Source organism: Dioscorea cayenensis, chromosome 4 (assembly GCF_009730915.1).
Source record: "Dioscorea cayenensis subsp. rotundata cultivar TDr96_F1 chromosome 4, TDr96_F1_v2_PseudoChromosome.rev07_lg8_w22 25.fasta, whole genome shotgun sequence".
In the NCBI taxonomy this organism is placed as follows: Eukaryota; Viridiplantae; Streptophyta; class Magnoliopsida; order Dioscoreales; family Dioscoreaceae; genus Dioscorea; species Dioscorea cayenensis.
The window spans coordinates 17,076,657-17,148,745 of record NC_052474.1 but is presented as its reverse complement, the minus strand read 5'-3'; positions in this window follow the sequence as shown (position 1 = coordinate 17,148,745).

Here is a 72,089-nt window from a genome sequence, read left to right as displayed (position 1 = left end):
GTAAGCTAATGATAATCTCTTAAGTAGAAAATCTCTCCATTGAGAGATTACCCCTAATCCAAATATAGTATAGAGATGTGATTTCTTCTAAAATCTACTCCACATGATTGCAAGGAGCACGTAGATTATCACTAACTCACTCAGAATGATTGAGGGTGATAAAGTCTTCAAAATACCCTAACCAGAGGCTTACTCACAATCTCCTTGAATTACGCCATGTCTATGCTAGGTAAGAATTTTTTTTCTCATCACAAAGTACATCATACATATGAAAACTAGGGGGCTTTCACCATAATAGCAATCATTCAATAAAAACACACAATTAGATTCAAATAGAAATGATTGCAATTAATAAAACAACTCAAGCATCAAAGATCCAACAACCATTATCAATGAAATAAACCCTAGAGTTTAACTATGCACAAACATCTACAAATTAGCGCTCCATTAAAGGAGGGCAAGCATCCAACATGCAAATAATAGGAGGAGGCATAAAAAACATGAAAACCCCTTCTTAATCATGCTGATGAAGGATCGCAAGAGAAACCCTAAGGAAGCTTCCAAGTATACCACCAAGGTGAGCTTGACGGCTTCGATCTCTAATTCCTTGAATGTGGATCCAAGCCCTTTAAGTGCTGGAGATTCGTCTCCTTTCTTCCCTAACTTCACCTCCAAAAGTTACCTACAAAAGAAAAGTGAAGAATGGCTTAAAACTCTCATAAGTTCTATTTATACCCGACTGCTTATGGGTTGCTTACGAGCGTAAGAACATGGTTTTAAAGGACCTGGAAAAGATGGTTACGAGCCTTACGGGAATACTTACAACCATAAGTCTTATCTGTAAGGTATTTTGTTTGTGTTACGGTCCAGCTTACGGCTATAAGCATTGGTGCCACACCCCTTGCGAGTGTGTACCACAAGTGCACTGATTGTTGAAGTAATAAAGTACCCTGGTGAGTGGGCAGTCGTATCCATAAGGAATAGTGATCAGAAACACAAGGATTGCTATTTAACTATGATGAAGATGATTCAAGAGTGGTATGAACAATATCAATGCAAACATAAATAAAAGAAAATAAGAAAGAGATGCAAGAGAATAATAGGATAGGCAATCAATAGAAAATGGGGCACCTAGACATTGCTTTCCCTAGGACTATTGTTTCAAGTGCAAGACCAATCATTATGTCTTCTAAGTGATGTTTAATGAGTCGTGGAAATCCTATAACACACAGTCTCAAACCTAAGGTCAACTGTGAGTAACCCTATACTATGCTCCGGTGGAAAGGAGTACTATCGACGCCTCACACAATGTGGGGTTGCTAGAAGCTCTTGGGACTCCAAGTGATAAACCCTATTCCCTAATACAGATCTAACCCTTTGGTCCAAGCGAAAGATCTCTAGTTACAATTAAGCCCCAGCACTAAGGATTACTTCAACGCTTCACTCTGTTAGTTGTAACCGCAAAGAACTCTTGAATGCGTAGATAGGATAAATCACAACCAAAGGGAAAGGAGACGTTCTGCTACCTCTTGACTCACCCTCTCGACCCTCTCCAACCTTGCTTTGTCTAACCCTCATGGTGTGTCACTCATCCACAAAGATTACCAAGATGGATTCTTAACCCTAGTATCACTCTAAAGGAAAATCAACTCAACAAGCATTCAAGATTGGAACTCAATTAAAAACATCAATTAAAGAAATATAATAAAAAGTCAATGAAACAATATCATCCTAGGGTTTACAAGTCCAAGCACCCACTAGGGGTTTAGCTCTCCATGGAGCAAGATACAATCAATAATGAAATCGAATATAAAAGCATACAATCCATAAGTAAAACCCCCTTGTAGTCCGTATCTATGGTCTTGTGGACTAGCCTCATCTTTTCCAAAGGTTCCCTCGTCAAGCCTAGGGCACACCTCGCCGAATCGACACCAACGAAGGCTTTCCCAATAACTATCTTCTGAAGGAACGTGATTTTGAATGCCGTATAACAACTCCAAAAACATAGTTAAAACCTCTCCAAAAACATAGTTAAAACCTCTCCAAACCCTAGCCACAAGTGCCTCCAAAGTTGGGGAAAAGATGAGAAAAAGACCCTTCAAAATAGTGCTGCAATCGGGTATCCACACGGGCATGTGAAAATTCCACATGCCCTTGTGAATCTCCAGAAATTGAGTTTCTGTGATCTGTGAACAGTTACTACTACAGTATTTTGCTACATTGATTTGCTACAGAAACTGCTACAGTGCTCCGCCAAAATACTCCCGAATCCACACTTATAATCGAGGCCACATGAACGGGCACACATCCATGTGGTAGATCATGTTGCGTCTTCAATAAAATCACATTGACGAAGACATTGATAGCATTGCACTAAAGTCGAACACATGAGGTGTGACACTCACCTTTTGCCCCTCAATATATGTATTCACTTGATCCCAATGGAGGTTAGCACACATGACAACGCCCTTGCGTGTCACGGCAAGTGTACGGATTTGTCAAAGTAATAAATCCGGGTGAGGAAGGTATCATATCCATGAGGGGAGTAAGGATACCAAGATTACTATCTAACTAAGCAAAGATGGAATAATGATTTTGTTGAGAAAATGTAATGAAAGCAAGAATAAAAGAAACAAGAAAGAGAGAAGCACAAATAGATGAGAGGTAAGGCAATCGATAGAAGTGGGGTACTCGAATATTGCTCCACCTAGGACAATTGCCTCAAGTGCAAAAATTAACTATTATATCTCCTAATTGACGCTTAATGAGTTGTGGAAATTCTTAAACACACAGTCCTAAACCTAAGGCCAACCGTGACTAACTCTACACTATGTCTCAGAGGAGAAATCGATCAATCTCAACACCTCACACTGTGTAGAGTTGCAAGACACTCTACGGATTCCAAATGATAAACCCTATTCCAATGTATAGATCTAACCCTTTGGTCCATGCGAAAGACACCTTGTCACAATTAAGCCCTAGGTGCTAAGGTCACTTCAACGCTTCACTCCGTTGCATGTGCAACTAAGCCCTAGTGGAGGTCATCCCTTAGCCCATTCACTCTACTATGGCCGCAAAGAACTCTTAGAATGTGGTGGTAGGATAAATCACATCAGAGGGGAAAGGGGACACTCTGCTACCTCTCAACTAACCCTCTCGACCCTCTCTAATCTTGCAATGTCTAATCCTCATGGTGTGTCACTCACTCACAAAATTTACCAATGTAGACTCTCAACCTTAGTGTCACTCTAAGGGAGAAATCATGCAACAAGCATTCAAGATTGAAACTCAATTAAAGACATCAATTAAGGAAAGCATAATAGAAGATTAATGAAACAAATACATCCTAGGGTTCACAAATTCAAGTACCCACTAGGAGTATAGCTCTTCATGGAGCTAGTTACAATCAATAATGAAATCGAATGTAAAAACAAGTAATCCATAGAAAAACCATCTCGTTATTCATGTCGATGGTCTTGTGGAGTAGCCTCATTTTCTCCAAAGATCCCCTTGTCCGGTCTAGGGCACACCTCGTCGGATCGATGCCGACGAAAGCTCCCCCAATAACCTTCTTCCAAGCGGAGCGCGGTGTCGAATCCGTAGAACCATTCCAAAGGCTTGCCAAAAGCCTCTCAAAACCCTAGCCGACGGCCTCCCAAAATATAGGGAAAAGTTGGAGAGAAGGATGAAAAGGATCCTCAAAAATTGGGCTGAATCGCGGCTTAAATCGGGCTGGAATCGGGCTTTCACACGTCCCTGTGGATTTTCCAAACGGACCTGTAGAATTTTCACACTGGTGTGGATAATTTCCACAAGCCTATGTGAATTCTCTGGAAATATGATTTTCGGCCGGCTGTGAACGGTAACTGCTACAACGTCTTGCTACATTACCCTGCTGCAGTACTCCGCCAAAACACTCCCAATTCCATACTTTTCATCGAGGCAACATAAACGGGCACACGTTTATGCCGCAGATCACAACTCTTCTTCAATCAAAAGCCTCATTGGAGAAGATCTTCCTATTAATGCACAAGTCGGGATACGCAAATGTGACTGCCTTTGTACCCCTCCAACTTAATGTAATGACTTGAATACATGGAGGTTGGCACACATTCACATATATTAGAGCCCCACTTGTATCTTCGCGTTTGTTCCTTCCAAGATTTCACCAAATAGTGCGTTCACGATCTACTTTTGGCTTCTTTTCTTAATACTTAGCTTCACAACCCTACATGTGCAAAAGAACACAAATACACATGTATTAGAGCTTAAACCTTATAAAAGAAATGCTCATCGTAAGGAAAAAATACTTCACATTCTTAACACATAAACACTTATCAACACTCACATGTCTTTGAACACAACTTGTATCTTCGCGGTTGTTCACTCCAAGATTTCATCAACAAAATGCGTCCACGATCTACTTTGTTTCCTTTCTTCCATACTTGTCTCCACAACCTTAAATGCACAAAAGAACATAAATACACATGCATGAGTGATAAAATCTGAGAAAATTAATGCTCAATGTAAGAAAATAATACATCATATAGCTAATACACAAGAACATATCAGTTGGACCGTAAGGTCTTCTATGTTGCTTCTTGTGATCGCCCTTACAAATGTATGATGTGATCATAAACTCCTCTGGATGGTCTTTAGAGGCATCCTTATGGGTGTAAGCTGTGCCAATAAGGGTTTCTGATTTGGCTTTGAATACTCCTTACAGGCATAAGCATGCCCGTAAGGTTCTCTAGAATCTACTTACGACTGTAAGATAGGGCATGAGCTGCCTTTAAGCCACCCACCAGTTTTCCTTATCCTTATTCAAATGATGCTGAGAGAGCTCCAACTTCTTCGTTTAGCATATGAAATACTTCTTTTATCTCTCTCTCATCTTGAAGTGCTGCCCTAAGTCTAAGAATGTGAAACACACTAAATTTAGCATTGAATTTCACAATATAATTATAATATAAGCCAAATGAGTGTATAAAATAATATGAAATACATGAACATTGTTCACTCATCAACTTCTAAAGCTTATCAATGGAATTATTGGGGAAGCGGTGTATAAGATAAATGTATTCTAGCATAACAAAGAAACAGTTTAATAAATGTGTTATAAATGAAGGATCATAAAGTAAAACAAATAAATTTTTATCAAGTTTATGAGCTTATAAAGTGTGCACAATGTATGTAGTTGCTTGGATTACATGTGGTCCTCCTTCATTCACGTATAATATTAGTGTACACAACCTCAACATTAATAATGTTGCTTTATTACTATTAATAGTGATTATGGTACTAGTATGGCAATTTTATAAGCCATCTATACGTGAAGTTCATATGGTTATCAACTGATTTCAAATTAATAGTAGCCATAATCATTTCTTGTAACTTATTCAAAATGCTACAATTGTGGATTCCAACTATTGCTTTATAGGTCATTAATAATATTTGGTCTCTTGTAAATTTTCACCCCTATAAACAATCATCATTACCTCATCAACACTTATCTCTAAAACAAGGTAATATGTGGATCAGGAAAAAACTAAATCAATATAGGATAATTATTTTAAACTATGTATGATATGTACATCTCTAAACCAATGCTTAATAATCTTTGTTGATACCATGTTTTCACATTACAATCCTTAACTCAGTCAGTTAACCACCTTAAACTCATGGTAGATTGGAGTGTTGATGGTTATGGAAATGAGAGAGAGAGAGAGAGAGAGAGAGAGAGAGAGAGAGAGAGAGAGTACATGAGCTTTGCCTAGGTCTATAAGGGAATAAGATTTCCCCTGTACTTGAAAGATACATATTGTGCATCAATACATTTCATTTCTTATCATGAAAGCAAACATACACCTTCTTTGTAGGGAGAATCAATTCCCCTTACATCTAAATCCTACTTGTTGTATTATCAATACATATAGTTCTTGGTCATAGAAGTATACATACATTTTTTTAAGGAGAATTAAATTCTCCCCACACCAAAACCCTACATATTGTACCATAAATGCATGTCAGTTCTTATCATGCAAGCAAACACACTTTCTTATAAGAGGAATCAGATTCCCCCATGTACCTGAATCTACATATTGTGCTATTGAATCCTCAAGGAACTAAGGAGCACTAGTACTGACCACCCTCTTATTATCTAGCATACATTCAATGTCAAAGGATTCGACACTATAAGAAATTGAACTTAGCTAAACTAAATTAAGCAAAGTATTTATCGCAACTAGGGAAAGCTTGTGAGTGCAACCTGTGCCTCAAGGATACAACTAGACCACAAGGGCTTACAACTACAAGAATCACGAACCTTGTTGGCTACTAAACAGGGCTTGCCCCCACAAACCTAGCCCACAAAGTCTTTAGGAGAGTGTTTAAAAAGATGGTTGCTTAGCCAGACACTAGCAATTTTTGGCTGCAAGGTTCTTACTTGTCCTTCTTAGTAGTCAAGGGTCACAATTCGATGCTTGTGGGCATAAGGCTACCGGCAAGGACTCCCGAAATGTCTCAAAAATACTCCCTAATGCTTCTTGTGCCATCCTTAAGACTTGAACACATAAAAGCAACAAACTAAATACTAGACAAGCTGATTTTGATCAAAAATACATGCCAGGTGTACATGAAAATGATAAACAAACATATACATTCAAGCACTTATCAACAATGTGCAACTAAACTCTCTTTTCTAGTCTAAGGATACTTTAGGTTTGATTCATTAAGAATTGTGAGATATATTTATTTATTTATTTATTTATTGTTCTTTATTCTTTAATATCTCTATATCTTCAAAGTAGATCAATCAAAAATATTGTTTTACTGGTTAATGCAAGAGGGTCCATTGCTCAATAATAAAAATAAAATATTACCAACTAGAACACTAAATCCATAATTGTTTGATTGTTATAATACTTAGAGCTGAAATAACAAGGTTCAAAATACTGTATTCTACTCATGTTATGTGGATATATAATCTAGTTTAAATAAACTGAGCTTATGTGTTTGTTGGTTAGAATTGGTGGTATTTCACTAAAATTATTGCTATTAGTAGACTACATCCTAAGGGCTTATTTAGGATTGTTGATAAAGAAGAGAAGTTATCAAAAAGTTTATTTTGGTTATCAAGGTAAGAAGGTGAGGTTGTTATAGTTTGTTGATAAGTGCTTGTGTGATATGAATGTGAAGCATTCTTTCCTTATGTTGAGCATTACTTTTCTCGTGTTTCTACATTAATGTGTATTTTTATGTTACTTTCATGCAGGTAGGGTTGTGAGGCCGAGTACGAAGGAAAGAAGCCAATGTGGATCTTAACGCACCGATTTTGGAGGAAATCTTGCTAAGGTTCAAACGTGAAGACATAGGTCGGGTGCGAGATGCTAGAGTGTGTGCCAACCTCCTCGAATTTTAGTTAGCACAACCATTTGGAAGGGCACAAGGGCAGTCACACTCAAGCATTCTGACTTATGCATATAGAACAAGATCTCCACCAACTTGTCCGTCATTAAAGAAGCAAAGCGATCCATGATGTGAACGTGTCCCCGTTTGCGTCACCTCGATAAAAGTATGGACTCGGGAAGTATTTTAGGCCAGGTACTATAGTAGAACAACTGCGGTGAAAGCATCGTAGCAGACCTGTTCACTGACAAACCGAGAAAACAGGAATTCAGAGAATCCACAAGGGCGTGTGGAAATTATACACGCCCGTGTGGAAATTCCACATGGGCGTGTTTAAAATCCACAGGCCCGTGTGGTCGCCAGATTCCAGCCCTATTTAAAGCCGATTCAGCACTGATTTCAGCATTCTTTTTTCCATCTTTTCCCCAACTTGAGAGAGGGTTTCGGCTAGGGTTTTGAGAGGTATTGGCTAAGGTTTTGGAGAGGTTCTACGGCTCTGACATCGTCATTCCTTAGGAAAAAGGGTTGTAGGGGAGCTTCCATCGAGGCGTATCCTATACCGAACGAGGGAATCCTTAGGCGACGAGTAAAGGACTTTCCATAAGACCATCGACACGACCATCGAGGGGGTTTCTTTATAGATTCATTGCTTTTACATTCGATTTCTTTGATTCTACTTAGCTCCATGGAGATTTAAACCCCTAGTGGGTACTTGGGTGATTGTGAACCCTAGGATGTATTCGTTTCATTGAACTTCTTTATTATGCTTTCAATAAATTGATGTTTATTGTGAGTTCCAACCTTGAATGCTTGATTGTATGAACATTTCCCCTAGAGTGACACTAGGGTTGAGAGTTCTTGTTGGTAACCTTGTGAGTGAGTGACACACCATGAGCATTAGACAAAACTAGGTTCGAGAGGGTTGAGAGGATGAGTCGAGAGGTACAGGAGCGTCCTCTTTCCCCTCCGACGTGATAGATTCTACCTCCGTTCCTCGAGTTCTTTGCGGCTATAATAGAGTGAATGGTCTAAGGAATGAATCTCTGCTGGGGCTTAGTTGCGCGTGCAACGGAGTAAAGTGTTGAGGGGATCTTAGTATCTAGGGCTTAATTGTGGTTAGGGACCTTCCGCCTGGACCAAAGGGTTAGGTCCATGATTAGGAAGAGATTTATCACCTGGAATCCCTAGAGCTCATTGCAACTCTATGCGAGTGCGAGGTTGATAGGTTATCTAATCTCTCCTCCTTAACATGTATAGAGTTAGGCATAGTTGACCTTAGATTTGGGACTATGTATTTAAGGATTTCCACGACTCACCATTGCATTGATTAGGAAGCATAATAGAGGATTCTTGCACTTGAAACAATTGTCCTAGGCGGAGCATTATCCGAGTACCCCATCTTTATCGATTGCCTTACCTCACTCTTTACTCGTACTCTCTTACTTGTTGTTTTTACTTTTGAGAATTGAATCATTGTCACACTTATCACTACTGATCTTTCACATAGCTAAGAAGCGGATTAAGTGTTTTTATTCCCTATTCCCTGTGGATTTGATACCCGCTCATCCGGGATTATTACTTCGACAAACCCGTGCACTTGCGGGATATACGCAAGGGGATCTTGTCATTTGTTAATAACTATAACCAATTTGTTAAGGAATAAAAAAGTGCATCTTTGCAACAATGATCAATTCAATGCATCAATACTAAAATTATACCTTAGGCTAGATACTTGTATTATTGAATTTCATTATTTTGCATCATTGCTTATTCACTTTGTTTTATTTTGCTTTTAGTTTCAAACTCTCTTTTCTTTATTTTGTTTTATAAATTTTATAAAGAAATAAGCGAAACCATTAATACCTATGGATTCAACCCTTCTTATCACTACATATAATTTATTTATGTTAATAGAATAGGGTTAATTTTATAGGATTTGGCATCATGTAACTCTCCTTCTATTTCTCCTACTCAATCAATCTAAAAATAAAAATAACAATAACAATAAGAAAGCCTATTTCCTCCCATTTTTGTCTTCAACTTCATCTTTGTGCCACTCCTTATGTCCCACCCCACCAAAAGGGCTTTGGTTTCCATCTCACTTTCTATGTAAAGCCTCACTATCCCATTGTTCTCTCTCTCTCTCTCTCTCTCTCTCTCTCTCTCTCTCTCTCTCTCTATGTAAAGCCTCACTTCATCTTTGTGTCAAATTTCTTGTTTTTTATTGCACAAGAACTTGATTGCTTTGTGCATTATCTGATATAATGAATGTTCATTATATGCCATAGTTTAAAGGCAAACTAATATTGCGTGATGCGTGCAATACTCTAGTTATTCTCATTATTTTACAACATTTAATTTATACTATTAAATCCTCAACAAGTGAACCTTCTTATGATGCAAATAATGGCAAAAATTGTGATGGAATAAGCTCACTATGGGTGATCTGGAATTTGAAATGGTTTCAGTTATATATTATTTAAAAAAGAAGAGCAAGAAAATATACAACTCAATATACAAAATATTGATTTGATCTATGGAAGTACCTTTGATGACCATCTTGCTTGTTTTAAAGCTTTGTTGTAGGGCTATTTGGCTCACTAGTGTACATACTCAAGCTTGGAATACTATGGATTCCATGGTAGATATGGCAAAGGGATTCATCAAGTATGTATTTTTATCTTCAGATTATTTATAAGGTATGCAAATTTATCTCCAGTTATTACTTACCATGGAGGTTGTTGTGAGGAAAGCCACCCTAAACCTTTGATATACCACACATAGGATTTTGGAATATGTTAGGTCTGGAAGCCTAAAATTGGCATTATGTGACAAACAAGCAAATGATGTGGCAAACAATGATGACAAGGATGATGATGTGGCTAACGCTTAGTGACACGGCATATGATTAGGTGCGTGATGATCATGGTAGGAGACTATGATTGGAGAATTTCTCTCAAAAAAATCATATGAAGAAAATCTTTCTTTGGCAAGGAGCATCAAGATAAAATGATCTCTCGTGAAGAGCAAGTTTATTTTTGGTATGATTTCATCTATCTTCAGTAAGATCCAAGATGATGAAATCTATCTTTGGTAAACTCTTTTCATGAGAGGTCTATTTGTAAAGAGAGGAATAATCTTTTGATTAGCAAAGATCATCATGAAGATTGCATGGAGCATAATTTGGTATGAAGGCTAATTATGGGTGGAGCTATTCAAGGATACAAGACATATATGGTGAGATTTGATTGAAGATTGAAGACCCAAGCTTGGATGATTGAAGATCATGGTTGGAAGATATTGAAAAGCTAAACTTGGATAAGAGGAGATCAAGTTTTGTAACAATATATTGTAGACCAAACTTGGTTGAATGAAGATCAAGTTTGATGATTTTGTGAAAATGAAACTTGGACCAAGTTTGGAAAGAAAACCGGGAGATCTTTGGAGGCCATCTTTGGAGGGATGGATTTTCCCATTGGTGGGTATGACCCTCAGGGGTGGGACTTGTTGAGATGACTTGAGGAAGGAAGCAGTTACAGGTAGGAAGAGCTTAGGATGAGTCAACTGTTATAGAGCTAACTAAAGGAACAGGGAAGGTTGAAGGTATCGCAAGTTTGGTTGCAACTAAGCTAAACCTCAATCAAGATCAGCAAGGCGGGTAGCGTTGCAAGTTTGGTTGTAGCTGGAGTTGCAACGTGACAACACCCTTTGCGTGTGTACCACAAGTGCATGGGTTTGTCAAAGTAATAATACCCTGGTGAGTGGGTAGTCGTATCCACAAGGAAAAGTGATCGAAAACACAAGGATTACTATTTAACTAAAGTGAAGATGGATCGATAGTGGTGTGAGAAATATCAATATGAAAAGAAATAAAAAGAACAAGGAAGAGAGACGCTATAAAAAATGAGAGGAAAGGCAATCGATAGAAAGTGCGGCACCAGGACATTACTCCCCCTAGGACTATTGCTTCAAGTGAAAAACCAACTATTATCTCTCCTAACCGATGCTTAATGAGTCGTGGAAATCCTAAAATACACGGTCCCAAACCTAAGGTCAACCATGACTAACCCTATATTATGCCCGGTGGAGAAATCACTCAGTCTCAATACCTCACACTGTGCAAAGTTGCTTAAAGCTCTAGGGACTCCAAGTGATAAACCCTATTCCCTAATATAGATCTAACCTTTTGGTCTAGGAAAAAGACGCCTAGTCACAATTAAGCCCCAACAATAAAGATTACTTCAACACTTCACTCTGTTGCTTGTGCAACTAAGCCCCAACAGAGTTCCTCTCTTAGCACTTCACTATATTTTGACCGCAAAGAACTCTTGGAACACGGAGGTAGGATAAATCACACCAAAGGGGAAAGGGGACTTTTCGCTATGACAACGCCCCTTGCGTGTGACCCGCAAGTGCACGGGTTGGTGGAAGTAATAAATCCCAAGTGAGTGGGGTATCATATCCACAGAGAGTAGGGAATAAAAACACCAAAATTGCTACTTAACCAAAAGAAGATGAATAATGATTGTGTTGATAAGATGTGATGTAAATAGAAATAAAAGGAATAAGAATGAGAGGCACAAGTAAGTGAGAGGTAAGACAATTGATAGAAGTGGGGTACTCAGACAATGCTCCCCCTAGGACTGATACTTCAAGTGCAAGACCTACCATTATACTTCCTAACTAATGCTCAATGAGTCATAGAAATCCTAAAGCACACGGTCCCAAATCTAAGGTCAACCGTGACTAACCCTACACTATGTCCGGGTGGAGAAATCGCTCACTCTCAACACCTCACACCGCACAAAGTTGCATGGAGTTCTAGGGATTCCAAGTGATAAACCCTATACCTATGTGTAGATATAACCCTTTGGTCTAGGCGAAAGACCCCTAGTTATAATTAAGCCCCATATACTAAAGTCACTTCAATGCTTCACTCGGTTGCTCGCGCAACTAAGCCCCAGTGTAATTCATCCCTTAGAACTTCACTCTATTGTAACCACAAAGAACTCTAGGAAATGGTGGTAGGATAAATCACACCAGAGGGGAAAGGGGATGCTCCGCTATCTCTCGACTCACCCTCTTAACCCTCTCCAATATAGCTTTGTCTAACACTCATGGTGTGTCACCCATTCACACAGATTACCAATATTGACTCTCAACCCTAGTCTCACTCTAAGGGAGAAATCATTCAACAAGCATTCAAGATTGGAATTCAATTAAAAGCATCAATTAAGGAAAACATAATGGAAGGTCAATAAAACAATAACATCCGAGGGTTTACAAAATCCAAGTACCGACTAGGGGGTTTAGCTCTCCATGGAGCACAATACAATCAACAACGAAATCAAAAGTAAAGATAAGAAATCCATACAAAAACCCCCTCGGTATTCGTATCGATGGTCTTGTGAGTAGCCTCGTCTTCTCCAAAGGTTACCTTGTCCGGCCTAGAGCACACCTCGCCGGATCGGTGCCGATGAAAGCTCCCCCCAATAACCTTCTTCCAAGCGAAGCGTGGTGTTGAATCTGGAGAGCCACTCTAAATATGTGCTAAAAGCCCCTCAAAACCCTAGCCGACGGCCTCTCAAACGATAGAGAAAAGTTGGAGAGAAGGGGGAAAGAAGATCCCCAATATCGGGCTGAATTGCGGCTTAAATAGAGCTGAAATTGGGCATGCAGACGCCATTGTGGACATTCCAAATGGGCCTGTGGAATTTACACACGGGCGTGGAGAATTTCCACACGCCCATGTGGATTCTCTAGAAATATGATTTTCAGCCCGCTGTGAACAGTAACTGCTGCATTGCCTTGCTACAGTACCCTGCTGCAATACTCCGCCGAAACACTCCCAATTCCATACTTTTCATTGAGGCAACATAAACGGGCACACGTTTACGCCGTAGATCATAACTCTTCTTTAATGAAAAGCCTCATTGATGAAGATCTTCTTATCAATGCACAAGTCGGGATACCCAAATTTGACTGCCTTCGTGACCCTCCAACTCATTATCCGCAAAGTCGTAAGACCATGTATGGGGGCTGACGCCTGCCCTGTAATGGCTTGAATACATGGAGGTTGGCACACATTCTCATATCTTAGAGCCCCACTTGTGTCTTCGTGTTTGTTCCTTCCAAGATTCCACCAAATAGTTCGTTCACGATCTACTTTTAGTTTTTTTTTCTTAATACTTAGCTTCATAACCCTGCATGGGCAAAAGAATATAAATACACATGTATTAGCGCTCAAACTTGATAAAAGTAATACTCATTGTAAGGAAAGAACACTTTGCATTCTTAACACACAAGCACTTATCAAACTCCCCCATACTTAAGCTTTTGCTTGCCTCAAGCAAAGAAATAACACATTGAAGCATAGAAGAAGGAAATATTGAAAGTGCTCGCCCTTAGGTTCACCAAAGCATGCAAGGAGAGCATTCTACAAGTAAGGGAAAATTTCAGCACTAAATACTAAAAATCAATGTTCTAGCTAAAAACTTGAATCAAAAAGCACAAAAAATCCGAGATCGTGTAAGTGTGTGTAAACTCACTCAAGTAAAACCCAAAGTATACTCCTCAATGTTCTAAGTATAAGGGACTTATTTAACTATGAAACATAACAAAACAAAAAGATGGTAGTAGCTTCACACATCCTCTAAGGTAGCCCTTTCCGAAGCGGCCGCTAAGGTGGCTTTCGCACTTTTGAGGTGGTAGCTCTTTCTACCGAGGTGGTAGCTTTCACTCATCCCATGAGATAGATTTTTCTCTCATTAGGGCATAACTAGTATCCGACTTATGAGAGCAGCTTCATACTTTATAGGTGATAGCTCTTTCCACCACAAATGCACAACTAAACCATATATTTTCTTTCTTTTCTCTTTTCCAAATTTTTTTTTTTTTGCAAAATAGAACAAGAAACAAAACTAATCAATCCCTTAAACATAAAACTTGAGTTTCCAAAAGAGTTTTATGAGCGGGTAGTGCAACAAGTGTCAATAGGGAGAAAATTCCTAGAAATTCAAGTAAGAACTAGAGCATGAAAATGTTCAATGTTAAAACTTCTCCTAAACTTAAGAATACACCCAATGCAACTAAGGTGAACTGCCATTGGCTACGTAAGCATGTATGTCAATCAAAATTTATATAAAAAGACATGTGCAGTGAACGCCCCCACACACACACACACACACGCACTTAAGATGTACATTACCCTCAATGTACACATGCAAGCACAATAGAAAGTATAGCAATCAAGTAAATATGTGGCAGTGGGCAATTGAAAACAACTTGAGACAACAAAACAAAAATAAAAGACATACTCAGAAGGAAAATCCTTTCTAATTAGTGCAACTCTAACAACAATACAAACTTAAATAACAAGAAAGAAAGACGCGTCAAGCGTCGGTGTCATCTGCTGTCGACTCTTCTGCTGCTGCTGCTGGTACATAGTTGAATGGTGCCGGTGGATCTAGTGATAGTGAGGCTGCTGGGACCCGAGGAGTCCTCAGCCTCAGAACAAATGATGAGGCAATGTCTCGCTCGAGAATCTGTTGTAGAGTGTCAAAATGTGCCATAAACACGATGTACTACATAGCCTATGTCGCCCGAACCTCGGCGATCTCAGTCTGTAGCACACCTACAGCACTCTCGAGCCTCTCAAAATGATCATAGGCTCGAGAAGATGAAAACATGCATATTGGGGGTGGCTCCTCTGCCGCAGGAGGTGCTCGGTCTCCATCGGTGTCGGCTGAGAACCCTCGGCATCATCACCCTTATCCTGGGCTATCTGTGGGATGGGTGTAATCAAAGCATACACTCCGGGCTGAACCCTGCGAACCATTCCCATCAACCTCATCGTCTCTATGCCAAGGAGATCAAGTATACTCGCCTTCTCGGTCCCTCGAATCGCGTCCAAGAAACCCATACAAATTACGAGTCTCGTAATATATGGGCCTGAGAAAATGACTTCTACTCTGGCATACTGGCTCTGCTGGCGTATTTATTCAGCCAAAATGTGCCCAAGATAAATCGGCTCTCTCTACACCATGGAATACAGATATAGTAGCTCCTATCTTCTCAGTACTCATGTGCTATCACCACGCTCATTCACTGATCGGCAAAGAATAGCATGGATGTATCTGTATACTGGCCAAGAAAGGCAAGTAGCCTTGGATACTCCTGGCTCATACTGCCCCTGCCCACAAAGTGTCCTATATGCTCTCTGTGGTATCAGACTGGCAATATAATCTGTGTGTAACCTATCGTACTCCTCTGTATTTGTGTGAATCTCATCATACAAGCCCATACGGAATGAGAACTGTGTAACACTCAAAATATAATAATGTCCGAGTGCTCTGAATTGTATAACATTGACACTATCGAATCTCGAGTAAGATCGGGAAAACTCAAGGGTCAAAAGCACCTCCAAAGTTAGTTGACAAATAGCTGGCTCTCGGATTGACAATAGATGCCTACAGTTACCCACAGACAACATCTCTTCGACCTCATCTGCCATGTCTTCTGCTAATTGAACTTCCTTAAGCTTGCTCATATTCAGGAATCGGGTTTAACCGAACCTGAGCTTAGACAGCCGCTCAAACTGGGCCTGATGCCCAAGAATAGCAAACTCTATGTGATCTGTCTTAGAGGACTGCTCACGTGGATGCTTGTCAGCTTGCTTCTTCGACTGGGGAGCTATGCCTGCAAGATTTGGAAAGGAATCTGATCAAGAGTACTTACAGGTTAATGTTGCAGAAATCCACATGGTCTTGTGGAAATTCCACATGCCCGTGTGGATCCACGGGCCATGAAAACCGCATGACCGCACACTAAAAACTCACAAATACATCATTAAATCTCTAGTAATTTCTTTCTAAGCATACATACCCCTTCTAATTGTAGAAACGAAGCAACATTCACTAGTTTCATTGATTAAGATCAAGAATTAACGAAGAAAAGAAGGAAAGAGGGTTTGCCGATAAGTTGAAGATGTAGAACTTGGAAATGGCCGGAAAAACAAGTAAATATCCCTCTAAAATAATGGTGTGAGGTCGGGAGAGAGTAAGAGTGTGCTCTATGATTAATTAGGAGTGTGAGAATGAAGAAAAACGATGAGACTTTAAAGGAAACTCGCGCCTCATGACATTCTGTACATCCACACGGGCATGTGGAAATTACCCAATCCCGTGTGGCTCCACAGGAGAGCATCTAGAGGGGCAGACGCATGCCCCTGTGCACTCTCGGGATAACACTCCTTTGCTCTGAATGCATCCACACGGGCGTGCGAAAAATTCCCACGCCCATGTGCCATACCTACAGGAGCATACGCACGCCCCTATGGCTTCTCTGTCTACCCGAGAAAATTCTCTAAGTGTTTCTCACGCCCGTGCGGAATTTCCACACGGCTGTGGATCTTCACAAAACCAGCTCACAGGGGCACTCGCACGCCCCTGTGTATTCTCAGGATAGAAAGGAACTCATCTACCGAGATTCACACGGGCGTGTCGAAGTTACCCACGCCCGTGTGTTTATCACAGGATCATCCACAAGGGTGAGTCCACGCCCCTGTGTCTTCTCGGGAAAAAATTCTAAGTCTCTGCAGGATAACATACGCCCGTGCGAAAATTACCCACGAGTGTGTGAAATTCACAAGGTCATTCACAGGAGCGAGTCCACGCCCCTGTGCCATCTCTGGATGAGCTCTAAACGAAAATGCACACCCATGCAGAAATTCCACACGGGCATGTGTTTTCTCTGGACACTTAGAAAACTTTACAGGCTCTGAAGAAAATTCTTGAACACAAATATACACTCAAAACCTGCCTAACAATGCAATTTGAACCAGAGAAAACATGAAAAACACGCTCAAATAACCCTGATTCTTCGCCACACATGATCAGGCACATGATGACACCACAATGTCCACGAGAAAAATCATAACAAAAGCATCTAAGAATCAAGACACCAACACTTAAAGCCTTATTCATGCAAACAATAAACTAAAAACTAAAAAAATAATAAAGACTTGGGTTGCCTCCCAAGAAGCGCTTGTTTAATGTCACTTGGCTTGACGTACCTTGTCTTACCTCATGGGGGCTCATAGATGATGGTTTCCCTCTTACCCAATACTTGGAAGCATGATGAACATAGTCTTTTGAAGGTAGAGGGAGAGTTTTTGGCCTTGTTACTACTTGAAGGTCCGTCACTCTTACTCTAATCTTGTGCATCCCCAACAGCCTTGCGGTATTTCTGGGGGCGTCTCCTTGTCCTCTTCATCTTCCGGAGCACCTTCTTCACAATCCCCGGGGTAGATGGTACTTCTTCCTCTAGACCAAGCATCATCAACTCTTCGTTCTTCGTTTCTTGGTCTAGCAACCCCTTGTACGGGTCCAGATTCAACATTTCTTGCACATATTCATCGATTAGTTCATCGGTAGTGTAAAAAAAATAGAGAGTATCATCAAAGTCAAGAGAATGTCGTATGGCTTCGGCGAGGCGGTATGTGAGGTTGTTATCTCCAACCCTCAGTGTCAACTCCCCGCCATCCATGTTGATAAGTGCCTTGGAAGTGCGCAAGAAAGGCCTCCCAAGTATCAAAGGAACATCTATATCCTCATCGACATTCAACACTATGAAGTCTACATGAAATATGTACTTGTTGTCCACCTTGACAAGCACGTCTTTAATGATGCCCCTCAGATGTCTCACTGTTTGGTCAGCCAATTCCAAAGTCATCCGAGTGGGCCTAGGCTCTCCCAAGCCTAGCTTTTGAAAGAACGAGTATGGCATGACGTTGATACTAGCCCCTGAATCCACCAATGCTATCTCTTTACCTAAATTGCCAATGTTACACGGAATCACAAAGCTTCCAGGATCTTTCTTCTTGTTCAGCATATTCTTTTGCAATACCACTGAACAAGAGGCATCTAAGATCACATATGCACTTTCCTCCAACTTCCTCTTGTGGGTCAAAATATCTTTCAAGAACTTGGTATACCGAGGCATTTGAGACAATGCCTCCACAAAAGAAATGTTGATGAGCAATTGCTTAAATAAACCCAAGAACTTCTTGTATTGCTCATCAGTTTGGTTATTCTTCAATCTTGAAGGATAAGGGATTCTTTGCTTGTAAGGTGGGGGTGCCATCTCCTTTTCTTTGTTGGCTCTCTCCTCAACCTCCACGACCTCAGGGGCTTCAACATTAGTCTTCTCACTTAGACGCCTATCTTCAACCTCATGACCACTTCTCAAAGTGATCACCTTCATATGTTCTCTTGGATTAGTCTCATTATTACTTGGCAAGCTTCCTTGTGGTCTCTCCGATAAAGACTTCAAGATTTGCCTCACTTGATTTTCTAAATTATGCAATGAAGCGGTGTGGTTGCAAAGTGTAGCCTCGATTGATTGAAACCGTGTATCTGATGATTGCATAAATCTAGTCAAGGCTTTCTCTAGATCGATCAACCAGGTCTCCAAGCCTAAAACTCTATTCTCCAAGTTTGGGGATTGTTGTTGTTGAAAACCCGGTGATGTGGTGGCCGTTTGTTGTCCTTGGTTGTTCTATATGAAATTAGGGCGGTTCCTCCAACCCGAATTGTAGGTATTGCTGTAAGGATTGCCTTGGTTTCTCATTGCATTATCCATATAGTCAACTTGCTCAACGGAGAATTTACCACCAATGGCTATCGGACAATCGGATGGGGCATGTCCCCCTCCACATCCATCACAACTCATTACGGCCACTAATCTCAGAGAAGTTAGAGTGTTTAACTTCTGACTCAATGTGTCCACTTGGGCCACCAACAATATAACAACATCGATCTCATAGATGCCGGCCATTTTCTTCTTCTTCCTAGCACTCCATTGGTAGCTGTTCAACCCCATTTTTTCAATTAGTTGTTGGGCTCCTCCAGGGGTCTTGCTACCTAAGGTACCTCCTGCCGCTACATCAAGTAACTGTCTTGTACTTGGGTTCAAACCATTGTAAAAAGTCTGAATGATCATCCACTCTGGCAACCCATGTTGATGATATTTTTGCAAGAGTTCCTTGAACCTTTCCCATATCTCGAACAGAAACTCCAATTCCATTTGCACAAATGACAAGATCTCAATCCTAAGCTTTGCAGATTTATAGGGAGGGAAATAATTGGCAAGAAAAGCTTCTACCATCTCCTCCAATGTAGTGATCGATGCTCTAAGTAATGAGTGTAGCCACTGGTTCGCTTTCCCCTTCAACGAAAATGGGAAGGCTCTCAACTTGATGGCATCATCTGTAACACTATTGATCTTGAGCATATCAAACACTTCCAAGAAACTCTCTATGTGACTGTTTGGATCCTCATCGACCAAACCATTGAACTGTGCAGACTGCTGTAACATGTGGATGAATGGTGGCTTTAGCTCAAAATTCTGAGTTGTGATTGGGGACCGCACAATGCTAGATTTTGTCCCCAATACTGACGGTCTGGCGTAATCAGAGAGTTTTGTTTGTTGTTCATTCTGTTCCACCATGTTGTCAGACCCTTCAACTTCCACTTCAGCTAGATTTGACGGTTCTTGTACAAGTTCTTTACCCCTTCTTCCGAGTGTACGTTCAAGTTCAGGATCACCTTCAATCAATATTGAAGGGTTTCCTCAGGTCATAACTTAGAGTTGCACCAAAAGAAAGAAAACAAATCAGAACGATGATAGAATAAGAAGATATGAAATAGAATGATTAAATGAATAGCTAAGATAGCAAAGTGTAAAGTATCTCTAAACACCTACTCCCCGACAACGGTGCCAAAAACTTGACAATGCCCTTGCGTGTAACCCGCAAGTGCACGGGTTTATCGAAGTAATGAATCCCAAGTGAGTGGGATATTGCATCCATAGAGAGTAGGGAATACAAATACCAAAATTGCTACTTAACCAAATGAAGATGAATAATGATTGTGTTGATAAGATGTGATGTAAACAGAAATAAAAGAAACAAGAATGAGAGGTCCAAGTAAGTGAGAGGTAAGCCAATCGATAGAAGTGGGTTACTCGGACAATGCTCCCACTAGGACTCATGCTTCAAGTGCAAGACCTACCATTATACTTCCTAATTAATGCTCAATGAGTCATGGAAATCCTAAAGCACATGGTCCCAAACCTAAGGTCAACCGTGACTAACCCTACACTATGTCCCGGTGGAGAAATCGCTCACTCTTAACACCTCACATTGCACAAAGTTGCATGGAGTTATAGGGATTCCAAGTGAACACGCTGTTGAAAACCGTAGAACCACTCCAAAAGCCTAGCCAAAGCCTCTCTAAACCCTAGCCACAAGCACCCCCAACGATGGTGAAGATATGGGGAAAAATGGGAAAAAGATTCTCAAAACGGGCTGAAGTCATGACTTAAATAGGCTAGAATCGGGTATCCACACGGGCGTATGAAATTTCCACATGCCCGTGTGAATCTGCAGGAATCGATTTTTCAGCGGCCTATGAACGAGAATTACTACGATGATTTGTCTGACCGATTTGCTACAGATTCTCACCAAAAATACTCCCGAATCCACACTTTCATTGAGGCTAAATGAATGGGCACACATCTATGTGGTAGATCGCGTTGCATTTTCAATAAAATCACATTGGACAATAATCTTGCTAGCATTGCACAAGTCAGAACACATGAGTGTGACTGCCTTTGTGCCTCTCCAATTTGTATGTTCACTTGAGCACAACGGAGGTTGGTACACACTCATATGTCTTTGAGCACAACTTGTGTCTTCACGTTTGTTCACTCCAAGATTTCATCAACAATATGCATTCACGATCTACTTTTGCTTCTTTCTTCCATACTTTTCTCCACAACCCTACATGCACAAAAGTAACACAAATACACATGTATGAGCAATAAAATTTGAGAAAAGTAATGCTCATTGTAAAAAAAATAATACTTCCATTTTCTCGACAAGGTTGTGTGGAAAACTTAGCCATTTTCTCGAGAAGACAAAGGAGCCACAGGGGCATGTGGGTGCCCCTGTAGGTCGGGCACACGGGTGAGGGTAATTTTCACATGCCCGTGTGGATGCGTTCAGAGGTAAAAATGCTATCCCTGGAGCACATAGGGGTGGCTATCTTCACCTGTGAGCAACCCTGTGGGAGTCACACGGGCATGGGTAATTTTCACACGCCCATGTGGATGCACAGAACGTCAAGATGTGTGTTTTTTCTTTAAAACCTGCTCACACCCCTTCGTTCTGAAACTCCCAAATGCTCAAAGAACGCCTTCATTCGCTCTCCCGACCTTCTCCACATCTATATAAGGCTTTTGTGGGTTGTTTTCCGGTGGACGAGATCCTTTTTCCTTATTACATAAACAAATCAACTGCGACTCCTAGCTCCAGGAAAAAGGACTAGTCAAGTCGAGCGATTTGAAGTTTTCAATCTCTAGATGTTGGTAAGCCTCAAATCCCCTTTCTTCTTGGCCAATCTGATTTATTCTATTTAAATTGGTCAATGTTGCTTCGATTACATATTTAAATGCTTGGTGAATGACTTTAGAGTGTTTTTGAATGATTCTATGTTGTATTTAGAGAATTTTTGTGAGTTGGTCGTGCAACTCTTACGCCCCAAAGATCCATACGACCGTGTGGATTCCTGCAGAATGAGTTTTTAAGTTGAATTTGATTGTTTTTTTTAAATTTTGTAGGAATGGCTGCCCGTTCAAAGAAGATGACTGGCAAACATCCTTGTGAGCCCTCATTGGAGCAACTTAAGTTCTCTATACCCAAACATCAAGCGCGTTTCGAGCGTTTGTCAAAACTGAAGTTTGGATAGTTGAGGTTTCCAGACTTGAGCGGTTTGAGGGAGATTCAGTTTGGGGATGAGATAGCAGATGAAATGGAGAAGTTACTTGCTGTGGGTAGTTGGCGCAGATTATTTTCTGTCTAAGAGCTGGCTATCTGTATACTCACATTGGAGGTATTAGCTTTATTTGAGTTCAACCGTTCTTATAGCAGCTTTGCGAGCATTGACACCATACAGTTTAGAGCTTTTGGTCAGTACCACAGTATGAGCATCACACAGTTTGTAGTTTGACTTAGGTTATACGATGACACCTTCACTAACACAGAGGAGTATGAGCAGCTCCCGACAGATTATCCCACCAGTTTAACGCCACAACGTGCCTACAGGGATTTGTGTGGACAGGGGCGTTATGAGCCGGGGGTCGTGAAGGTGACATGCCTTTCTTGATCTGCTTATCAATACATCCACGCTGTGGTGACCGTACTGGCGTGCTTAGTCGAGAGGAGCTGCTTTATTGGTATTCTATGGTATAGAGCAAGCCACTCCACATGGGACACATTGCAGCAGAGTACCTACGTTATCAGGGGCAGTATGTCAGGGTATGAGTGCTCTTTTCTGGCCAGTACATTACTCAACTCATTATGGGCATGGGTCTGATGGACGCTATTCGAGGGGCCGAGAAGATCATAGTACCGTCTCCCCTTGGCTTAGAGACTATACGCTTGATGGGGATGATCTGTAGGTACAAAGACGGAGTTTATATGATGATCATGCCCCACACTAGAGCTAGCCGAGGATGAGGATGATGTAGCCGAGAGGTCTCAGCCTATTCCCGATCCACAGGAGGAGCACATGGAGACAGAGGCACCATGTGCACCACAGGAGCCACCTCCAATGCATATGTTTTCTCCATCTCAAGCCTATGATCATTTTTAGAGGCTTGAGAGTGCTATAGGGGTGCTACAGACAAAGCTGACAGAGGTTCTTATGACACAGGCTGCGAACCATGCAGAGGTGATGGCGCGTCTCGACACTTTACAACAATTACTCGAGTGAGACGCGACCTTTCCCTTTGTGATGAGACCCTGAGCTGCACCAACTCCTCCATCATCTCCAGCATCACCATCAGCACCAACATCATTAGCAGCAGTAGTAGCAGACCCACTAGCAGCACCTGACACCGATGCTTGAGGCGTCTTTGTCTTTATTTGCTTTTATGTTTTTTGTATTTTATCTTTACATTTATTTTGGACTTGTATCACTCAGAAAGGATCTTCCTTATGAGTTTATCTTTTATTTTCAGTTATTTCAACTTGTATTCCATTTTCATATCTTTATAGACTCAATTTTATTTTGTTTTTGTTGAGCTTCACTGAATCTCCTTGTGTATTCATGCAGAGATGGTCTTGTGAGTCTTGGAGTTTGAGGAATAGTCATTGGCACGGTCATTGTGACATTCACATGGCCTTGTGTGCTCCATAATATTTAGAACTCAACTCTCAATGAATATAGCTCCATCAAACGTACCATTAGGAGTTTAGGGGAGTATTGTTTCAATTGTCCATCTCCACACATTGTTTTTGATTGTTATACTTCTTTATTGTTCTTGCATATGTATATTGAGGGCAATGTACATCTTAAGTATGGGTGGAGTTCGCATTACACATGTTTTATACTTATGCTTTCATTGTTCTTGCTCATGTAGCCAATGGTGGTTCACCTTAGTTGCAATAGATTGTATTCTTAAGTTTAGGAGAATTTTTCACATTGAATATTATCATGCCCTAGTTTTTACTTGAATTTTTAGGAATTTTTTCCTGATTAACACTTGTTGCACTACTCATTCATTAAACCTTTTGGAAACTCAAGTTTGACATTTAAGGGACTGTTTATAGTTTGTTTCTTGTTTTAATTTCTGTTAATAAAAATATGTGTTTGTTTGTTTTGTGCATTGGGGGTGGAAAGTGATACCACCTATGAAGTATGAAGCTACTCTCCAATTGAGTTAGCCCTAATGAGAGAAAGAGTTATCTCATGGGATCAATGAAAGATACTACCCCCGTAGAAAGAGCTATCACCTCGAAAGTGTGAAAGCCACCTTGGTGGCCGCCTAGGAAAGGGCTACCTTAGAGGATGTGTGAAGCTACTACCTTCTCTTTTCTTTTTGTACATAAATAAGTTTCTCTCAATTAGATCTTTAAGGAGTACATGTTGGGTTGACTTGAGTGAGTTTACACACACTACACAATATCGGGTTTGTTGTCCTTTTTAATTCAAGGTTTTAGCTTGAGCATTGATTTCTCTTATTCGATGTTTGAATTTTTCCTTACTTGTAGAATGCCTCTTTTGCATGCTTTTCGTGAACCTAAGGCCAAGAACTTCCAATTTTCCTTCGTATATGCTTGAATGTTTATTTTTGCTTAAGGACAAGCAAAAGCTTAAGTGTGGGGGAGTTTGATAAGTGCTTGTGTATGAGTAATACGAAGTATTCTTTTCTTATATTGAGCATTACTTTTATTAGATTATATCGCTTATGCATGTGTTTTTGTGTTCTTTTGTACATATATGGTTGTGGAGACAAAGTTGAATGAAAGAAAGCAAAAGTAGATCGTGGATGCAATTATTGATAAAGTTCTTGGGTTGAACAAAGGTGAATACACAAGTTGTGCTCAAAGACATGTGGGTGTGTGCCAACCTCCATTGTGCTCAAGAGAATACACAAAGTGGAGAGGCACAAAGCCAGTCACGCTCATATATTCTGATTTGTACAAACATTAGCAAGAGCTTCATCAATGTGGTTTTATTGAAAACGTAATGCGATCTACCGCATGGATGTGTGCCTCAATGAAAAGAGTGGATTTAGGAGCATTTCAGTGAAGCACTGTAGCAGTTTACTGTAAGAAAAATATTGTAGTAAAATTGATGTTCACAACGCGCAGGAAATGAAGACCTAGAAATTCACACAGGCATGTGGAATTTTCACACGCCAGTGTGGATGCCCGATTCCAGCCCCTATAAATATCACGTTTTGAGAGTTATTAAAGGATCTTTTTCCCATATTTTGTCCATCTTTGGAGGCTCACGCGGCTAGGGTTTAGAGAGGTTTTGCCTAGGTTTTTGGAGCGGTTCTATGATCTTTGACATCGCATTCCTTTGGAGGAGAGTTATTAGGTGAGCTTTTGTCGGCACTGATTTGGCGATGTGTGCCCTAGGCTTGACAAGGGAACCTTTGGGGAAGACGAGGTGGCTGCATAAGGCCATCGATATGGACTTCAAGGGGGTTTTATCTATGGATTGCATGTTTTCACTATTGATTTCATTGTTGATTGTGTATTGCTCCATGGAGAGCTAAACCCCTAGTGGGTTCTTGGACTTGTAAACCCTAGGATGATTTTGTTTTATTGACCTTTATTATGCTTCTTTAATTGACTTCCATCCTTGAATGTTTATTGTATTAATTTTTCCTTAGAGTGACACTAGGGTTGAGAATCCATCTTGGTAATCTTTGTGGATGAGTGACACTCCATTAGGATTAGACAAAGCAAGGTTGGAGAGGGTTGAGACGGTGAGTCGAGTGGTAGCAGAATGTCCCCTTTCCATTTCGATGTGGTTTATCCTACCTCCACATTTCAAGAGTTCTTTGTGGTCATGATAGAGTGAAGTGCTAAGAGACGAACTCCATTGGGGCTTAGTTATGCAAGCAATAGAGTGAAGTGTTGAAGTAATCCTTAGTGTTGGGGCTTACTAGGGGTCTTTCTCTTGGACCAAAGGGTTAGATCTATTTTTGGGAATAGGGTTTACCACTTGTCCCTTGAGCTTCATGCAACCCTACACAGTGTGAGGTGTCAAGAGTATCATTTTCCACCAGGGAATAAAGTAGGGTTAGTCACGGTTGACCTTAATTTTGGGACCGTGTGTCTTTGGATGTCCACGACTCATTAAGAATTAGTTAGGAGGCATAATAATTAGTCTTGCACTTGAAATAATAGTCCTAGGGTGAGCAATGTCTGGGTGCCCCATCTCTCTATCGATTACCTCTCCTTATCCCTATTGCCCTTCTTTTCTTTTCTTTACTTTTATTTGCATTGATATTTTTCATACAACTCCTCAATCATTTTCACTACAGTTAAATAGCAATTCTTGTGTTTTTGAGCACTATTCCCTATGGATATGACTACCCACTTACCGGGGTACTTTATTACTTCGACAACCTGTGCACTTGCGATACACACATATAAAAAATGTGTCAACTCTGATCAACAGAATCTCCAACACACACCCCTTAATCAGAGAACTCTTTAACTCCCTATTCTTCTAGAAAGAATTCAAACTTGGCCTTGGGTAATGCTTTGGTGAAGATATCGGCTAACTACAAATCAGTGCTACAGTGTTTCACTTCAATTTCACCATTTTTCATGAGGCCTCTTATAAAATAGTAATGAATGTCAATATGCTTTGTGTGTCCAGAATGAATGGGATTTTTTATAACAGAAATAGCTGAACGATTATGACACAGTATGACCATTGCTTCTCCTTGTATCTCATCCAGATCCTGTAAAAATCGACTGAGCTATACCGCTTCACATGCTGCTGTTGTAACTGAAACATACTCTATTTTTGTAGTTGATAAAGTAGTGATTGGCTACTTCTTTGAACACCAAGCAACAACACTAGATCCCAGAGAGAAGACCCAACCAGTGGTGCTCCTCCTGTCATCTTGAGAGCCTTCCCAGTCATTGTCTGAGTAACCCATCAACTTAAAATTTTTAGTTTTGTTGTTACATATTCCATGACTCACTGTTCCATTAATGTATCAAAGAATCCTCTTAACATCTCCAAGGTGGTGCAAGCTTGGCTTTTGTATGAAATGAGATACCAATGAAATAGCATGCATGATGTCTGGTCGAGTGTGGATGAGATATAGCAATCCTCCAACTATCTTCCTATATCTTATTGGACTTGCTTCTCTAGAATTGTCATGTGAATGAAACTTTTCATTTGAATTCAATGGATTATCAACACTCTTGCAATTCATCATCCCTATCTTGGGAGAAGATCAGTATTATACCTCTCTTGAGAAACAAACACTGAACCTCTTCTTTGTGTTATTTCTAAACCAAGAAAATATTTCATAGGTTCGAGATCAGACATCTTGAACATCTTTATCATTACTTCTTTAAATTCAGTCAACATCTTCACAGATGATCGCATATAAAGTATATCATCAAGATAAAGACATAGTAAGAGAATTTTAGAATTACCTTGCCTTTTAATGTAAACTGTTGGCTCATTGATGCTTCGAATGAAACCCATTCGTTCAAATTCAACATCAATACGGCTATACCATGATCTAGGTGCCTGTCTTAATCCATATAAAGCTTTGTGGAGATGATATACTTGATCTTCCCTTCCATCAATGATGAATCCTTTTGGTTGTGATACAAAAACTTCTTCTTTGAGATCACCATTCAAAAAGGCTAATTTAACATCTAATTGGTATATGCTCCACTCCTTTTGAGCACTGAGTGCTAGAAATAAACTAACAGTCTCCATTTGAGTAACAAGAGAAAAGACCTCTTCAAAGTAAATTCCCTCCCTTTGTGAAAATCCTTTCATAACCAAGCGAGCTTTCTTCTTTTGTAGATTTCCATCAGAATTAAATTTTGATATGAAAATCCATTTCAAACTAATAGCTTTCTTGTTCTCTAGAAAACTGGTTAATTCCCATGTTCCATTTCTCTCGATTGCCTTCAACTCTTCATCCATGGCTTTTATCCAGGTATCATCCTCTGCTGCTTCATTATATATGATGGGGTTTGCAGTAGTCAAGGCAAAAGAATAAGAGCTATAAATATCTTTGAGATTTTGAAACCTCACCGAAGTAGCTTCATCTTCTCCAGAAGTGAAATCCAGTTCTACTGGAGAGATATTACTGGCTTGGTGTGTGATATCTTGCCATTGATTTAGATGATCAAATGGTGATGATCTCTTCATAGCTTTGTTAGTTTCCAAACATATCCTCCTCACATGATGGCACATAAAGCTGAGACATCCAAGCCAGCTAGAGTGGACCAATACCAGCTCTTATCTTGAAAAACGCAGATCCTTGCTGATGTGGACTTGGTGGGATCCGGTTTCAATCACTTTATAAAGCTTTGGACATATCACAGTAGCCAATGAAGATTCTGGCTCCGGGATTTGGGATCGAATTTTACTCTCTGTTGAGAGTCAATATGCCTATAGACCAAGCATCCAAATACCTTGAGATGGTCAACATGTGGTTTTGAGCCGATCAATGCCTCAAAATGGAGTTTGAAAGTTCAAGGCTTTTGTCAGCGAGCGATTGAGGATGTAAACTGCAATGGCGACTGCCTCGGCCAAATACTCTAACGGCATCTTCTTCTCCTATATAATTTTCCTCACCATCTCGATTACTGTTCTATTTTGGTGCTTAGTAACTCCGTTTTGCTGGGGTGTTCTTAGAGTAGTGAGTTGATAAAGAACGCCGGTGAGCTTGCAAATGATTCAAACTCATGTGATGTGAATTACCCTCTGCGATCACTACGTAGAGCTTTCGTCGGGCAAGATAGGTAAGTCTCCATCAATTGCTTGAATTACTGAAACACTTCTGACTTTTTCTGTATGAAATACACCCAGCTATACCTTGAAAAATCATTAGTTAACAACAAGAAGTATGATTTACCTCCGATGCAAGTTGTCTTCACTGGAACCTACTACATCACCATGTACAAGCTCCAGCGGTGCTGCAGCTCATTTAGACATTCTTGCTGGAAACTTGGTAAGAGCTTGCTTTCCCAAAGAGCAAGCTTCACATTTGCTTGTCTCATCGATAGAAGGCAGACCATACACCATTTGATGACCAGCTAGATCCTTCAAGCTTTTCATATTCAAGTGCCTGTATTGTTTGTGCCATAATTCTGAGACACATCCCTATATTTTGTGCTATGTTTGCATGATGAACATCATCTCCATCCAATAGAAATAACCTGTGTTTGGTCACTGACACTTGAGCAACCTTTATCATCAATTTTCGCATCTTTTATGATGCATTCTCCTTTTGAGAATTCAACTGAATAACTTGAATCTATCAATTGTCCAACACTTAGCAAATTGTGATCTAAGTTTGCATCATTCAGAGTGGTGACTTTTCCAATGCTTGATTGAAGATATACCTTCCCAATTCATTCAACCTGGAGTGTTTTTCCATCTCCCAATTTGATTGAGTCCTTTGGAGTGGAATTGATACACCGGAACTGATTTCTTTCACTTGACATGTGGTTGGAACAACCACTATCAATGAGCCAGATTCCTGTATTCTCTTTCACATCTTCAAATGCAACCATGAATGTAACCTCTTCCTCTTCCTCTTCTTGTGTTTTTTTCACAACATTTGCTTCTTTATTCCTATACCAGCACTGATCTTTAACATACACACATTTTTGGCATACAAAACACTGTATACCTTTGTATTGCTTATTGTTGTCTGCTTGATGAGATGATTCCACATGACTGGGCTCTGAGCTTCTCCCACGCCCACGACCGTGTCCCCTCCCACTAGGAAAGTGATGATTTCTTCCTCTTCCACCTAGGTGAGGATGATCACTAAACTATGTTGAACCTCTCCCAGCATGCAAGGCATTCTCTCCTTCATGGTGACTGCCTTTAATGTTGGGAATGGGTTCATGATTTTTTAATGAACTACTAAGTTGCTCGACTGTTAGTGTATTTAGATTTTTAGCTTCAATAATTGAGTCAACCACCAGAGAAAATCTGGGAGTGAGACTCCTCAGAATCTTGGATACCACAGACTTCTGAGGAACCTCTTCCTTTATCATTCGAATTTTATAGACAATATCTAACACCCTGGTGACAAAATCTTGAACACACTCTCCTTGCTTCATCTTAATTGCATCGAACTCCTTTTGAAGATATTGTAGTTGAATTGTGGCATTGTCTGAGTCTCCCTGAAATTCAAGCATTTATTTATTATGATTCAGTGCTACTTTGGGTATTATAGTGTATTTCGGCAGGGAATATATCCTTGTGCAAAAGAGCAGGATTCGGTGTGAAAAGATGAGAATCTACAGTGCTCTCAGGCCTGACACGGTCTCGACACTAGCATGCATGTTCCACTGATTATTCCAGGCGATTTGTGAAGATGAGTAATGTAGCAAAATCACTACAGCTGAGTTACTATAGAATTTACTGTAGCAAATCACTATAGCACAAGTCTGGAGAAGGGACACAATTTGTGTGCTCCTAGTATGATCGTGTCAAGCCTGACACCCTCATGTCGCAGGGTGTGTCATGCCTGGAAATTGGGTGATTCAATTGTTTAGATATTCCAATGATTTTTAAGTCAAATCTAGGGCATTCTTTGTGGATTCTTCTCTCCATCCTTCATCCTTCTTCTTGGGAGCGGCTACCATGGTCTTCCCCTCCACATTTCTAGGGCCAGACTAAACTTTGGTGCTAAAGCGTGAGTAGTGGAGGCACAAGAGAAGTGGGGCTAGCAATGGAGCTCAACATCAGAGGTGATCTTGAAGAGAAGGGAGTCTTATCTTCTTTCTCTAGATCTATAGTTACTTTCTCCATGTTGTACCCATCCCTTAGGGGCTAACCATCCATGGTGCCTCGGGATGTTTAACTTTGATGCTTTGTATGTTTTTAATGCTTTCTTCTAATGATCTATGAGTTTTTTTGGTTTCTTATGTTTAATGATGTGTTTGCATAACTTGATGTGTTTGATGTGCACAGATGCTTTGGTAAAACTTGGTGTATGGATGACCATAGTTGTGATTGCTTATTGTGATTACAAAACTTGATTTGTTTGAGATGCACAATTACCCTAGCAGACCTTGGTGTATTTGAGAACCATAGATTCAAACATTGCTTTTAGAGCACACGCAAGAACCATAGAATGTACCTGGTAGGCATTAGAGTTCAATCGGCATACGATAGCTAATAAGAATTGTCCCGGGGCATTGCTCTCTTGTTGTTGAAATATTATATTCTATAATTTTACCTGCCCTATCTCTGCGTCTCTCACCTAGTTTAGTTTTAGTCCTTACCTGTCATCCTTCCTTCCTTTAAGATCTAGTTACCAACAATTATTTACCAGCTAGAGATTAGAAGATCAATTAGTAATTTGAGTCCAGTCCCTATGATTTGATAACCCTACCCCTCACGAGGTACCACTTTACTACTTGTGTGTGACCCATGCACTTGCAGAGAACACATCCATCCTTCTTTAAACTCTCATTTTAAAACCTAGATTCAAACTCTAATTAATGCACAAACTAATGCAATTATATTTTTATTTTATGGTGTTCACTACAAGAAAATAAGGTTATACCAACTAAGATTAGTGGTGAATTTTATTATTGGCTACTAAATTATCATTTTTTCAAAAATTTGTGGCAGATTATATTACCCACCTTTAATTTTTAAAAAAATAAAAGCTTTTTTTAAATATATTTAAATTTTCATTAATTTATTCATTATTATCTTTAGAAAAACTTTTAAATATATTAAAAATTGTTTATCAGTGAATTTTTATCAACTGTTATTTTTAATATTTTAGAGTTTATGGTTTGGGGTCACCCTAAATTTTTTTTAAGTGAGAGATCTCTGCTCTCTATCTCTTCTTCTTCCTCGTTCCTTCATCTTCATTTTTGTTGACCTTACTCTTAATAAAATCATAACCACTCGGATTTCTTTAGATTAAGTTATTCTTTATACTCATCCACAGCAACAATAAATCCCATTAATTAGATTGGTCCTCAGAGCAAATAATGCTCACTATCTCCCTCTATTGTTATCCAAATTTACTAAGGGCAGCCCAAATCTCGGCCTTCCTTTCTATTGTAGCGTGGTGGTGTCCGTGGTGGTGTCTATCGTGAGGACCATAAGCTCATCTTCTTTAGGTGCTCATCTACAAGTCATTGAGCGATGTTTTCCTTACTATCAATATAGGTGCGATTCTTATTTGCAGAGTTAATTCTTTAGCTAGTGTACATGCTTTATCATTAGATTATTCTAGTGGTTATGAACCTCCAGTGTTCTCCTATATCTTGTCATCCTAAAGAACCAATCCCACTGACCCAATTCCATGGCAGTTACTACGGAACCAAGATGTGGATTTTAGAACAAAGAGTAGCAATCTTTTAAGGTAATTACCAATCAATCCCTATATTATATAATAAATAGAAAATAAAATTTATAAACCCATGGCTAAGAATGAGCCACATCTTGGTTCCATGATAGTTACCACAAAAATGAGTCCACTAGATTATTCTCATCTTCCCATTGATTTGAGAAGTAGGATGATTGGTTTATTAATAGATCTATCTAATAAATATCTCTTTATAATTATGTTTTCTTCTTTAGATTAAATTAATGATAAATTTTCTTAGATCTTAGATCTATTCCGTTCTATGTATCCATCAATGACATATTTGCTTGTGTGTTTTTCTTCATTGTAATTTTACTTTCAAGTCATTAGACATTCAAATCGGTTGTGCTTTTGATCTCATGCATTCTTGTGTTGAAACCTTGTTGTTTCATTCATATTTTATATATATATATATATATATATATATTAGTGTTGGGTTCTCAATGGAGATATGAGTGATGAACAGTTAAGTTATATTTTCTCTTCTACAATTCAAACGTCAACATTAGAGCTTTATGGAGGTCTCCTGATTTATGTTTAAGTACAAATATTTTAATAGTTATAACAGCCTATCAAGTAGTGAGTAATTAGGGAGTATCCTCTTAAGTTAGGGTGTAGCATTCGAAATTATTATTTGAAAGCTTTGATGGCTTGGTATGAATTCCAACATTTAAAAAGAGGTCTTTTGTGTCTAGTTTTATCTATTACATGAATCTATAAAAGAATAATGGTTCCATGCTATAGTGGGTGGATTTAGACCATGCACTACAAGAAAAATAGGAATTTGGCAAAGTTCTGATTCCATGCCAAATTTTTCATGGAAATTGGCATGAAACAAAAGTTAGTGACAAAGTTGTCACAGTATTTGGCACGGTTACCAAATCGTGACAATTTTCACAAGGTATTTGACACCATTTATGCTTTTGTCTAAAATTTAGACAAAAACCTGTACCAAAACCGTGCCACAAACTGCGATAAACACATCATCCCCTTCTTTGTCATAGTTTTTGGCACTACCAATCCAAAACTATGCTAAAAACCATGGCAATGGAGTACATGGCATTTGGTATGATTTTTGGGATGTTTTTGCCTTGGCTGTGTCAAAAACAGTGACAAAACTCATCATCCCTTTATTTGACATGGCTTTTGGCACGGTCAAGACCAAACTGTGCCAAAACCTTGACAATGGAGTATATGGCCATTATCACGGTTTTTGGCGTGGTAAACCATGCCAAAAACCATGATGATAATGTTTTTGTCACGAGTCTTGGCATGGCCAAGCCTAAACCATGTAAAAAAATTGTAACAATGGTGTACATGGCATTTGGAACGGTTATTGGCGCGGTTTAGGCTTAGTTGTGCCAAAAACAGTGACACACACATCATCCTTTTCTTTGTCACAGTTTTTGGCTCGGCCAAGCCTAAACTGTGCAAAAAACCGTGACAAATCTTTTCTATGGAGGATAAATTTTAAAATTCAAAATGGATGACGGGTTAGCAATCTAGTATTCGTCGCAGGTCTAATTGTAGAAGATGTACCTAAGTTTATAGGTGTAGTGATACCGAAACAGACATAACTTTCTAAATTATTGTCCAATTGAATTGATTCTTATTTCATTTGAAATTTAAGTTCAACGTCTATATTTCTATGGAGGACAAATCTTAAAATTCAAAATGGATGATAGTTTAACAATCTATTTTTTGTCCCTGTCTCGTTGTATAAGTTGCATATGCGTTTATTGGCGCAACTATACTGAATAAACCATAACTTTCTAATTTATTATCCAATTAAGTTGATTCTTATTGTATTTTAAAGTTAAGTTCAACATCAATCTTTTTAATGCATGATAAATTTTGAAATCCAAAATGGATGACAAGTTAGCAAACTGGTTTGTGTTGCCGGTCTAATTGTTGTAGCTACACATGAGTTTATAGATGTAGCTATGTTGAATTAGTAATAACTTTCTAATTTATTTTCCAATTTAGTTGCTTTTTATTTTATTTAAAAGTTAAATTGAATTCTATCTTTCTGATGAAGGATAAATTTTGAAATTCAAAATGGATGATAGGTTAGTAATTTGGTTTTCTAGCAAGCCAGATTGTAGTTGTTGCACCTATGTTTATAAGCACAGCTATACTGAATCAACCATAACTTTGTAATTTATCATCCGATTTAATTGATTCTTATTTTATTTTAAAGTTTAGTTAACATATATCTTTTATATGGAGCAAAAATTTTGAAATACAAAATTGATGACATGTTAGCAATCTAGTTTGTGTCGTAGGTCTGATTGTTGTAGTTATACATGAGTTTATAGATATAGCTACACTGAATCAGTCATAATTGTCAAATTTATTCTCTAATTTAGTTAATTCTTATTTTATTTAAAAGTTGAGTTCAACATCTATCTTTTTGATGAAGGACAAATTTTAAAATTCAAAATGGTTGATAGGTTAGTAACCTAGTTTTGTCGCTTGTCTGATTGTTATAACTATACATGAGTTTATGGATGTAGCTATGCTAAATTAGTGATAACTTTTTAATTTACTATCTAATTGAGCTGATTCTTATTTTATTTAAAATCTAAGTTTGACATCTATCTTTTCTATACAGGATAAATTTTTAAATTCAAAATGGATGATAGGTTAGGAATCTGGCATTTGTCATAGGTCTAATTGTAGAAGATGCACCTGAATTTATAGACGCAGCTATACTAAATCAGCCATAACTTTCTAAATTATTGTCCAATTTAGTTTATTTTTATTTTATTTAAAATTTGAGTTCAACATCTATCTTTTCTATAAAAGGATAAATTTTGAAATTCAAAACGGATGATAGGTTATCAATCTAGGTTTTTGTCACAGCTCTCATTGTAGAAGCTGCATATGCGTTTAAAGGCACAACTATACTGAATCAACCATAACTTTCTAATTTATTGCATAATTGAGTTGATTCATATATTATTTGAAAGTTAAGTTCAACATTAATCTTTTTGATGAAGGATATCTTTGAAATTCAAAATGGATAGCATGTTAGTAATCTAGTTAGTGTCGCAGGTTTAATTGTTGTAGCTATACATGAGTTTATAGATGTAACTATGTTGAATCAATCAAAACTTTCTAATTTATTATCCAATTTAATTGTTTTTTATTTTATTTGAAATTTAATTTCGACATCTATCTTTTTTATGAATGATAAATTTTAAAATTCAAAATAGATGGCAGATTAGCAATCTAGTTTGTGTCGCAGGTCTGATTGTTGTAGCTATCTATGAGTTTATAGATGCATCTACGCTAAATTAATCATAACTTTTTAATTTATTTTCCAATTTAGTTAATTTTTAAAAAGTTAAGTTCAATATTTAATCTTTTTAATGGAGAACAAATTTTAAAACTCAAAATGGATGACAAGTTAGTAATGTGGTTTACTTCGCCTATATGATTGTTGTAACTATACGTGAGTTTATAGATTAGCTAAGTTAAATCAATCATAATTTTACTAATTTATTGTCCAATTGAATTATTTTTTTATTTTATTCGAAAGTCAAATTCAATATTTATTATTTTTATAAAGTATAAATTTTGAAATTCAAAATGGATGATAAGTCAGCAATTTGGTTTTTGTCTCAAGTCTAATTGTAGAAGCTGCACCTAACTTTATAGGTGCAGCTATACCGAATCAGTCATAAATTTTCTAATTTATTATCCAAGTAAGTTGATTTTTAATTTATTTGAAAGCTATGCTCAACATCTATCTTTTTGATGGAGGATAAATTTTATAATTCAAAATGGATGGCAAGTTCGCAATCTAGTTTTTGTCGCAGGTTTGATTGTAGAAGCTGCACCTAAGTTTATAGGTGCAGCTACGCAAATCCACCATAACTTTCTAATTTATTGTCAAACTGAGTTGATTCTAATTTTATTTGAAATTTAAGGTCAATACATATCTTTTCTATAGAGGATAAATTTTGAAGTTCTAAAGGATGACTGTTTAGCAATTTAGATTTTTCATAAGTCCCATTCTAGTAGCTGCATCAGTGTTTATACGCACAGCTATACCGAATCAACTAAAACTTTCTAATTTATTGTCCAATTAAGTTGATTCTTATTTTATTTAAAATTTACATTCAACATATATCTTTTAAAAGGAGGAAAAAATTTTAAATTCAAAATGGATGATAGGATAGTAATTTTGTTTGCGTCGCCTATATGATATGTAGCTATACATGAGTTTACAAAATGTAGCTACACTGAATTAGTCATAATTGAGTTAATCCTTGTCTTAATTAAATGCTAAGTTTAATGTCTATATTTTTTTTATGGAGGACTGGATGGCATGTTAGCAATCTTTGTTTTCTTGCAGGTATGATTGTAGAAGCTGCCCTTGAGTTTATAGGCACAGCTATACCGAGTCAGCCATGACATTCTAATTTATTCTCCAATTGAGTTAATTATTTTTTTTTATTTAAAAGTCCAACTAAACATCTATCTTTTTGTTGCAAGATAAATTTTAAAATTCAAAACAAATGACAGGTTAGAAATTTAGTTTTTGTCGGTGGTCTCATTGTAGAAGCTGCACCTAAGTTTATAGGCATAACTATACCAAATCAGCCATAACATTCTAATATATTGTCCAATTAAGTTGATCTCATTCTATTTGAAATTTAAGTTCAACATATATCTTTTTTATGGAATTGAGTTGATCCTTATTTTATTTGAAAGTTAAGTTTAATATTTATCTTTTATATGGAGTATAAATTTTGAAATTCAAAATGGATGATTGGTTAGCAATCTGGTTTGGGTCAGATTCTTGTAGCTATACATGAGTTTATAGATGCAGCTAAGCTGAATCAGTCATAACTTTCAAATTTATTGTATATTTAGTTAATTCTTGTTTTATTTAAAAGTTGAGTTCAACATCTATCTTTTTGATGGAATATAAATTTTTAAATCCAAAATGGATGACATCTTAGCAATCTGATTTTTGTCGCAGGTTTCATTGTAGAAGTTGCACTTGAGTTTATAGGCACAACTATACCGAATCCGCCATGACTTTCTAATTTAGTGTCCAATTATGTTAATTCTTATTTTATTTGATGGTTAAGTTCAACATCTATCTTTCCTATAGAGAAAAAAATTTAAAATTCAAAAAAGATGATAGGTTAGATTTTGAAATTTATTGTGCAATATAGTTAATTTTTATTTTACTTGAATTTTAGTTCAACACCTATCTTTTTAATGGAGGATAGATTTTGAAATTAAAAATGGATGACAAGTTAGCAATTTGGTATGCGTTGCAGGTATGATTGTACAAACTGCACATAAGTTTATAGGCAAAGATATATCGAATTAGAAATAAGTTTCTAATTTATTTATCCAGTTTAGTTCATTCATATTTTATTTGAAAGTCAAGTTTAACATCTATCTTTTTTATGGAGGGTAAATCCTTAAATTCAAAATTAATTACAGGTTAGCACTCTGGTTTTTATTAAAGGTCTCATTGTAGAAGCAGAACCTGGGTTTATAGGCACAGTTATACGGAATCAACCATAACTTTCTAATTCATTGTCCAACTAAGTTGGTTTTAATTTTATTTGAAAGTTAAGTTCAAGATCTATCTTTTTGATGGTGGATAAATTTTAAAATTCAAAATGGTTGGTAGGATAGCATTATGGTTTTTATCGCAAGTCTGATTGTTGTAGCTATACATGAGTTTATAGATACAACAAAGCTGAGTCAATTATAACTTTTTAATTAATTGTTCAATTGAGTTGATTCTTATTTTATTTGAAAGTTCAGTTGAATATCTATCTTTTAGTTGCATGACAAATTTTAAAATTCAAAATGGATGATAGGTAAGCAATCCGGTTTTAGTCATAGTTCTGATTGTTGTAGCATACATAAGTTTGTACATATAGCTAAGTTGAATCAGTCATTACTTTCTAATTTATTGTCCAGTTACATTGATTCTTATTTTATTTAAAATTTAAGTTCAACATCTATATTTTTAATGAAGTATAAATTTTGAAATTCAAATTAGATTATAGGTTAGCAATTTTGTTTTTGTCGCAAGTTCGATTGTAGAAGCTGCACTTGAGTTTATAGGTACAACCACACGGAATCAGCCATAACTTTCTAATTTGTTGTTCAATTGAGTTGATTCTCATTTTATTTGAAAGTTAAGTTCAACATCCATCTTTTATATGGTGAATAGATTTTGAAACTCAAAATGGCTGACAAGTTAGCAATCTGGTTTTGTCGCAGGTCTCATTGTAGAAGCTGCATTTGCGATTATAGGCGCAGTTACACTAAATCAACCATAACTTCTAATTTATTGTCCAATTAAGTTGATTCTTGTTTTATTTGAAATTTAAGTTCAACATATATTTTTTCTATGCTAGAAAAATTTTAAAATTCAAAATGGATGATAGGGTAGCAATCTTTTATAAATCACAGGTTTGATTATTGTAGGTATACATGAGTTTATAGATACAGCAAAGTTGCATCAGTCATGACTTTCTAATTTGTTATCAAATTGAGTTAATTCTTATTTTATTTGAAGGTTTAGTTCAATATTTATCTTTTTGATTGAGGAAAAAATTTTAAATTTAAAATGGATGACATGTTCGCAGTCTGGTTTTAGTCATTGGTCTGAATGTTGGAGCTATAAATTAGTTTATATTTGCAGCTAAGCCGAATAATTCATAACTTTCTAATTTATTTCCCAATTCAGTTAATTCTTATATTATTTGAAATTTAAGTTCAACATCGATCCTTTTCGAGGAGTATACATTTTGAAATTCAAAATAGATGACAGTTTAGCAATCTTGTCTTTGTCACAGGCCTGACTCTAGAAGCTGCACCTGAGTTTATAGGCATAGCTATATTAAATCAGCCATAAATTTTCTAATTTATTGTTCAATTGAGTTAATTTTGATTCTATTTAAAATTTAAGTTCAACATCCATCATTTCAGTGTAGGAAAAAATTTTTTGAAATTCATAATGGATGATAGGTTAGCAATCTGAGTTTTTGTCGTAGTTCTCATTGTAGAAGATGCACTTGAATAATATTCGCAGCTTTACTGAATCAACCATAAATTTCTAATTTATTGTACAAATGAGTTGATTCTTTTTTTATTTGAAATTTAACTTCAATATCTATATTTTTTATGCTTGACAAATTTTGAAATTCATAATGCATGATAGGGTAGAAATCTTTTATGGGTCACGGGTCTGATTGTTGTAGAAATTGATGACATGTTAAACATTTATGCTTGACAAGTTTATAGATGCAACAGAACTGAATCAATTATAACTTTCTAATTTATTGTCTAATTGAGTTAATTCTTATTTTATTTGAAAGTTAAGTTTAACATCTATCCTTTTTGATGGAGGATAAAATTTAAATTAAAAATGGATGACATGTTAGCAATCTGGTTTTAGTGGCAGAGTTTGATTGTTGTAGTTGTACATGAGTTTATAGATGCAACTAAAATGAATCAATCATAACTTTCTAATTTATTGTCCAATTAAGTCTATTATTATTTTATTTTAAAGTTAAGTTCAACATAAATCTTTTTAATGGAGTATAAATTTTGAAATTTAAAATGGATGATAGGTTAACAATCTGATTTTTGTCGCAAGTCTGATTGTAGAAGCAGCACCTAAGTTTTAGGCGCAACTATATCGAATCAGCCATAACGTTCAAATTTATTGTCTAATTGAGTTAATTTTTATTTTATTTGAATATTAAGTTCATCATCTATCTTTTTAATGAAGGAGAATTTTTAAAAGTAAAAATGGATGACGTGTTTGCAATCTATTTTTTGTCGCATATCTCATTGTAGAAGTTGCACTTGTATTTATAGTCACAGCTGTACCGAACAGACCATAATTTCTAATTTATTGTCCAATTGAGTTTGATTCTTCTTTTATTTAAAAGTTAAATTCAACATATATCTTTTCTATGGTGTAAAAAGTTTTCAATTCAAAATGGATAATAGGGTAGCAATCTGGTTTTAGTTACAATTCTGGTTGTAGTAGTCGTACATGAGTTTATAAATACAGCTAAGTTGAATCAATCATAACTTTCGAATTTATTATCCAATTACATTGATTCTCATTTCATTCAAAAGTTAAGTTCAACAGCTATCTTTTCGATCGAGTATAAATTTTGAAATTAAAATTAGATGATAGGTTAGCAATGTTGTTTTTGTCGCAGATATGATTATCGAAGCTACACTTATGTTACCATAACTTTCTAATTTGTTATCTAATTGAGTTAGCCCTAATGAGAGAAAGAGCTACCTCATGGGATGAGTGAAAGCTACCACCACGGTAGAAAGAGCTACCACCTCAAAAGTGTGACAGCCACCTTAGCGGCCGCTTAGAAAAGGGCTATCTTAGACGATTTGTGAAGCTACTACCTTTTCTTTCCTTTTTGTAAATAAATAAGTCCCTCTTACTTAGAGCTTTGAGGAGTATATGTTGGGCTAACTTGAGTGAGCTTACACACACTTACACGATATCAGGTTGTTGTTCTTTTTTATTCAAGCTTTTAGCTAAAGCATTGATTTTTCTTATTCAGTATTGAAATTTTTCCTTACTTGTAGAATGCTACCCTTGCATGCTTTTGGTAAACCTAAGGCCAAGCACTTCCAATTTTACTTCTTATATGTTTTAATGTTTTATTTTTGTTTGAGGACAAGCAAAAGCTTAAGTGTGGTGGAGTTTGATAAGTACTTGTGTATAAGTAATACGAAGTATTCTTTTCTTACATTGAGCATTATTTTTCTCAGATTTTATCGCTTATTCTTGTGTATATGTGTTCGTTTGTGCATTTAGGATTGTGGAGATAATTTTGGAAAAAAAGAACCAAAAATAGATCGTGGATGCAATTTTTGATGAAGTTCTTGGATTGAACAAACGTGAAGACACAAGTTGTACTCAAAGACATTTGGGTGTGTGCCAACCTCCATTGTGTTCAAGAAAACATATAAATTGGAGTGGCACAAAGGCAGTCATACTCATGTGTTCCGACTTGTGCAATACTAGCAAGATCTTCGTCAATGTGATTTCATTGAAGAAACAACGCAATCTACCTCATAGATGTGTGCCCATTCATGTGGCCTCGATGAAAAGTGTGAATTCGGGATTATTTTTTTCGAAGTATTGTAGCGAGTACTATAGCAAATCACCGTAGCAAAAGTACTGTAGCAGTTACTGTTCACATCTCGCAGGGAATTGACTTCTAAAAATTCACACGGTCGTGTGAAAATTCCACACGCCAGTGTGGATGCCCTGATTCCAGCCCCTATAAAAGCTGCAATTTTAAACATTTTATGGAATCCTTTTTCATCTTTTTCCCATCATTAGAAGCGCTCACGGCTAGGGTTTGGAGAGGCTTTGGCTAGGCCTTTGACACCACATTCCTTCGAAAGATAGTTATTGTGAGAGCTTTCACTGGCATCGATTCGGCGAGGTGTGGCTAGGCCTGATGAGAGAACCCTTAGAGAAGACAAACCAACTCCACAAGACCATCGATACGGACTACGAGGGGCTTAAACTTATGGATTGCATGCTTTTACATTAGATTTCATTATTGATTGTATCTTGCTCCATGGAGAGCTAAACCTCGTAGTGGGTGCTTGGACTTGTAAACCATAGGATGATCTTGTTTCATTGATCTTTCATTATATTTCTTTAATTGATGTTTTTAATTGAGTTCCAACCTTGGAATTGATTTTTCCTTAGAGTGACACTAGGGTTGAGAATCTATCTTGGTAATTCTTGTAGATGAGTAACACAACGTGAGGGTTAGACATAGCTAGGTTGGAGAGGATCGAGAGTGTGAGTTGAGAGGTAGCAGAACGTCCCCATTTCCCTTCCGATGTGATTTATCCTATCTTTCACATTCCAAGAGTTCTTTGCGGACATAATAGAGTGAAGTGCTAAGAGATAAACTCCACTGGGGCTTAGTTGCATAACCAACAGAGTGAAGTGTTGAAGCAAACCTTAGTGCTGGGACTTAATTGTAACTAGGTGTCTTTCGCCTAGACCAAAGGGTTAGATCTATATTAGGGAATAGGGTTTATCACTTAGAATCCCCAAATCTTCATGCAACCCCACACAGTGTGAGGCGTCGAGAGTATCCCTTTCCGTCAGGGCATAGTGCGAGGGTTAGTTACGGTTGATCTTAGGTTTGGGACCGTGTGTCTTAGGATTTCCGTAACTCATTAGACATTAGTTAGGAGACATAATAATTAGTATTGCACTTGAAACAATAGTCCTATGGTGAGAAATGGCCGTGTACCGCATTTTCTATCTGATTGCCTCTCTGTTATTCTATTGCGTCTCTTTCTCCTTTACTTTATTCCTATTTGTATTGATATTGTTCACACCACTTTTAAATCATCTTCACTATAGCTAAATAGCACTACTTGTGTTTTTGAGCACTATTCCTTGTGGATACGACTACCCACTCACAGAGGTACTTTATCACTTTGACAATTCTTACACTTGCGATACACACTTGCAAGGGGCGTGGATAATTTCCACACGCCTGTGTGAAACTCTATAGAGAGTTCTCCTCCATCCCGAGAGCACACAAGGGCGTGTGAGTGCCCCGGTGTGTACCCCTATGAGCATCCATACGCCCGTGTTGAATTTCCACAAAGGGTCATGTGAAACACTTAGCCAAATTCTGGGGAGGACAGAGAGCACAGGGGCATGTGGTTGCCCCTGTGGAGTCGGGTACACGGGCGTGGATAATTTCCAGACGCCCATGTGGATGCGTTCAGAGCCACTCAGAGCTATCCCGAGAGCACACATAGGGCATGTGTCTGCCCTTGTGAGCTCTCTTGTGGAGTCACACGATCGTTTGAAATTTCCACACGCCTATATGCATGTGCAGAACTTAAAAAGGCCGCGACTTCTCTTTAAAAATCACTTACGCCCTTTTGTTTTTAACCACATCCACACTTAAAGAACGCTTTCTTTAGCTTTGCCGACCTTCTTGCCATCTAGTTTAGGGGATTCTAGAGTATTTTTCGTCTGCTTCCAAGGTTTCAGACTCTCATTTCTTTAGTAAGCCTCTTTTCCCCTTTTCTTCACCAAATCTTCGTTTCTTTTGATTTTTCTGTTGATTGTGAATGTATTTCATGTTTAAATGAGTGGTGGATATTTTTAGAGGAAATTTTGAACAAATTTTTTTATGTATTTTCGATTTTGCATCTTGGTCGTGCGGCTTTCACGCCCCGAACATCCACACGAGCATGTGAAATTTCCACACGACCGTGTGGATTTCTGCAGAATTAGGTTTTCAAGATAAACTTGATTATTTTATATTCGATTCTTGCAAATATGGCCCCTAGATCCAAGAAAGCTGCCGGGAAGCATCCATGTGAGCCGTCCCCTAAGCCGGAGAGTATGGGATTTATTATTCCTAAGCACCCAGTTTATATTGAGCTCTTGTCCTAGTTGAAGTTTGGACAATCTCGTTTCCCAGATTTGAGCACTCTGAGAGAGATACAGTTAGTAGATGAGATGGCGGATGAGGTGGAGGAGTTGCTTGCTGTAGGGAGTTGGCGACATTTACTTTCTATCAGAGAACCGGCAATTCATATGCTGATGCTAAAGGTACTTGCATCCTTTGAGTTTGACAGATCATACTCCAAATTCGACATCATAGACGCTATACAGTTCAGAGCGTTTGGACACCACTACAATATGAGCATCACACAGTTTTTGGTCCGGCTTAGACTATATAACGAGGCCTTTACTAACACTGAGGAGTACGATCGACTGTCGACCGATTATCCAGGTAGCTTGACTCCTCCGAGAGCGTACAGGACATTATGCAGCCAGGGTCAGTACGAGCCGGCGGTCTCTAAGGCAACATGCCTCTCCCGACCAGCATACCGATATCTCCACGCCGTTCTTAGTAGGTCAGTGAATGGGTGTGGTGACAGTACGAGAGTTCTGAGCTATTAGGAACTATTGTACTTGTACTCAATGTTGCAGAGTGAGCCGATCCACCTTGGGCACATTTTAGCAGAGTACCTGAGACATCAGGGGTAGTATGCCAAGGTGGGAGTCATTTTCTCATGCCCGTACATCACCAGACTTATCATGGGGATGGGTCTTCGGAACGCCATTTGAGGGACTGAGAAGATTATTATACCATCTCCCCTCGATCTCGAGATGATGTGGCTGATGGGGATGATCAGCCGGTACAGGGACAGTGTCTATGTGATGATCATGTCCCCACCTAAGACATCTGAGGCCAAGGGTGACACAGCAGAGGGGTCTCAGCCAGTGCAGGACCCCCAGCAAGTGCAGATGGAGACCGATGCACCCCCTGCAGCACAGGAGCCACCACCAGTCCATATCTTTTCCCCTTCTCGAGCCCATGATTACTTTGAGAGGCTCGAGAGTGATGTAGGGGTACTACAGAGGGATTTAGCTGAGGTTCGCGTGACACAGGCCACGAACCACAGAGAGGTGATGGCGCGTCTCGACATCTTACAGCAGATTTTAGAGCGGGACATGACCTCCCCATTTATCATGAGACCCCGCAGTCCTCCAACATCACCACCACTACCAGCAGCACTAGTTAATCCACCAGCATTATCATCAGCAGCAGAGACAGCACAGCAAGATACCGACACTTAAGGCATCTTTATCTTTATCTGTTTCTTATGTTTTTCGTATTTTATTTTTGCATTACTTTGGACTTGTACTACTCAGAAAGGATTCTCCTTCTGAGTTTATCTTTTATTTTCAGTTTTTCGAGTTGTATTTTATTTTCATATCTTTATTTTGTTTTTGAGGATTAGTCATGGGCACGGTCAATGTGGCATTCGCATGGCCGTGTGTGCTTCACAACCCGTTAGAACTCAACTCTCAATGAATATAGCTCCATTAAATGTACTATTAGGAGTTCAGGGGAGTATTGTTTCAATTGCTCATCTCCAAATATATGTTTTGATTGCTTTATATTTTATTGTGCTTGCATGCATACATTGAGGGCAATGTACATCTTAAGTGTGGAGGGAGTTCACATTACACATGATCTATAATTATGCTTTCATTGTTCATGCTCACGTAGCCAATGGCGGTTCACCTTAGATGCAATGTCTATATTCTTATGTTTAAGAAACTTTTTAACATTGAATGTTCTCATGCTCTAGTTTTACTTGAATTTTTAAGAATTTTTGCCCGATTGATACTTGTTACACTACTCACTAATTAAACCTTGTGGAAACTTGAGTTCAATGTTTAAGATAAGAAATTAGTTTGTTTCTTGTTCTAATTTCTTCAAGAAAAAGTTTTGGTTGTGCATTGGGGATGGAAAGAGCTACCACCTATGAAGTATGAATCTAATCTCATAAGGTGGATACTAGTTATGCCCCTAATGAGAGAAAAAGCTATCTCATGAGATGAGTGAAAGCTACCACCCCGGTAGAAAGAGCTACCACCTCGAAAGTGTGAAAAGCCACCTTAGCGGCCATTAAGAAAGGGCTACATTAGAGGATGTGTGAAGCTACTACCTTTTCTTTCTTTTTTGTAAATAAATAAGTCCCTCTTACTTAGAGCTTTGAGGAGTATATGTTGGGTTGACTTGAGTGAGCTTACACACACTGACAAGATATCGGGTTGTTGTCCTTTTTTGTTCAAGTTTTTAGTTAGAGCATTAATTTTTCTTATTCGTTGTTGAAATTTTTCCTTACTTATAGAATGGTCCCCTTGCATGCTTTTGGTGAACCTAAGGCCAAGCACTTCCAATTTTCCTTCTTATATGCTTTAATGTTTTATTTTTGCTTGAGGACAAGCAAAAGCTTAAGTGTGGGGGAGTTTGATAAGTGCTCGTGTATAACTAATATGAAGTATTCTTTTCTTATATTGAGCATTACTTTTCCCAGATTTTATCGCTTATTCTTGTGTATATGTGTTCATTTGTAAATTTAGGGTTGTGGAGATAATTGTGGAAGAATGGAACCAAAAGTAGATCGTGGATGCAATTTTTGATAAAGTTCTTGGATTGAACAAACGTGAAAACACAAGTTGTGCTTAAAGACATTTGGGTGTGTGCCAACCTCCATTGTGTTCAAGAAAATATACAAATTGGAGGGGCATAAAGGCATTCATACTAATGTGTTCTGACTTGTGCAATACTAGTAAGATCTTCACCAATGTGATTTCATTGAAGAAGCAACGTGATCTACATCATGGATGTGTGCCCATTCATGTGGCCTCGATGCAAAGTGTGGTTTCGGGAGTATTTTGGTGAAGTATTGTAGCAGTTTACTATAGCAAGTCACTGCAGCAGGTACTGTTCACAGCTCACAGGGAATCTACTTTTGGAAATTCCACACGCCATGTGGATGCCCGATTCCAACCCCTATAAAAGCCGTGATTTCAGACATTTTAAGGAATCCTTTTCTCATCTTTTCCCCATCTTTGGAGGCGCTCATGGCTAGGGTCTAGATTGGCTTTGGCTAGGTCTTTAGAGTGGTTCTACAGCCTTCAACACCACATTCCTTTGGAAGATAGTTGTTGGGGAAGCTTTTTGGCATCGATTCGGCGAGGTATGCCCTGAGCTTGATGAGGGAACCCTTGGAGAAGACGAGGCAACTCCACAAGATAATCAATATGCACTACGAGGGGCTTAAACTTATGGATTGCATACTTTTACATTCAATTTCATTATTGATTGTATCTTGTTCCATGGAGAGCTAAACCCCTAGTGGGTGCTTGGACTTGTAAACCCTAGGATGATCTTGTTTTATTGATCTTTCATTATGTTTCTTTAATTGATGTTTTTAATTGAGTTCTAACCTTGAATGTTTGTTGAATTGATTTTCCCTTACAGTGACACTAGGGTTGAGAATCTATCTTAGTAATTCTTGTGGATGAGTGACGCACCATGAGGATTAGACAAAGCTAGGTTAGAGAGGGTCGAGAGGGTGAGTTGAGAGGTAGCGGAACATCCCCTTTCCTTTTTGATGTGATTTATCCTACATCCACATTCCAAGAGTTCTTTGCGATCATAATAGAGTGAAGTGCTAAGAGACAAACTCCACTGGGGCTTAGTTGCGCGACCAACAGAGTGAAGTATTGAAGTAATCCTTAGTGTTGTGGCTTAAGTATGACTAGGGGTCTTTCGCCTGGACCAAAGAGTTAGATCTATATTAGGAAATAGGGTTTATCACTTGAAATTTCTAAATCTTCATGCAACCCCACACAGTGTGAGGAGTCGAGAGTATCTCTTTCTGCTGGGACATAGTGTGAGGGTTAGTCACGGTTGACCTTAGATTTGGGACCGTGTGTCTTATGATTTCCAAGACTCATTAGACATCAGTTAGGAGACATAATGATTGGTCTTGCACTTGAAACAATAGTCCTTGGGTGAGCAATGTCCGGATGCCCCATTTTCTATTGATTGCCTCTCCTGTTATTCTATTGCGTCTCTTTCTTCTTTAGTTATTTCTATTTGTATTGATATTATTTACACCACTTTTAAATCATCTTCACTATAGCTAAATAGCACTACTTGTGTTTCTGAGCACTATTCCCTATGGATACGACTACCCACCCACTCACCAGGGTACTTTATTGCTTTGACAACCGGTGCACTTGTGATATGCACTTGAAAGGAGTGTGTCGACATTCAGAATAGATGACAAGTTAGTAATCTAGGTTTTGTCACAGGTCTCATTGTAGAACCTGGACCTAAGTTTATAGGCGTAACTATACCAAATTAGCTATAACTTTTTAATTTATTGTCCAATTAAGTTGATTATTATTTTATTTGAAAGTTAAGTTCATTATCTATCTTTTTGATGGTGAACAAATTTTTAAATTCAAAATGGATGACAAGTTAGCGATTTGGTATGTGTCATAGGTCTGATTGTTGAAACTATACATGAGTTTATAGTTGCAGCTACGCTGAATCAGTCATGACTTTCTAATTTATTATCCAATTGAGTTGATTGATATTTTATTTGAAAGTTAAGCTCAATATCTATCTTTTCAATGATGGATAGATTTTTGAAATCCAAAATGGATGACAGGTTAGCAATCTACTTTTTATCACAAGTCTGATTGCAGAAGCTGGACTTGAGCTTTATAGTCACACCTATACTGAATCAGCCATAACTTTCTAATTTATTGTCTAATTGAGTTTGATTCATATTTTTTTTGAAATTTAAGTTCAACCTATATCTTTTCTATGGAGGATAAATTTTAAATTTCAAAATGGAGACATGTTAGCAATCTGGTTTTTGTCGTCAGTCTTATTGTAGAAGCTATACCTAAGTTTATAGGTGCAGTAATACTGAATCTATGACAACTTGCTAATTTAGTGTCCAATTTTGTTGATTTTTGTTCTATTTGAAAGTTAAGTTCAATTGCTATCATTTCTATAGAGGATAAATTTTGAAATTCAAAATGGATGGAAGATTAGAATTATGGTTTTTTCACAAATCTGATTGTAGAAGCTACATATGAGTTTATAGGTGTGCCTGTACTGAATCTGCCATAACTTTCTGATTTATTATCCAATTGAGTTTGATTCTTATTTAATTTGAAATTTAAGTTCAATGTTTTTATCATTATAAAGGTGGATAAATTTTGATATTCAAAATGAATTACATGTTAGCAATTTGGTATGGGTTGCAGGTCTATTTTTGGTAGCTATACATGAGTTTATAGATGCAACTATCCTAAATTAGTTATATATTTCTAATTTATTGTTCAATTAAGTTTATTCTTATTTTATTTAAAAGTTAAGTTCACTATCTATCTTTTCAGTACAGGATAAATTATGAAATTCAAAATGGATGAAAGGTTAGTAATCTAGTGTTTTTCACAAGTCTGATTATTGTAGCTATACATGAGTTTATAAATACAACTACGCTGAATTAGTTATAACTTTCTAATTTATTGTCTAATTAAGTTGATTCTTATTTTATTTGAAAGTTAAGTTCAACATCTATCTTTTTATTGGAGCATAAATTTTGAATTTCAAAATGGATGACATGTTAGTAATCTGGTTTTTGACACAAATCTGATTGAAGAAGTTGCACCTAAGTTTATAGACGTAGCTATACCAAATCTGCCATAACTTTATAATTTAGTGTCTAATTGTGTTAATTCTTGTTTTACTTGAAATTTAAGTGTAACATCTATATTTTCAATGGTGGAAAGATTTTGAAATTCAAAATAGATAATAGGTTAACATTCTGGATTTTTGTCAAAGGTCTAATTGTAAAAGCTACATATGAGTTTATAGGCGCTTCTATACCGAATAAGACATAACTTTCTAATTTATTATCCAATTATGTTAAATCTTATTTTATTTTGAAAGTTAAGTTCAACACCTATCTTTTTAAAGAGGAACAAATTTTGAAATTCAAATTGAATGATGAGTTCACAATGTGGTATTAATCGCATGTCTAATTGTTGTAGCTATACATGACTTATATATGCTGATAAGCTAAAGCAATCATAACTTTCTAATTTATTTTCCAATTGAGTTCATTCTTATTTTAGTTGAAATTTAAGTTCAATATCTATCATTTTGACACAAGATAAATTTTAAAAATCAATAGAGGTAATAGGTTAGCTTTCTGGTTTTCGTCACAAGTCTAATTATTATAGCTATTTATGAGTTTATAGATGTAGCAAAGCTGAATGAGTAATAACTTTCTAATTTATTTTCTAATTGAGTTGATTCTTATTTTATTTAAAAGATTTAATTCAACATATATCTTTTTAATGAGGACAAAATTTGAAATTCAGAATGGATAACAGGTTAGCAATCTGGATTTTGTCACGGGTCTCAATATAGAAGCTGCACCTAAGTTTATAGGCGCAACTATATCGAATCAGCCATAACTTTCTAATTTATTGTCCAATTGAATTGATTCCTATTTTATTTGAAAGTTAAGTTCTACATCTATCACTTCAATGGTGGGTAAATTTTGAAATTCAAAATGGATGACTAGTTAGAAATCTGGTATGTGTTGCATGTTTGACTATTGTAACTATACATGAGTTTAAAGCTTCAGCTACTCTGAATCAGTCATAACTTTCTAATTTATTTTCCAATTGAGTTGATTAATAATTTATATATAATTTAAGTTCAACATCTATCTTTTTATTGCAGGATAAATTTCGAAATTCAAAATGGATGACAAGTTAGCAATCTGGTTTTTGTCGCAGGTCAGATTGCAGAAGTTGCACCTGAGTTTATAGTCGTATCTATACTTAATCTATCATAACTTTCTAGTTTATTGTTCAATTGTGTTGATTCTTATTTTAGTTTGAAATTAAAGTGCAACAACATCTTTTATGGAGGATAAATTTTGAAATTCAAAATGGATGATAGGTTAGCAATCTGGTTTTTGTCGTAGGTTTCATTGTACAAGCCGCACCTGAGTTTATAGGCACAGCTATACCGAATTCATCATAACTTTCTAATTTAGTGTCCAATTTTGTTGATTCTTATTTTATTTGAAAGTTAAGTTCAATATCTATCTTTTTTATGGAGGACATATTCTAAAATTAAAAATAGTTGATAGGTTAGAATTCTAGTATTTTTATCAGTTCTAATTGTAGAGGCTACATATGAGTTTATAGGCGTTGCTATGCTGAATTAGTCATAACTTTCTAATTTATTATCCAATTGAGTAAATTCTTACTTTATTTGAAATTGAAGTTCAATATCAGTCTTTTTTATGTAGGACAAATTTTAAAATTCAAAAGAGATGATAGGTTTGTAACCTAGCTAGTTTCACATTTTTGATTGTTGTAGCTATACATGAGTTTATAGATGCAGCTACTCTGAACCAATAATAACCTTCTAATTTATTATTCAACTGAATTGATTCTTATTTTATATGAATTTTAAGTTTAACATCTATCTTTTTGATGGGGGATGAATTTTATTCAAAATGGATAATAGATAAGCAATCTGGTTTTTATCACAATACTGATTGTAGAAGTTGTACCTAAGTTTATAAGCACAGCTATACCAAATCAACCGTAACTTTCTAATTTATGTTCCAATTGAGTTGATTATTATTTTATTTGAAAGTTAAGTTCAACATCTATCTTTTTGATAGTAGACAAATTTTGAAATTAAAAATGGATGGGAGGTTAACAATTTGGTTTATTCGCAGATCTCATTATAGAAGATGCACCAGAGTTTATAAGCGAAGCTATACCAAATCAGCCAAAACTTTCTAATTTATTGTCTAATTGAGTTTATTCTAATTTTATTTAAAATTTAAGTGTAACATCTATCTTTTTAATGGTGGATAAAGTTTGAAATTCAAAATGGATGACAGGTTAGCAATCTGGTGTTTGTCGCAAGTCTGATTATAGAAGTTGCACATGAGTTTATGGATTCAACTACGCTGAATTAGTTATAATTTTCTAATTTATTGTCCAAATTAGTTAATTCTTTTTTATTTGAAAGTTAAATTTGGCATCTATCTTTTTAATGAAGGACAAATTTTATAATTCAAAATGGATGATAGGTTAGCAATCTAGTTTTCATCACAGGTCTGATTGGTGTAGCTACAGATGAGTTTATAGATGCAACTACGTTGAATCAGTCATATCGTTCTAATTTATTGTCCAATTCAGTTGATTATTGTTTTATTTGAAAGTAAAGTTCAACATATATCTTTTCTATGCAAGCTAAATTTAAAAATTCAAATGGATGATAGGTTAGGAATCTAGTTTTTAACACCAGTTTTATTGTAGAAGCTGCACCTCAGTTAATAGGCAAAGCTACACCAAATCAGCCATAACTTTGTAATTTATTTTCCAATTTAGTTAATTCTTATTTTATTTGAAATTTAAGTTTACTATCTATCATTTTAATGGTGGACAAATTTTGAAATTCAAAAAGGATACCATGTTAGCAATATGGGTTGAGTCACAAGACTGATTGTTGTAGCTATACATGCTGAATTAGTCATAACTTTTGAAATTATTATCCAATTGAGTAGATTCTTAGTTTATTTGAAATTTTATTTTAATATCATGCATTATAAATTTTAAAATTCAAATGTATAATAGGTTAGTAATCTGGTTTTTGTCACAGGTCTAACTGTAGAAGCTGCACTTGAGTTTATAAGAACAACTATTCTAAATCAGCTATAACTTTCTAATTTATAGTTAAATTGAGTTGATTCTTTATTTTATTCGAAATTTATGTTCAACACCTATCTTTTCAATGCAAGACAAATTTTGAAATTTGAAATGGATGACAATTTAGCAATCTAGTTTTTGTTACAAGTTTGATTGTAGAAGCTGCATTTGAATTTATAGGCAATACGGAATCAGCCTTAACTTTCTAATTTATTGTCTAATTCAGTTGATTCTTATTTTATTTGAAAGTTATGTTCAACATCTATCTTTTTAACACACAATAAATTTTGAAATTCAAAATGAATAATAGGTTAGCAATTTGGTTTGTGTCGCCAGTCTGATTGTTGTATCTATACGTAAGTTCATAGATGCAACTACGCTAAATTAGTCATAACTTTCTAATTTATTGTCCAATTGAGTTGTTATTATTTTATTTGAAAGTTAAGTTCAACATCTATCTTTTTATTGTGGAAAAACTTTAATATTCAAAATGGATGATAGGTTAGCAATCTGGTTTATGTCACAACTCTAAGTGTTATAGCTATACATGAGTTTATAAATGCAGTTATACTGAATTAGTAATAACTTTCTAATATAATGTCGAATTGAATTTATCCTTATTTTACTTAAAAGTTAAGTTGAACATCTATCTTTTTGATGCAGGATAAATTCTGAAACATAAAATTGATGACAAGATAGAAATCTTGTTTTTGTCGCAAGTGTGATTGTTAAAGCTGCAATTGAGTTTATAGGCGCAGCTACACTGAATTGTTCATACCTTTATAACTTATTGTCTAATTGAGTTGATTCTTATTTTATTTGAATATTAATTCCAACATCTATCTTTTCAATAGAGGATATTTTGAAATTCAAAATGGATGATTGGTTAGCAATCTGAATTTTGACTGGTCTAATTAAAGAAGCTGCAAGTGAGTTTATAGGAACAACTATACCAAATCAGCCATAACTTTTTAATTTATTGTCCAATGGAGTTGATTCTTGCTTTAGTTGAAAGTTAAATACAACACCTATATTTAATAGGGAGGAAAAAAATTTCAAATTAAGTATGGTTGACAAGTTAGCAATCTGGTTAGGATCACATGTTTGATTGTTGTAGCTATACATGAGTTTATATATGCAGATCTGCTGAATCAGTCATAACCTTCTAATTTATGGTCTAATTAAGTTGATTCTTAGTTTATTTGAAAGTTAAGTTCAACATCTATATGTTCAATAGATGACAAATCTTTAAATTTAAAATGGATGGTAGGTTAGTATTCTAGTTTACTTCACAGATCTGATTGTTATAGCTATACATGAGTTTATAGATGCAGCTATACTAAATCAGTCACACTTTCTAATTTATTGTCCAATTTGCTTGATTCTTATTTTATTTAAAAGTTAAGTTCAACATCTATCTTTTAGATAAAGGACCAATTTTAAAATCTAAAATGGATAACAGTGTAGTAATCTTGTTTGTCTCGCATCTCTCATTGTTGTAACTATACATCATTTTATAGATTCAAGTACGCTAAATCAATCATAACATTCTAATGTCAATTGAGTTGATTATTCATTTTATTTTTAAAGTCAATTTCAACATCTCTCATTTCTAGCTAAGATAAATTTTTGAAATTCAAAATGGATGACAAGTTCACAATCTAATGCAAGTCTCGACTATAAGAGCTGCTCCTAAGTTTATAGATGCAACCATACCAAATAAGCCATAAATTTTTAATTTATTGTTCAATTTAGTTTATTCTTATTTTATTTGAAAGTTAAATTTAATATAAATCATTTTGATGGTGGTCAAATTTTTGAAATTCAAAAGGAGGATGACAGGTTAGGAATCTAGGTTGAGTCGTAGATACGATTATTATAGCTATATATTGGTTTTATAGATGCATTCTATTTGAATCGGGTCATAACTTTTCTAATTTATTGTCAATTTAGTTTATTCTTATTTTATTTGAAATTTAAGTTCAAGATCTATCCTTTTAATTCATTATAAATTTTTAAATTAAAAATAGATAACAAGTTAACAATCGGTTTTATGTTACAGGTGCGATTGTAGAAGTTGTCAGAAATGAGGTTATAGGCACAACTATATCTTAGATTAGCCATAGCTTTCGATTTATTATCCAATTGAGTTAATTTTTATTTTTATATGAAATTTAAGTTCAACATCTATCTTTTTGATGAAGGATAAATTTTGAAATTAGAAATGGATGAGAGGTTAGCAATCTTGGTTTTGGCATAGGTCAGATTATAGAAGTTGCACCTGAATTTATAGGTGTAGCTATACTGAATTGGCCATAACTTTCTTATTTATTGCCCAATTGAGTTGATTCTTATTTTATTTATAAGTTAAGTTCAACATCTATTTTTGTAGTGGATGACAAATTTTGAAATTCAAAATTAATGAAAGGTTAGCAATCTGGTTTTTGTCATAGGTCTAATTGTTATAGCTATACATGAGTTTATAGATGCAGGTATGATGAATTAGTCATAACTTTCTAATTTATCCTCCAATTTAGTCGATTATTGTTTTAATTGAAAGTTAAGTTCAACATTAACCTTTTTTATTAAAGACCAATTTTGATATATAAAATAGGTGACATTTTACAAATCTGGTTTTGCCGCATGTCTGATTGTAGAAGCTGCAATTTAGTTTATAATCATAGCTATACCGAATCAACCATAACATTCTAATTTATTATCCAATTTAGTTGATTATTATCTTTTTTGAAAGCTAAGTTCAATATCTATCTTTCCAATGTAGGTCAAATTTTGAAATTCAAAATGGATAACTATTTAGCAATCTAGTTTTTGTCACAGGTTTGATTGTAGAAGCTGAAGTTGAGTTAATAGGCACAGCTATACTGAATCAGCCATAAGTTTTTAATTTGTTGTCCAATGTTGTTGATTCTTATTTCATTTAAAATTTAAATACAACATCTATTTTTTATAATTATGAAAAATTTTGAAATTAAAAATGGGTGACACGTTATCAATCTTGTTTGTGTCACAGATCTTATTGTTGTAGCTATACATGAGTTTATAAATGCAGCTATGTTGAATCAGTCATAACTTGCTAATCTATTTTCCAATTTAGTTGATTCTTACCTTCTTAGAAATTTAAGTTCAAAATCTATCTTTTCAATGCATGATAAAGTTTAAAATTCAGAATGGATGATAGGATAGCAATGGGTTTGTTTCCCAAGTCAGATTGTTGTAGCTATACATGAGTTTATAAATGTAGCTACGCTGAATCAGTCATAGCTTTCTAATTTATCGTCCAATTGAGTTGATTCTTGTTTTATTTGAAAGCTAAGTTCAACATATATCATTTTAGTGAAGCATAAATTTTGAAATTCAAAATAGATGATAAATTAGTAATCTTGATTTTGTCACATGTCTGATTGCAGAAGATGAACCTGACTATATTGCCGCAGCGATATCGAATCAGCCCTAACTTTCTAATTTATTGTCCAATTTAGTTAATTATTATTTTATTTAAAATTTAATTACAACATTTATCCTTTATAGGGAGGAAAAATTTTAAAATTAAAAATGGATAAAAGGTTGTCAATATGGTTTGAGTCGTAGGTCTAATTGTAGTACCTATACATGAGTTTATAGATGCAGCTACGCTGAATCAGTCATAACTTTCTAATTTATTGTCCAATTTAGCTGATTCTTATTTTATTTGAAAATCAAGTTCAACATATAACTTTTCTATGCAAGATATATTTTTAAATTCAAAATGGTTGACAGGTTAGCAATTTGGATTTTGTCACGGTTTTGGTTGTAGAAGCTGCACCTGAGTTTATAGGTGCAACTATACTAAATTGAACATAACTCTGTAATTTATTATCCAATTTAGTTGATTCTTATTTGATTTTAAATTTAAGTTCAACAGCTATCTTTTAGATATAGGACAAATTTTGAAATTAAAAATGGATGATAGGTTACTAATCTAGTTTGTGTCGTAGGTCTGATTGCTATACCTATTCATGATTTTATAGATACAACTATGCTAAATCAGTCATAATTTTCTATTTTATTGTTCAATTTAGTTGATTCTTATTTTATTTGAATCTTAAGTTCAACATCTATCTTTTCCATGGAGGAAAAAATGTAAAATTCAAAGTGAATGATAGGTTAGTAATTTAATTTGTGTCACAAGTATAATTGTTGTAACTATATGAGTTAATAGATGAAACTATGCTAAAGAAGTCATAACTTTCTAAATTATTATCCAATTAAATTAATTTTTATTTTATTTGAAAGTCAAGTTTAATATCTATCTTTTGTAGAAGCTACACCTGAGTTTATAGGTGCAACAATAACGAATCAGCCATAACTTTGTAATTTATTATCCAATTTAGTTGATTCTTACTTTATTTGAAAGTTAAGTTTAACATCTATCTTTTCAACGGAGGATAAATTTTAAAATTCAAAATGAATGATAGGTTAGCAATTTGGTTTATGTCGCATGTCTGATTGTTGTAGCTATACATGAGTTTATAGATGCATCTATGGTGAATCAATTATAACTTGTGAATTTATAGTCTAATTAAGATGATTCTTATTTTATTTGAAATTTAAATTCAACATCTATCTTTTTGAAGCAGGATAAATTTTAAAATTCAAAAGGGATGATAGGTTAGCAATTTTGTTTTTGTCACAAGTTTAATTATAGAAGTTGGACCTCGAGTTTATAGGACGCGCTATATCAAATCAGCCATAACTTTCTAATTCATTGTCTAATTTGGTTCATTCTTATTTTATTTGAAAGTTGAGTTCAACATATATCTTTTTAATGGAGGACAAATTTTGAAATTTAAAATTGATGACGAAAGTTAGCAATCCTGGGTTTGTGTCGATGTCTCATTGTTGTAGCCGTACATGAGTTTATAGATGCATGATAAGTACTTGTGTGATAAGAGTGCTAAGTGTTTTTCCTTATGATGACCATTATTTTTATCGGGTTTTAACACTAATATATGTGTATTTATGTTACTTTCATGCATATAGGGTTGTGAAGCTGAATCTTAGAGAAAGAAGACAATGTAGATCGTGAGTGCACCATTTGGAGGAAATCTTGAGAAGGTTCAAACGCGAAGACATAAGTCGAGTTCAAGATACTAGAATGTGTGCCAACCTCCTTGTATTCAAGCTAGCACAATGATTTGGAGGGGCACAAAGGCAGTCACATTCTAAGTATTCCGGCTTGTGCATGTGTAATAAGATCTCCACCAACGCGGTCGTTCATTGAAGAAACAAAGTGATCTACGACGTAGCAAAATACTGTAGCAAGTACTGTTCACAGCCGGCCGAAGAAGGAGTTGGTCAGAGAAGCCACACGGGTGTATGGAAATTCCACACGCCCGTGTGTTAATTCCACAAGCCCGTGTGGAATATCCACAGGGGCGTGTGGATTCCCGATCCCAGCCCTTTAAAAGCCGATTTCAGGCCCTATTTTAGCATTCTTTTCTCTATCTCTTCCCCAACTTGAGAGGGGTGCAGCTAGGGTTTTGAGAGGTATTGGCTAGGGATTAATAGAGGTTCTATGGCTTCGACATCGTACTCCATTTGGAAGAAGGTTAGTGGGAGAGCTTTCGTTTGCACCGATCCGGCGAGGTGTATCCTAGGCCGGACAAAGGGACCTTTGGACGAGTAGAGGACTCTCCACAAGACCATCGTCATAACTATCGAGAGGGTTTTCTATGGATTTATTTCTTTTACATTCGATTTCATTAATTGCAATTAGCTCCATGGAGAGCTAAATCCCCTAGTGGGTATTTGGATTGTGAACCCTGGGATGTATTCGTTTCATTGAACCTTGTTATTATGCTTTCATTAATTGATGTTTTTATTGAGTTCCAATCTTGAATGCATTGATTGTATGAATACTTCCTTAGAGTGACACTAGGGTTGAGAGTTCTTGTTGGTAACCCTTGTGAGTGAGTGACACACCACGAGAGTTAGGTAAAGCTAGATTGGAGAGGGTTGAGAGGGTGAGTCGAGAGGTAGCAGAGCATCCCCTTTCCCCTCCGGTGTGATTTATTCTACCTCCAATTCCTCGAGTTCTTTGCGTTCATAGTAGAGTGAATAGGCTAAGGGATGACCTTCCGCTGGGGCTTAGTTGCGAGTGCAATGGAGTGAAGCGTTGAAGTGATTTTAGCATCTAGGGCTTAATTGTGTCTAGAGACATTCCGCCTGGACCAAAGGGTTAGGTCTACATATAGGAAGAGGATTTATCAGTTGGAATCCCTAGAACTCATTGCAATTCTATATCAGTACGATGTTGAGAGATTCTTCAATTTCTCCTCCGGGACATGTATAGGGTTAGGCATGGTTGACCTTAAATTTGGGACCATGAATTAAAGGATCTCCACAACTTATTAATGCATTAGTTAGGAAGCATAATAGAGGGTTTTTGCACTTGAAATGATTGTCCTAGGTGGATCAATATCCGGGTATCCCATTTATATCGATTGCCTTACCTCTCCTTTACTTGTGCTCTCTCTCTCTTGTCTCTTTTACTTTTGTTTGCATTACATATGGTCACACAAATCACTATTCATATTTCGCTTAGTTAAGAAACAATTAAAGTATTTTTACTCCCTACTCCCTGTGGATACGATACCCACTCACCTGGGATTTTATTACTTCGACAAACCCGTGCACTTGCGGGACATACGCAAGGGGCGTTGTCAAGTTTTTGGCACCGTTGCCGGGGAATAGGCGTTTAGAAATACTTTGCACTTTGTTTTCTTAGCTATTCATTTATTCATTCTATTTCACATCTTCTTTTCAATCATCATTCTGATTTGTTTTCTTTCTTTTTGTGCAGCTTCAGGTTCATGACCCGAGGGAACCCCTCAATATTGATTGAAGAAGATTCCGAGCTCGAACGTACACTTAGAAGAAAAGGGAAAGAACCTGTGTAAGAACATTATAATCTAGCTGATTTGGAAGTTGAAGGGTCGAATACTATGGCAGAACAAAATGAGCAATAGAGGACATTATCCAATTATGCCAGACCTTCAGTATTGGGGACACAATCGAGTATTGTTCTTCCCCCGATTATAGCTCAGAACTTCGAGCTGAAGCCGGCATTCATCCACATGTTGCATCAATCCGCATAGTTCAATGGTTTGGCCAATAAGGATCTAAACAGTCATATAGAGAACTTTCTCGAGGTGTGTGATATGCTCAAGATAAAGGCGTGATGGATGATTCCATCAAGTTGAGAGCCTTTCCATTTTCCTTAAAGGGGAGAGCGAAGCAGTGGCTACACTCATTACCTAGAGCATCAATTACCACATGGGAGGAGATGGTAGAAGCTTTTCTTGCCCGTTATTTTCTGCCCGGAAAATCTGCAAGTCTCTATTTGAGACGTGGGAAAGATTCAAGGAGCTCCTGAGAAAGTGCCTACAACACAGATTCGCAGAGTGGATGATTGTCAGACCTTTTACAACGGGTTGAATCCGAGCACAAGGCAACTCTTGGATGCGGCAGCAGGAGGTACCTTAGGTAGCAAGACCCCCGGTGAGGCTCGTCAACTAATTGAAGAAATGGTGTTAAATAGCTACCAATGGAATGCTAGGGAGAAGAAGAAGGTGGCCGGGCTTCATGAGATAGATGCAGTAACTTCATTGGTGGCTCAAGTGGAATCATTGAGTTAGAAGTTAGATATTCTAACTTTGAATAGAGTGGCAGCCGTGACTACATACACCAGGTGTGGTGGAGGACATACTCCCTCCAATTGCCCGATCTCCATTGGTGATGCATCTTCGGTTGAGAATGTTGATTTTGTGGGTAATGCGATGAGGAATCAAGGGAATCCATATAGTAACACCTACAATCCAGGTTGGAAGAATCATCCAAAATTCTCATGGAGTAACCAAGTTCCACAAAAGGCCATGGGGCCACCGGGTTTTCAAGAACAACAAGCCCCAAATATGGAGAACCGAGTTTCCGGTTTGGAGACCCTAATGACCAATTTGGAGAAGGCCTTGACTAGATTTGTGTAATCATCGGATACAAGGTTTCAATCAGTTGAGGCTACACTTCACAACCACACCGCTTCTTTGCACAACCTTGAGAATCAAGTGGGCCAAATTGCAAAGTCTCTATCGAAGAGACCACAAGGAAGCTTGCCAAGCAATACCTAGACCAATCCTAGAGAGCATGTGAAAGTGATCACCTTGAGAAATGGTCGTAAGGTTGAAGATAAGTTTCTGAGTGAGAAGCCCAATGAACACACACCCGAAGTCATAGAGGTTGAAAAGGGAACAAGCAAAGCGAAGGAGGTGGCACCCCCACCTTTCAAGCCAAGAATTCCCTATCCTTCTACGTTGAAGAATGACCAAGCGGATAAACAATACAAGAAGTTCCTGAGTTTGTTCAAGCAACTCCACATCAACATTCCTTTTGTTGAGGCATTGTCTCAAATGCCTAAGTATGCAAAATTCTTGAAGGACTTGTTGATTAACAAGAGGAAGTTAGAGGAGAGTGCTTCAGTGATATTAGATGCTTCTTGCTCTGCGATTTTGCAAAAGAACATGTCGAACAAGAGGAAAGACCCGGGAAGCTTCATCATTCTGTGCAACATTGGCAATTTAGGTGCAGAAATGGTATTGCCGAACTTAGGGGTCAGTATCAATGTCATGCCATTCACCTTCTTTCAGAAGCTAGGCTTGGGCGAGCCTAGGCCCACTCGAATGACTTTGCAATTGGCGGACCGAACGGTGAGACATCCGAGGGGTATCATCAAAGATGTGCTTATCAAGGTGGACAAGTACATATTTATTGTAGATTTTATGGTGCTAGAGGTCGATGAGGATGCGGATGTACCCTTGATACTTGGGAGGCCGTTCTTGCGGACTTCCAAGGCATTGAATGACATGGATGGCGGGGAGCTAACTTTGAGAGTTGGAGATGACAAGCTCACATACCACCTTGATGAAGCCATGCGGCATTCTCTTGATTTCGATGATACTTTGTATTTTCTAGACACTACTGATGAGATTGTTGATGAATATATGCAGTAAATGTTCAATCCTTACCCCTACGAGGGTTTGTTCGACCAAGAGGAGGAAAATGAAGAAGTAATGATGCTTGGCTCGATGGAAGAAGTATCGTCTACTCCGGGGATCCTGAAGAAGGTGCTTCGGAATATGAAGAGGGCGAGAAGACGCCACCGGAAACGCTCCAAGGCTGTTGGAGATGTGCGTGAACCAAACAAGTTGGATAAACCATTGTTAGGTGGTCCCAAGCCCGATAACTCTCCCTCTACCTTCAAGAGACTTTGCTCATCATGCTTTCAAGCCATGGGTAAGAGGGCAACATTCATCTATGAGCCCCCGTGAGGTAAGGACGAGGTACGTCAAGCTTAGTGACGTAAAACAAGCGTTTCTTGGCAAGCAACCCAAGTGTTTACTGTTTTTTCTTAGTTGTTAGTTTAGTTTTTGCATGAATAACTTGTTGAGTGTTGGTTCTTGATTTTTAGATGCTTTTGTTGTTTATTGTATTGTGGATTTTAATGTCATCATGTGTTTTCATGAGGATTTGGCGAAGTTTAAGTCGCTTGAGCTTGTTTTTAATGTTTTTCGCAGGTGTATTTTGCATAAAAGGGCAGGCTCTGAATGTGTAAACATGTTCAGGAAATTTCTGCAGAGCCTGCAGAGTTTTCTAAGTCATCCAGAGAAAATGCACCGGCATGTGGAATTTTTGCACACCCGTGGAGTTGCATTGCGAGCTCATCCCGAGAAGACAGAGGGGCGTGGACGCACCCCTTTGAGCGACCTTGTGAAAAACGCACGCCCATGGGTAATATCCGCACAGGCATGCATCGTTCTACAAAGACTTAGCAAGTTATCCCGAGAGCACACAGGGGCGTGGACTCGTCCCTGTGGCGACCCTGTGAAAAACGCACGGGCGTGGGAATTTTCTGCACGCCCGTGCGGATCTCTACAGACCAGCTCTCTCCATCCCGAGAAGACACAAGGGCGTAAGGCTACCCCTGTGAGTTGGGCCTGTGAATGTCCATGCCCGTGCGGAATTTTTGCACATGCGTGTGAAACACTTAGCGATTCTTCTCGGTTGGACAGAGAAGCCACAAGGATGTGCAGCTGCCCCTATAGGTCGGGCGCACGGGCGTGGGTATTTTTTGCACCCCTGTGCAGATGCATTTAGAGGCACTAAGGGTTTTCCTGAGAGTGCACAGGGTCATGCATCAGCCCCTGTGAAGCTCTCCTTTGGAGGTGCACGGGCGTGGGTAATTTCTGCACGCCCGTGCAGATGTACAAAATGCCAAGAGGCGCGAGTCCTTTTAAAAAGATCATCGTTTCTTCTCATTTTCACACTTCCAATTCGTCTGCAAGCATACTCACACTTTCTTCCCACTTCGTATTACCAATTTGGAGGGATTTTTACTTGGTGTTCCGGCCAATTCATAGTTTTTCATCTCAACTCATCGATAAGCCCTTATCTTTGTTTTTCTTCGTCAATTCTTGATTTTAATCGATAAAACCGCTTAATCATGCTTTGTTTCTGCAATTAGAATGATTATACATGTTTATAACGAAGTTAGAAAGAATTTAAAAGTGTATTGTTGGATTTTTGTGGCGCGGCCATGCGTTTGTTCACGCCATGATTTCTGCAGCATTACTCAAATTAACTTGTTTAATCAAGTTTCTTTCAAATTTTGCAGGTTATGGCACCTAGGTCAAAGAAGCAAGCTGATAAACGGCCACGTGAGCCATCTCCTGAGCCCGAGAGCATGAGTTTTACCACTCCCGAGCATCAGGCGAGGTTTGAGTGGCTGACTACTCTTAGATTTGGTCAGACCAGATTTCCCGACGTGACCACACTCAGGGAGATTCAGTCGGCAGAGTGTATGGAAGATGAAATCGAGGACATGCTTGTGGTTGGTAGCTGGGACCGTTTACTATCGATTAGAGATCCTTCTATCCGCGCACTGGCACTCGAGGTGCTAGCCTCATTCGAGTTCGATCGCTCGTACTCCAGTTTTGACAGCGTTATTGCCATTCAGTTCAGAGCCCTCGAACAACATCATAGCTTAAGCGTGACTCAGTTTGCGATCTTGATGGAGTTATATGATGCGGCTTATACAGAGATAGAGGAGTATGAGCAGCTGCCCACAGATTATCCTGGGAGTTTGACTCCGCAGCGTGCGTACACCATATTGTGTGGATAGAAGCAGTATGAGCCAGGGGTTTTGAAGTCTGTCAAAGAAGCAAGCTGATAAACAGCCGCATGAGCCATTTCCCAATCCCGAGAGCATGAGTTTTACCACTCCTGAGCATCAGGCGAGGTTTGAGCGGCTGACTAGTCTCAGATTTAGTCAGACCAGATTTCCCGACGTGAGCACACTCAGGGAGATTCAGTCGGCAGAGGGTATGGCAGACGAGATCAAGGACATGCTTGTGGTTGGCAGCTGGGACCATTTACTATCGATCAGAGATCCTACCATCCGTACACTGACACTAGAGGTGCTAGCCTCATTAGAGTTCGATCGCTCGTACTCCAGTTTTGACAGCGTTAGTGCCATTCAGTTCAAAGCCCTCGGACAGCATCATAGCTTGAGCATGACTCAGTTTGCGATCTTGATGAAGTTATATGATGCGGCTTATACAGAGACAAAGGAGTATGAGCAGATGCCCACAGATTATCTTGGGAGTTTGATTCCGCAGCGTGTGTACACCGTATTGTGTGGACAGGGGCAGTATGAGCCTGGGGTTTCGAAGGCCACTTGCCTCTCCCACCTGAGTTATGAATACATTCACGCTGTTCTAAGTAGGTCAGTAAGCAAGCGAGGTGATAGTACTGGTGTGCTTAGTCGACTGGAGCTTTTATATTTGTACTTTATTGTACGATGTGCACCGATACATTTAGGGCATATCCTGGCAGAGTATATTCGACATCATGGGCAGTATGCCAGACTTGGAGTGATTTTCTCGGGCCCCTATATCACGAAACTAGTCATTGGTATGGGTTTACTTGACGCGATCAGAGGGGCCGAGAAGGTGACTATACCTGCTCCCCTGGGCATGGAGACATTGAGGTTGATGGGGATGGTACGAAGAGTTAAGTCAGGAGTATATGCTCTGATTATTCCTACCCCGGAGATAACTGAGGTTGAGGGAGACGATGCCAGGGCTTCTCAGCCTACTCCCGAGCCTCAGCCGACGCCGATGGAGACCGACGCACCTCCTGCGGCAGAGGACCCACCCCCAAGACAAGATAGCCACCATCTCGAGCCCATGATCATTTTGAGAGGCTCGAGAGTGGTGTGGGGGTAGTACGAACCAAGATTGCTGAGGCACTAGCAGAGATAGCAGAGGTTCATGCGATGCAGGCCACACAGTTCACAGAGTTCATGGCGCCTTTCGACATTCTACAGCAGATCCTCCAGAGAGACGTTACCTCACCATTTGTGCTGCGACCGCACACCTCTCAGGCACATCCTGCATCATCCTCACCGGATCCACCAGTGCCATTTGTCTATCCAGCAGTTGAAACAGAGCATGGCATCGACACTTGACTTTATTTTCATCTCTTTATTTGCATTTCCTTCTGGACTTGTATACTCAGAAAGGACTTTCCTTCTGAGTTTATTTTCATTTTGTTGTCTCGAGTTGTATTCATTTCTCTATCTTTTATTAACTCGAGCTGTTTTTGTTTTATTGAGCTTTACTGAACCCCCTCGTGTATGAGTGCAAATGGTCTTGTCATCATGGGAATTGAGAACTTGTCATAGACACGGCCAAGGTGCTTCGCCATTTGGTCGTGTATGCTTGACAACCCGTTGAAACACCACTCCCAATGAATTAGCTCCATCAAATGCAACACTAGGAGTCATGAAGTATTGTTTTGATTGCTTCTTCCACATTTATTATTAATTGATATACATTTTGAGTAAGCTTGCATGTGTACATTGGGGACAATGTACAACTTAAGTGTGGGGGGAAGTTTCATAGTGCATATTTCTTTTATATTAGTCTTGATTGTTATACATGCTCACATAGCCAATGGCGGTTCACCTTAGTTGCAATGATTGTATTCTTGAGTATAGGAGAATTTTTAACATTGAATGTTCTCATGCTCTAGTTCTTGCTTGACTTTTTAGGAATTTTTGCCCGATTAACACTTGTGCACTACTCACTCTTTAAACTCTTTTGGAAACTCAAGTTTGATGTTAAAGGGACTAGTTTTAGTTTTGTTTCTTATGTTATTTTGCTGAAAAAAATGGAAAAATGAAAAGAAAGAACAAAATAGTTTTGTTGTTTATTTGTGCTTGTTGGGTGGAAAGAGCTACCACCTATGATGTATGAAGCTACTCTCATAAGTCGAATACTAGTTATGCCCTAATGAGAGAAAGAGCTATCTCATGGGATGTATGAAAGCTACCACCCCGGTAGAAAGAGCTACCACCTCGAAAGTGTGAAAACCACCTTAGCGGCCGCCTTGGAAAGGGCTACCTTAGAGGATGTGTGAAGCTACTACCTTTTTTGAATTTTTGTTACCTTTTGTAGATAAATAAGTCCCTTATACGTAGAACTTTGAGGAGTATACTTTGGGTTGACTTGAGTGAGTTCACACACTTACACGATTTCGGGTTTGTTGTCCTTTTTTATTCAAGTTTTTAGGTAGAGCATTGATTTTTCGTATTTAGTGTTGAAATTTCCCTTACTTGTAGAATGCTCTCTTTGCATGCTTTGGTGAACCTAAGGCCAAGCACTTCCAATATTTCCTTCATCTATGCATACAATGTTTTAATTTTTTTCTTGAGGACAAGCAAAAGCTTAAGTGTGGGGGAGTTTGATAAGTGCTTGTGTTATAAGAGTGCGAAGTGTTTTTTCCTTATGATGAGCATTACTTTTATCGGGCATTAACACTAATATGTGTGTATTTATGTTACTTTCATGCATATAGGGTTGTGAAGCTGAATCTTAGAGAAAGAAGCCAATGTAGATCGTGAGTGCACCATTCGAAGGAAATCTTAAGAAGGTTCAAACGCGAAGACATAAGTCGGGTTCAAGATGCTAGAATGTGTGCCAACCTCCTTGTATTCAAGCTAGCACAATGATTTGGAGGGGCACAAAGGCAGTCACATTCTAACTAATCCGGCTTGTGCATGTGTAACAAGATCTCGACTAACGCGGTCGTTCATTGAAGAAACAAAGTGATCTACGACGTATACGTGTGCCCATTTACAATTACCTCGATGAAAGCATGGTTTTGGGAGTGTTTTGGATCAGTACTATAGCAGGGCACTGTAGCAATACTGTAGTAGGTACTGTTCACAGCCGGCCGAAGAAGGAGTTGGTCAGAGAAACCACACGGGCGTGTGTTAATTCCACAAGCCCGTGTGTTAATTCCACAAGCCCGTGTGTTAATTCCACAAGCCCGTGTGGAATATCCACAGGGGTGTGTGGATTCCCAATTCCAACCCTTTAAAAGTCGATTTCAGCCCCGATTTCAGCATTCTTTTCTCCATCTTTTCCCCCAACTTGAGAGAGGGCTGTGGCTAGGGTTTCGAGAGGTATTGTCTAGGGATTGGGAGAGATTCTACGGCTTCAACATCACGCTCCATTTAGAAGAAGGTTAGTGGGAGAGCTTTCGTTTGCACTGATCCGACGAGGTGTATCCTAGGCCGGACAAAGGGACTTTTAGACGAGTAGAGGACTCTCCACAAGACCATTGTCACAACTATAGAGAGGGTTTTCTATGGATTTATTGCTTTTACATTTGATTTCATTGATTGTAATTAGCTCCTTGGAGAGCTAAACCCCCTAGTGGGTACTTGGATTATGAACCCTGGGATGTATTCGTTTCATTGAACCTTGTTATTATGCTTTTATTAATTGATGTTTTAATTGAGTTCCAATCTTGAATGCATTGATTGTATGAATACTCTCTTAGAGTGACACTAGGTTGAGAGTTCTTGTTGGTAACCCTTGTGAGTGAGTGACACACCACGAGAGTTATGCAAAGCTAGATTGGAGGTGAGTCGAGAGGTAGCGGAGCGTCCCCTTTCCACTCCGGTGTGATTTATTCTACCTCCAATTCCTCGAGTTCTTTGCGGTCATAGTAGAGTGAATGGGCTAAGGGATGACCTTCCGCTGGGGCTTAGTTGCGAGTACAATGGAGTGAAGCGTTGAAGTGATTTTAGCATCTAGGGCTTAATTGTGGCTAGGGACCTTCCGCCTGGACCAAAGGGTTAGATTTACATATAAGAAGAGGATTTATCATTTGGAATCCCTAGAACTCATTGCAATTCTATACGAGTGCGAGGTTGAGAGATTCTTCAATTTCTCCTCTGGGACATGTATAGGGTTAGGCATGGTTGACCTTAGATTTGGGACCATGAATTAAAGGATCTCTACGACTCATTAATGCATTAGTTAGGAAGCATAATAGAGGGTTTTTGCACTTGAAACGATTGTCCTAGGCAGATCAATATCTGAGTACCCCATTTATATCTATTGCCTTACCTCTCCTTTACTTGTGCTCTCTCTCTCTTGTCTCTTTTATTTTTGTTTGCATTACATCTGGTCACACAAATCACTATTCATATTTCGCTTAGTTAAGAAACAATTTAAGTATTTTTACTTTCTACTCCCTGTGGATACGATACCCACTCACCTGGGATTTTATTACTTCTACAAACCCGTGCACTTGCGGGACATACACAAGGGGCGTTGTCAATGCAACTATGCTAAATCAATCATAACATTCTAATTTATTGTCCAATTGTGTTGATTCTTATTTTATTTGAAAGTTAAGTTTAAAATCTATCTTTTTGATACAGGATAAAGTTTGAAATTAAAAATGGATGATAAGTTAGCAATCATGTTTTTGTCACATGTTCAATTATTCTTGCTATACATGGATTTATAGATACAGGTACACTAAATCAATCATAACTTTATAATTTATTGTCCAATTTAGTTAATTCTTATATTATTTGAAAGTTAGGTTCAACATCCATCTTTATAATAGAGGTTGAATATTGAAATTCAAAATGGATGATAAGTTAGCAATCGGGTTTTTGTCTTAGGTTTGATTGTTGTAGCTATACATGAGTTTATGAATGCAGCTATCTTGAATCAGTCATAACTTTCTAATTTATTGTCTAATTGAGTTGATTATTACTTTATTTGAATATTAAGTTCAACATCTATCTTTTCAATGCGGGATAAATTTTGAAATTCAAAATGGATGATATTTTAGTAGTCTAGTTTTTGTCGCAGGTCCAATTGTAGAAGATGCACCTGAGTTTATAGTCGCAGCTATACTGAATCAACCATAAATTTCTAATGTATTATCCAATTTAGTTGATTCTTTTTTTTATTTTATTGGTAAGTGCAACATATTTTATATGGAGAAAAAGTTTTGCAATTTGAAATGGATAACAAGTTAGTAATCTTGTTTGAGCCGCAAGTCTGATTATTGTATCTATACATCAGTTAATTGATGTAGTTACGTTGAATCATTCATAACTTTCTATTTTATTATCCAATTTAGTTGATTCTTATTTTCTTTGAAAGTTAGTTCGACATCTATCTTTTCAACAAAGGAAAAATTTTTAAATTCAGAATGGATAACAGGTTAGTAATCTGGTTTGTATCGTAGGTCTGGCTGTTGTAGCTATACATAATGTTATAGATGCAGCTATGCTGAATCAGTCATAACTTTCTAATTTAATGGCCAATTTAGTTGATTTTAGTATAATTTAAAAAGTCAAGTTCAACATCTATCTTTTCTATGCAAGACAAATTTTGAAATTCAAAATGTATGAGAGGTTAGTAATTTGGTTTTTTTCACTAGTCTATTTGTGGAAGCTGCACTTGAGTTTATAAGTGCAGCTATGCCGAATTAGCCAAAACTTTGTAATTTATTTCCCAATTTAGTTGATTCTTATTTTATTTGGAAGTTAAGTTCAACATCTATCTTTTAGATATTGGATATATTTTCAAATTCAAAATGGATGACAGGTTACCAATCTGGTTTCTTTCTTAGGTCTGACTGTAGAAGTTGTACCTGAGTTTATAGTCGCAGCTATACCAAATCAGCCATAACTTTTGAATTTATTTTCCAATTGAGTTGATTCTTATTTTATTTGAAATTCAAGTTCCACATATATCTTTCAATGGTGGAACAATTTTGAAATTCAAAATTGATGGAAGGTTGGCATTCTAATTTCTGTCAAAGATCTGATAGTTGTACCTATACATGGGTTCATAGATGCAACTACGGTAAATTAATCATAACTTTCTAATTTATTGTCCAATTGAGTTGATTTTTATTTTATTTGAAATTAAGTTCAACATTTGTCATTTTAATGGTGGATAAATTTTGAGATTCAAAATGGACATGTTAGTGATTAGGTATGATTCGTAGGTCTAATTGTAGTAGCTATACATGAGTTATTGGCGCAACTATACTGAATCAGCCATAACTTTCTAATTTATTGTCCAATTGAGTTGATTATTATTTTATTTAAAATTTAAGTTCAACAAAATCTATCCTTTAATTTAGTACAAATTTTGAAATTCAAAATGTATGACAGATTAGTGATACAATTTTCCTCACAGGTCTGATAGTAGAAGCTAATTCTGAGTTTATAGGCGCAGCTCTACCGAATCAGCCATAACTTTATAATTTATTATCCAATTGAGCTAATTATTATTTTATGTGAAATTTAAATGCAACATCTATCTTTTATAGGGAGGAGAAATTTTGAAATAAAAAATAAAAGACAGGTTAGAAATCTTGTTTTATCGTAGTTCTAATTGTTGTAGATATACATGAGTTTATGGATGCAGCTACACTAATCCGTCATAACTTTCTAATTTATTATCCAATTTAGTTGATTCTTGTTTCATTTGAAATCAAAGTTCAACATCTATCTTTTCAATACCGGACAAATTTTAAAATTCAAAATGAATGACATTTTAGTAATCTAGTTTGTGTCACACGTCTAATTGTTGTAGCTATACATGAGTTTATAGATGCAACTACGCTGAATAAGTCATCACATTCTAATTTATTGTGCAATTGAGTTGATTTTTATTTTATTTAAAATCTAAGTTCAACATCTATCATTTTAATGGATGATAAATTGTGAAATTCAAAATGGATGATACCCTGGAAATCTAATTTTGTCACAGATTTGATTGTAGAAGCTGCAAATGAGTTTATAGGCTCATCAATACTGAATTAGCCATAATTTTTTTAATTTAATGTCCAATTTAGTTGATTCTTATTTTATTTGAAAGTCTAGTTTAGCATCTACCTTTTTATAGAGGATAAATTTTGAAATTCAAAATAAATGACAGGTTAGTAATCAACTTTTTGTCCTAGGTCTGATTGTTGTAGCTATACATGAGTTTATAGATGCAGCTACGCTAAATCAGTCATGACTATCTAATTTATTGTCCAATTTAGTTGATTCTTATTTTATTTGAAATTTAAGTTTAATATCTCTCTTTTTAATATAGGAAGAATTTTTGAATTAAAAATGAATGATATGTTAGCAATCTAGTTTTTTTCCCAGGTCTGATTGTTGTAGTTATACATGAGTTTATAGATGCAGCTACGCTGAATCATTCATGACTATCTAATTTATTGTCCAATTTAGTTGAGTCTTATTTTATTTGAAATTTAAGTTTAACATCTATCTTTTTGTTGGAGGTCAAATTTTGAAATTCAAAATGGATGACAGGTTAGCAATCTAGTTTTTGTCAAAGGTCTGATTATTGTAGCTATACATGAGTTTATAGATTTAGCTACGCTGAATCAGTCATGACTTTCTAATTTGTTATCCAATTTAGTTGATTCTTGTTTTATTTGAAAGTTAAGTTCAACATCTATCTTTTTGATAGAAGTCAAATTTTGAAATTCAAAATGAATGATAAGGTAGCATTCTAGTTTTTGTCGTAGATCTGATTATTATAGCTATACATGATTTTATAGATGCAGATACACTGAATCAGTCATAAATTTCTAATTTATTATTTAATTGAGTTGATTCTTATTTTATTTGAAATTTAAGTTCAACATCTATTTGTTTGATGTAGGATAAAGTTTGAAATTCAAAATGTATGCCAGGTTAGCAATATAGTCTTTCTCCTAGGTCTGATTGTTGTAGCTATACATGAGTTTATAATTGCAGCTACATTGAATTAGTCATGACTTTCTAATTTATTGTCCAATTTATTTGATTTTTATTTTATTTTAAAGTTAAGTTCAATATCTATATTTTTTATCGAGATCAAAATTTGATATTCAAAATGGATGACAGGTTATCAATCTGGCTTTTGTCGCAGGTCTGATTGTTGTAGCTATACATGAGTTTATAGATGTTGCTACGCTAAATAAGTCATAACTTTCTAACTTATTGCCCAATTTGGTTGATTCTTATTTTATTTGAAAGTTAATTCTAATGTCTATTTTTTTTATGCTAGATAAATTTTAAAATTGAAAATAGATGATAATTTAGTAA